General features: G+C 37.2%; 1 long non-coding RNA gene across 1 annotated transcript; it reads left to right on the top strand.

The window, feature by feature from the left end:
• The first annotated feature begins 20,019 nt into the window (after window positions 1-20,019).
• On the top strand, window positions 20,020-46,320 carry LOC122221290. Its single transcript, XR_006203139.1, has 3 exons — window positions 20,020-20,109; window positions 29,105-29,223; window positions 46,242-46,320. It is a non-coding gene; the product is annotated as an uncharacterized LOC122221290 (long non-coding RNA).
• Window positions 46,321-72,089: the final 25,769 nt, after the last annotated feature.

Genomic DNA, 72,089 nt, shown 5'->3' on the forward strand with positions numbered 1-72,089 from the left:
TGTTGAAATCCCACTGGGGCCGAGTTAAGGGGAAGGAGGCATCTATCTGAGCCTGGTTGGTGGTGGGATTCCCGTCTGCGCCCGGAACTAGTTTTCTGGCCCCATTGAGGATTCTTTCTCTTTCTTCAGTCGTGAACAGGACCTGCAAAAGCTGCTGGCAATCGTCCCATGTGGGCTGATGGGTAAAAAGAACAGAGTCTAATAAATCAATAAGCCCTGCCGGTTTCTTGGAAAACTTAGGATTCTGAGCTTTCCAATTGTAGAGGTCACTAGTGGCGAAAGGCCAATAGTGATGGGGCTAATTCCCCTCCACGTCTGGGGGTCCGGTGGCGCACAGGGGCAGAATAGTGGAGTCGGCGGCGGAGGCGGATTGCTCCCTCTGAGCCCTTTGTCTGGTAAAGGGCGGGCTTCCCATTGGAGCGTTTCTGCCTCCCGCTCTTGGAACAGCATCTGCCTCCCCCGGAGGGGGAGGATGGTGTTCTTCCGGCATCCTAGAGGGGTTATACGGGGGAGGAAAAATTAATTCTTCTTCAGTCCCCCCTTGTAGGACAGTGTAGAGGGGCGCTGAAGGCTGGGTAAGACTTTTGTTTTCCTTCTTATTTGTCCCCTGCAAAGCAAGAATGGGTTTTGGCTCCGGAGGGAGCGGGGCTAGGAAGGGCTTAAGCCAAGAGGGTGGGTAGAGGGGTAGTCTGAGTCTGTCCCATAACGTCCGTCCAGTAAGTCCACAAAACAAAACAAAGACACACAGAAACAGACAAACAGAGGGCCCTTAGAAAGTCTTCCAACTCCGTGGAAGCAAAACTGAAAGCTAGCTTAGACCTTTGAGGGGATTCCACATCACTCCAAAACTGATATGGGGATTCCACGTCCCTCCAAAACCGAAAGCTAGACGACGGCCTCATGCCGACCAGCGGGAGCGACCCGCCTCGTCTCAGACCTTTGAAGGGATTCCACGTCCCTCCAAAACAGATGAGGGGATTCCACATCCCTCCAGAAGGGAGGATTGGAACGTCTTCCAAAACTCCCGGCCCGTGGTCCTCCAGTGTGTCCACTTAGACCGCGTCGGGCACTACCAGAATTTCAGAAATGAGCTCACACAGAAAAGACGGAACGAACAGACACTAACTTTGGCCAGTCAGGCTCTCCGGGTCAGGGGTCCCTTGGGGGTCTTGGGGATCTCGGGCCGAGCCCCCAAATGTTATGCCCAGAATTCGTGATCCTCAAAGACCACCAGGGAGCCGAGTCCGATGCAACAGCAAAAGAGTCTTTATTTGAGCTAGCTCGAGCTCAATACCCTACCTGCCCCAATGCAGTGGTGAGATACCTGAGAGAGAGAGAGCGAGTTTCAAAAGGACAAAGGTTTTATTGGGGCCTAGGGGCAGTTGGTGAGGTAATGGCTGTGGCCTCAGTCGATTGGCTGGGGAGGGGTCTGAGTCCTGTTAGGCAGGTGAAGGGGGGGGGGTTGCTCAAGGGGAGGAGGTGTAGTCAAGGTGAAGGACACAGAACAAGATGGAGTTGGCCTGCGTAGGCCGGCCCTTTCATACCCACTGATTTGGGGCTGGAGTAGGGTGGGTATCACCAAAAAAGATTTCCTGTCATTAGGCTATCCTTTTCCCTGTCCCTTAGCTAAGGAGAAGAGGCTTTTTTGTCTGTCCTGTCCACAGCTCCAGCTTCCCCTTCCCCCAGCCAGGATGTGTTGGAGGCAACAAGAATCACAGAGAATGCACCACCATGTTGCTCCTAAAATCCCAAGTTCCTGGGAGGCCTATCTTCTTTCACCTCTCACAGTATTCCTATGTTTTTTCAGTCTGTTATGCCAGGGCTATTTAGTTGTCAGAAGAAGATCCTGGGAGAAATGAGATTACTCTATCCTGGTTAATCAGAAATCCCGTAATTCTAGCAGTTTAGACCTCCAGCTTCAACACCCAGAACTTCCTCTGGGTGTAACCAAACTTATATGAGTTTGCTCCTTGGTGATTTACAGATAGACAATAGACCAGGTGGAGTTGTCATACAAAGGAAATTTCATTTGCAACAAATAAGGAGATCACAGTGATAACTTCCAAGGCCATGAACCACAAGCAAGAGTGAGTGGGTGACTGGGTTCTTTTTATTTAGGGTTTAGGATGGATATCCATCCAGAAAGAAGAGCTTTGTCATGGCATGTAAAGGCAAGTATAAGGGTGCAGAGGCATACTTAGAAAACATGCCTGTGCATGTATCTTGTATAGTAATGAAGCCTGTGCTCCTCGTAGGCTGGAGACTTTAACAGTGTAATGAAGCAAAGGTAACTGTCAGTAGAAAAGAAGGATGCTGTGGGCATGCTCTGAGAGCCGGTACAAACTGGATGGCATATTGGGCTCCTTATCTCAAGTAAGAAATTCAGGGCTTTGCTTACTTTTCAAACAGCACTGGGAATTTTAGCACTGACTTATTGTCTCTGATATGGTTAGGCTATTTCCTGGCCTCATGGAGACTGTTAGTTTTTGCATTCCCTTTGTTCCCTGAAAATCCTTAACTTTTGCATTCCTTTGTAATTCTGACACTTCTAGGAAGTTCTGCAAGGAGTATGCTTAGGCAAGTAGAGGCACTGATCACAGAAGATAGCTGGAGGGCTAAAGTGATTTCTCCTGTGTCCCTGAAAACCATGTGTTGTCTTTTTCTGGGAATCCTAACCCTCTGCTCACATCTCCACACCACACACAGCTTTGGTGGGAAGCAGGGAGCTTACTTTCCATCCCCACCCAGAAGAAGCAGGCAGTGCTCTTATTTTTCTCCCCAGGTAGTGTTTGCAGAGCTGAGCAGACAAGTAATCTTCTATCCTCCTCTTTGAGAAAGTAGGTTGAATCCCAATTTACCCATCAAGGTACTGTCACTGGGGGCCAACAGTGATCTGAGCTCCCCCCCTCACCTAGCAGCAATAGGACTAAAAAGACAACAGCCAGAAGCAGGGCTAGTTGGCAGTCTGAGCCCCTGTTGTCTGCCTGCCCAGTAGGAGCTGATCTTTAATAGTGAATGGTTAAATAAACTGGCACATGTGATAAAATTGCATAGAACTAACACACACACACACACACACACACACATGCACAGAGTACATACACTCTAGTGAAATCTGAGTAAGTCCTGTGGATTGTATCCATGTCAATTCCTAGGTTGTAATACAATTACTATAATTATAACCCTATAACCGATAGGGAAACTGGTGAAGACTTTCCAGTTTCTTTGTATCATTATTATTTGCAACTGGAAATGAATCTAAAATTATGTCAAATAAAAAGTTAAAAAATAAAATAAGCCTGTGATCATGCCCAACAGCAGTAAAGTATCACTAAAGTCTCTCTGCTCTGTCTGGATCAGAATTCCAACATCTCCCAGCAGTGCTTGATCAAACAGAGTTTATTGAATAGCGTTAAGTGACAGAGAATAGCAAATGGAATGTCTGGGTGACTCAGAAAAGAAAGGAGAATGATTTGTTGTTGTTGTTGTTGTTGTTGTTGTTGTGGGGCTAGGGATTTATATTGGAAAAGGGTCTAGGATATGTGTTTCTTCAGGAATCCATGGTAGGGTCCAATCAAAGGCGAATATCATGTGAACAATAGGTGTTATTCCATATATTACTGAAAGTGGGGGTATTGACACCAGTGTCAGCTGAGGTTTGTTTGAAGCTAATGTTCTGGAACATGTTTGGGATCTGGCTCTTCTTAGATGTTATCAGGTATTTGGAGCCTAGGACAAAACTCAGAGAATGACTAACTTCCTTCCTTCCCCCTTGAAATGGAAACATAGCTTCTTTGGCTTACTCAGAGCCAAAATATGGAACATGAGTAAATGAGGCCTAGCAGGAAAACAGAAGTAGAACCTTTCTGAAATGGAGTCCCTTAGGCTTTCCTACTTTAGTGTCCGTTCTGTTCTCAACTCTGTAGCATCTGCTCTTTGGTTACCTTTTTTATATTCTTACCCTGTGTGAAAGTTCATTACCCAGGATTCCTAGGAGGCCTTTCCACATGGATTTCTGTGGTTCCAGTACTGCACCTCTCCTCTTCCAGAACTAAAAGCTGAGTGTTGTCGTGTCCACCTCTGAGCCCCCCTCTCAAGACAATATTCTGCTGCCTGCAGTCCAATGCTTATAAAACAATTGGCTGATTATTTCCCCCCTACTTTTATGGTGTTTTTTTTTGTAAGAAAGTTAGTCCAGTGGTAGTTAGCAATCATAGATAGGAGCAGAATATTCCAGGTTAGTTTTTAAACCATTTTCTAGCACCACTTAATGTTATGATTTGGGGCACATCACTTGAGTTTCCGTTTCCTCATTTATAAAATAATACAAAATACCCTTTAAAAATCAACTTCTATTATCATCTAAATGAGTTGCCTTTCCTACTAAACACTACCCTTCCAACTTTTGTCTGTGGGATCAGCATTTTATAGAAGATGAATAAACTATTTTTAGAATTTAATTGTACAACTCTAAACTGGAGGTTAAGATAGAGTATACATGAGTCAGAACGTCTGTATTTTCAAAATGTGTCATGAACTTCCCTAATGCATGGATTTATTCTCTTAATAGCAATAATGTTTCACAAAGTTACATTGTCATTTAAAAAGCTTAAAACATCACCACATATTATAATGTTGTAATTTAACAAAAAGAACTATGAAGTCCTCCATTATAATGACACATCTGACAGAAACTGCATTTTGATATGAATCATCCCACCAACACAAAAGAAGTTCTATAAACAAAGATTACTCTCTTGTTCTTCTGTGAGAAATTAATACAAATTTGAAGGAAAATTATTAGTTTGCTCTGACAGTCTAAATACATATTTCTCCAGGAAAAAAAAATAGGGCTTAACCAATGCTTTTCTCAAATCAAATTTATTTCAAATACAATTATTCAACTAGAGTTATTTGGGATCATTAAATTCCTGCTTCAAAGTCACAATATCAAAAAGGAAAAAAGAAGTCTCAGAGACAGACAAATTCTAAATTATAGATTATCAGGTTGAGACTTGAATATATTGAATCTCACAGGGTTGAAAATGCTTCCTTCTTAGCTGATAGATGTATAGTTCACCCTGATGTTCTAGTATCCAGTGGGGGCATACTGGGCTAAGTAAGCACCGTATAGATACAAGAGATATAATAATGAGTACCTGCCCTTGGGTTGTTATAATTTTATTAATGATAACAACAAAAAAGGACAGGCTTACTTAAAAATTTGCATATCAAAGAGAAGATGTCTTAAGAAAATAGCATGTTAATGTCAAGTATGTTGTAGAGGCAACAAGTGCTGTTATCTTCAACATTTACATCTACAGCTACTACCTTGACCTTATATTTTCTCGAACTATTTAACCCTGTGACCTTCATTCCTCTTCAATTTAGTTTTTAAGAAGCAGACTCAGAGTGGCAGCATATCAACATTTGGAACTGTTCAACCACAAAAATTTGAATTTACAATGTCTTTATTCTGTTTTTGTCCTTAGCGTAACTTAACTCGGTGGCCTTTTCCTGGTGACATACCATTTTCTATTGTACCTGGATCTCATAGTCAATAAATAAGTCTAATCAAAAGTAAGTTTTTTAGTTACTAATGAAGGTCCAGAAACATATTCTTTTTACTCTATATGACTTGGCTATTTTACCAAAATAAAAAAAAAAAATCGCAAAGTATGGTTAAGGTACCAACTAGTAGCTCAGAACCTGGGGTGCCCAGATAAGAATCACTCAGCACACTAAATAACATATTAAAAGCCAATGACATAACATTGAGACCTAAATGCAAATGCTTCATTATAGGCATCAAACTTCTATGACCGTTTGGATATCAATCACTGTTAATCACACACATTTTAAAAACTATGAAACTGTTATCAAAACCCTAAAATAAATTGCTGCTGTTTGTTGAGTAAATAATCACAGATTTAGGAGGGACTATATGCTTTGGAATCAGATTAGTGGAATTTAAACGCCAACCCTACTTTAGTCAAATTAATAAATCTGTTGGTATCTCTGCTTCTTCATCTCTATATATTGATAATAATCTTATCTATCTCAGAATATTACACAAATAAAATAACACATATATTATTAGGATAGTGCTGTTCTATATAAACTGCTTAATGTATTTTGGCTATAATTATTGTCATTTTTTTCTAATAAAATGTTACATTAATAATAATTTACTAGACACAGGGAGAAATAGATGCAATTCCTCCTAAGTCAGATAAGCTTCTCAGAGAATGGAGACGTGAAGGACGCACAGGATGTTTTTAGATTGGATAAATACAGAGGCGACAAGGACAAGCCAGAAGAGCAGTTAGGAGCTTATAGCATTTATAGGGAACAGGTAATGTGTGACTAAAATAAAGAGAAGAGGAGGGGCGCCTGAGTGACTCAGTTGGTTGAGCGCCCGACTTCAGCTCAGGTCATGATCTCACAGTTCGTGGGTTTGAGCCCCGCGTTGGGCTCTGTGCCGACAGCTCAGAGCCTGGAGCCTGCTTCAGATTCTGTGTCACCCTCTCTCTCTCTGCCCTTCCCCTCCTCATGCTCGCTCTCTCTCTCTCTCTCTCTCTCTCTCTCTCTCTCTCTATATATATATATATATATATATAATAAATATTTTAAAAATTTAAAAAAAAGAGAAGAGGAGATAAATCAGAGATATTTATGACGTATATTGATATGTTGCAGGGTTGATAAGATGTAATAAGTAAATGGGAGCAAAATCAAAGGCCCCTGTTTTCTGGCTTAAGTAACATGGCTCATATTTTTCTTCACTGAAATTTGGCACATGTCTAAGGAGGAAATTGATGAGAAAATTGGAGGAAAAGTAACATAGTCTGGATCATAAATAGTTTATGTATGTACAAGCTGTTTTTCTTTTCTTTTCTTTTCTTTTCTTTTCTTTTCTTTTCTTTTCTTTTCTTTTCTTTTCATTTTCTTTTCTAAGTATTTAATTGGATGCTTACTGGGACCAGGCAGGTAACCTATATGAGGAAGATGGATTCGGTCTGACAGTGACAAATTGGACAACACATGCTAACTCAGCTCTGACTGACCATCGCCATGCTAGAATGTAGGATTGATGTTACTAAAGCTTCATTTTTTTTTTTTCAAGAGAACTTACAATCTAGGTTTTACAAACTCTAAATATTTGTGTGAAGTATATTTGTAATGAAGTGATCCCCCAAAACACATGTGGTTCACATTCATCCCAAAGATTTCTAGATTGTGACTTCTCATACAGATTTACCCAGATACCCACCTATTGATTCAAAGCATAATAATTAAATATTTCCTTACTGTCAAGAACTGTTGTAGGTGCTGGATATACAGGAATGGGCCATCTGAGGATATGTCACAGTTAGCATTGTGGAATTTTAAAATATTGTCCAAGAAAATTACATAATTAAAATAAATTGATGGTTTGATTAGGTGACCACCGAAATGCCAGTGGAAATGTGATCTCAGGAATGCCTCATAGAATAGGAAGAGAATCAGAAGGAATTTGCATGACAGAAAATGATAAATTCATTTTAAGAAAGATGCTGTAGTTAACAGAGACAAAAGTTACAAAAAGACAACAAATTGGGATAAAAATGCATAGTTGGTTTAGTAACAAGTGTGTTACTAGAACCTTAGAGAAAAGAAAACAGTTTCAGTGGGGAAAAAAGGAACAGAAGCCATATTTTAGTCATTGGAGAATGAATGGAAAGTGGAGAAGTGGGCGTGATGACTATAGTTTATTGTTCCTAGAGGCTTGTCTAAGAATGAAAGCACAGAAATAGTGCCATAAGTAGTTGGAAATACAGGGTTAAAGGAAGAACACATCCTTAAGATGTGAAAATATTTGAGCATGTGTTACATAAAGTTAGCAAAAAGAGAGATATTACAATAAAATAAGGCAGGGGGCGGGGTGGGGGGACAAGACATGAACTGGAATTCCTGAAGAGACTCTAGCTTTCTAACAACCCAGAAACTCCTTTCCCCTGATTTTTTTCTATGGCCACCAAATTTTAGTTTCCTGGGTGACTTATGCCACTGCTACTCTTGATTATTGCTTCTGGGATTATTCAATTTCATTCAAGAAAATTGAAAACATCAGAGAGAGAGAGAGAATTTTATTAAATTATACCTCATTTTGAGAATCTGTATATAGTGACAGTGCCATGAAAATGTCACTTGTGAGGTGTTGTTTCAGCAGCCAGCTGGACTTTCTCAGTGTGTCATCTGTCCATCTATTCATCCATCCATCCAAAAAAACCCCACATTTTTTAAGGACCTTCTCGGCCTGCCTCCAAGCTGGAAAGTGACTGAATAGAGATATGATTAGAATCCACCTGTAGCAAGCCACTTTGACAGCAAATCCAAAAAACTTCATTTCACCACTGGACTGGGAGATCTCTTTGTATAAGAATCATATCTTATTTATATTTCTGTATGCAATTCTTGCATAATGTAGGTCTTACGTACATTTCTTTTTGATGTATGATCTGACTCCTGTCTTCCTCTCCAGCTTCACTTCTCACCTCTTTGCCTCTTAATCACTAGTCTTTAGCTCCATGGGTCTCTCTCAGCTTCTGGGTCATGTCAAGCCTTGCCTTAGAACCTCAGCAACTGTTCTTTCTCTTGACTCTAATATCCTTCCTCAGAAATTCTATGAATTGGCCAATTCATATCCATTACTTCTTAGTTTCAATATGAATCCTCACAATGGCCTTTCCTGACCACATTATCTAAAAGAGGATATTAACTTTCTAAGATATTGCCTTGTTTATTCCTTTATAAAGTTTTGTACAAATTGCAAACTCATCCTGTGGAGGAGGCCCCCTCTTCCAAGTCTCAATTCATCTCCAGAATCTGCCTACCTTTGTTTACTCTCCAGAGCCTTAAGATGGATTTTTTTGTTTTGTTTCGTTTTGTGTAACTTTGTCTGAGTTTACAATCATTATCTGCAGGAAGGTTAATGCATTGGAAGATTATTAACATGTTTTGATTTCTAAAAAATTCTGAAAAGCCTGTATCACTAGAAAAGTGCATGTTTCTTTAGGCATTTTCTTAAAAAAAGAAGACATTAAAAGTATACATTCTAATAATAATAGTCTTCAGAATGAAAAGATACTGAGATATAGTTCCTGCTACTTCCTTTGTAATACTGCTTTTCAGCTCTTTTTTTTTTTTTAACCAATTTCTATTTCTTGCTCAACTCAATTAATAAAGCCCTTGAAGATGGATGGCTAAGAAACTTGGAGAAGCTTAAGCATTAGAAGTATCTGACTCGTTGACTAAAACACTGCATAGATTCTGTAATAGCAATACAGGTCCATGTTTTTAGAAAACAGTTGAGTTAAAAACTCACAATTTTCTCAATCAAAACGATCCTGTCTATAACCCATTTTTCTTTTTCTTAATTACATTTTCATACTCCAAACTTACAAAAAATGATTAGTGTACATTATGTTCTAATTACTTTCCAACTTCATTTTAATTAATGATGCTTTTTTTGGAGATACCAGAGCAGTGACACACATAACTCACATAGCTTTGATGTTTATATTTTTGTTACTCTCTTTTTAACTCAAATGCGTATTTTATTCCCTTCAAATTTATAAAAATCAGGGCTCCCATGAGCTCCAACTTAGTATGCTAAGCTTTATCTTAGAGCAGATTTTTGTAGTGGAGAACATTAGGGGTTTATAATGGCTAAGTCAGCAGACCCTTAACTATAGTTATAATAAAGGGCATCTCAAGCGGAGAGATCATGCTCTCAAAAACCTCCACAGTAATATCTCCAAGCTAAAGAGGAACAAGAGCCCCTGATTGGCACTTTGTTACTTGAATGGTCCCCCACTGATGAGGCAGAAAGGACATTAAGGATGATTTTAGCACAATCTAAAATCTCGCTGATGCCAAACTTAAAGCGGTGAAAGCCATAATGCCATTTCTAAAATAATGCTCTGGAATCAGGCGGGCTCTGCTCCCCAAGATACCCAGGACTTCTTCTTCCTTTTTATTACTTGTAAAAGGCCCTCTTCATCATTATGTCGCCTGTCCTGCACTGCTCAAGACAAACTAGGGAATAATCTTCATCTATATGCAGCACAATCTTTCTGCTGCTGGTGCCACGATATAAACGGGTTTTATTAAAAATTAAAAATATTGGTTTTACTTTCCATCAGGATGAAAAGTGAAGTCTCATTTTCGTTTTCAGTCCCGTTTTCTCACTGCCGTCCTTCTTGCATTGTACCTCAGGACACTGCTATTAACAGATAGGCTACATTCCCAGAGACCTTAAATTATGTCCGCCTTTCCTGAACTCTCAGTCATGAGGCAGTAACAGAAGGCAGAGGACCTTTCAAAGGCTAGGTAAGTAAGGAGATGCCAGGCTCCGCTGGGATTAACCCTCTTTCTTGATCTTGTGTCAGAATGACGCTGAGAAAAATATATGTGGTGTCTTATCGTCTTACAGCACATGGCTCTTAAAAGTCGAAAAGGCTATTATACATTGAAGAAAGTTAAAGGCCCAGAGAATGACTCCACAGTCTTCAACTCTCTTTAAAAAATAAAAATAACAAGGAACATTCTGGATGGTGTTCCCATGGACTACGTTTGTCTGCTACATGGCATGCTTGTTTCCCTTTTCTGATGTTAACTTTTGGGCTCCAGTTGGTATTTTTGGAAAGCAGAAAAGCGTGTATTGTGTTAGTTGCCAAAACTGGCTCCACAGAGCAGCACGCTTTGCAATTTTAAGGTTAAATTCCCTTCAAAGAGACTTGTTGGAACTGCTCTTCTCACTCCTGTTAACTAGTGGAACTGTCTGACCTTTATAAGTGCAAGTCAATATTCACACTGTCAGAGGAGTATCAGTGGGAGTAATCTTTTCAGTCCCAGAGAGAAACAGTTTGCCACAGGCAGATCATGACTAGAGAAGGGGAGTTGGTGAGCAGTGACATAAAACACTTTTAAGTGAATTCAAACAATGTCTTTGACACAGCTTGGAATTTTATTCAATTTTAGTTGTAACACTGCCTACTGGTCCCTCTAAACTGCAAAGGTATCATTTTGAAATAATAAAGACAGAGAATGTGAAATGAAGCCTGTTAAATGGGCTCATCTCTTTTTATCCATACCTTTGAGAACACAGGTGGCTTTTGTCCCCAAAAATATACATCTCTGATAACCATTCAGAAATGAACATTATTATTTTTAATGAGCACCAGTAATTCTTTTCTCCCTCCAAGCGAGACCTAATACTGGGGTGACATTTTAATAAACTTGGCGAGAGAGAATTATGTATTTTTTGCCTTTTGTACCCCAAATTACCGTCAGAATTTAACTTCAAAGCAATTTTTTTTCAAGTCAGTCATTTTCTAATGTGACATTCACAAAGTAAAAGGAGAGAAGGGAGCACTGTAATGTTGATTTAAATTTTGGTTGGCTTTCTCTTCATTAATATATCCTTATATTATATTTGTGATCAACTTTGCTATTATAAGACTTATCTTAATAAAAATATAAAAGCATTGGTTTATTTTAAAAGACTGAGAGAACTATTTACTTACCATTGTTACCAATAAATAGAATATATCTTAGGAACAAAAAGCAATCTTGAATACTACTTAAATGTGTTGTTAGTGGCATCAGTGAAGTAAATCTGAAACTATTTCATGGGTTTAATAGAACTGAGAAAATAATTTAAAATATCAATATTATTGGGAATAAAATTCATTGTAAAACAAGGGATATATGATAAGACATGGAAGAAAGAGAAAGAAAACCTTTAGCTTTTTAATTTGAATTAGAGACAGAACAAACTTATAATTATATATATATGCATAACACATATATGTACACATACATGTTAATATAATTATTTTTTTTTTTATTTTTTTTAACGTTTATTTATTTTTGAGACAGAGAGATACGGAGCATGAACGGGGGAGGGTCAGAGAGAGGGAGACACAGAATCTGAAACAGGCTCCAGGCTCTGAGCGGTCAGCACAGAGCCCGACGCGGGGCTCAAACTCACAGACCGCGAGATCATGACCTGAGCCGAAGTCAGCCACTTAACCGACTGAGCCACCCAGGCGCCCCAATATTCATATAATTCTAAACATAAAGGAATGTAATTTAATAATTAGATAACAAAGTACTCAAACACTGGAATGACTTGACAGAGGCAAGATGTTAAAAAGTTGTCTCATTGGCTAAATTTAGGAGATACAGAGCATCAAAATAAACAATAATAGAAAAAATATAATACTGAATTACAAATCAATCCATTAATTTAGACTAATAATTATTTGTAAAAAATTAAAATTAAAGGGGATATAGACATAACTATCTCATTTGCAAAAAACAATAAGGCCAACTACACTATTAAATATAGAGGAAATTACAGTGATAGCACAATTCCATTTCATAGCCACCGTAGCGATAATAGACTTAGGAAGAAGTCATCAGTAGATGCTAAAAACCCTGGGTAAGATATCTTGAAAAACAGGATACTTGTGCAAGCTCAATGCATTATTTCAAAAAATATTTATTAACTACAAAAGGAAAAAGTGCCTTTTCAATGGATAAATCTGATAAAGACCAGTTTAATCAAATGGCTATTCTTAATATCACTTATCATACAAATTGACATCATGTACTTTACAATATGATGAATTAATCACTCAAGTAGTAGTCTTACCTAAATTTCTTAACTAAATCTAATCATGAAAAAATAAATGAAGAAACAATTAGAAAACCCAAATTAAGAGACATTCTGTAAAACAATCTGGAATAGACTATCTAAAAATATCAGGGCACCTGGGTGGCTCAGTCAGTTAAGCATCAGACTTCGCCTCAGGTCTTGATCTCCTAGTCCGTGGGTTTGAGCCCATGTCGGGCTCTGTGCTGACAGCTCAGAGCCTGGAGCCTGCTTTGGATTCTGTCTGTCTGTCTGTCTCTCTCTCTGTCTCTGCCCTTCCCCTGCCTGTGCTCTTTCTCTCTCCATCTCTCTCTCAAAAATAAGTAAACATTAAAAAAATAAAAATATTTATATTCTGTACTTTTTAGAAAGAAATGTATAAAAAGTCTGTAGTTTATAGGAAGTTAAAGTATATATGGCAACTACACAAAATGTGCCATCCTTATTTTTCATTCTGGATCTTAAAGATTTATAGAACACATTATTGAGATAATTGATAGTGGGCAGAATTTAATAGAGACTATATTAGATAATAGTATTGTATCAATGTTAAATGTCCTTTCTATTACAATTTTATTATGGTTATGTAAGAGAATGTCCCTGTTCTTAGATGATTAATGTTTCATACTGAATTAATTAGAGATGAAGTGTCACAATATTTGCAACTAATCCTAAAATGGTATATTAAAGAACATGATAGAGAGAGAGACTGAGAAAGAGGAGGGTTGGGAATGAGAGAAAGGGAGAAAATGAGTAAAATATTAACAACCGAAGAGCGCCAGGGTGGCTTAGTCGGTTAGGCGTCAGACTCCTGATTTCAGCTCAGGTCATGATGTCATAGTCGTGAGTTTGAGCACTGTGTCGGGCTCTGTGCTAACAGCACAGAACCTGTTTGGGATTCTTTATCTCCCTTCTCTCTGCCCCTCCCTGCTCTCTCTCTCAAAAATTAATAAACATTAAGATATAGTAATAAATTAAAAATATATTAACAATTGATACATAGAAGGTGAGGGCATATGTTCTTCAAACATTGAAAAGTTCCTGCAACTTTTTGATAAATGTATAGTCTTTCAACATAAAATTTGTGAAAGAATTAAAAAGTACAGTATTTTTTCTGTTTTATATCTTTCATAAAAGGATAAAAAGGACTGTATCAATTTTGGCATACATTACATTATAATTGTATTACTTAGAATAAAATGTCTATTAATGATTTCCTGATAAAACATAGCTACTTATGTAGACAGTTCAAATAATTATAGAAATTTAGAGTTCCAAGGGTTTTGAGAGAGAAAATATAGAATCACAAATTCCTACTTCCCTATATGTTAGCTTTTTGATCAGATTTTTGCTTTCCTATATTTTAAAACACTCTCCATTTTTTTCCCGGGCAGCATTTAACATGCTCTCCTTTTCCCCAACTTAAGATAAACCCCTTTTCTCAACCCAAAGCCTATCTCTAGATACTACTTATCCTGCTCTCTTCCTTCACATCTTGACCTATTCACTTTTTTTCACCTGGGCACTCTTCCACACATGGAGCTTAACACTCTACTGAAAAGGCTTTTGTCAAGGACACCATGACTTGAATGTTGCTTGATCCAGTGGGTACTTTGAAGCCCTTTTCTTGCTTACTCTCCAGAGATCATTTGACAAGGTTAACTTCTTCCTTCAGGAGGGAAAAATCAAAGAAAAAAAATTTCTCCTAGCTTCCACATTTCTCTTATTATTTTAGGTCTTTTATTGTCAGTCTTCTTTGCAGATTCTGTAGCTGCCCTGGTTCCTTAAATGTTTGTGATTGACAGATGTCTGTCCTAATGGTGTTTAATATTTGTATATTTCATCTGATCTTATGTTTTCAATAACCATCTGTATGCTAGTGCCTAAAAAATCTAATCAGAGTAAATGTCTGTCCTAATTCAAAACGTTTATATCCAGTTTACTATAAATTATCTTCTTTTGAATACCTTGTAGGTAACTGAAATTGAGCGTGTCTGTATTTTGTAATTACATTAATCTATTCCATGCTAATGGAAATTTTTTTATTCAAAAAATATTTGTAAAATGCCTGCCATATGCCAGGTTATTTCCTAGGGGCTTGGAATACATCAGGCAACAAAAGAGATAGATCCTTGACCTAGAAGAGCTTACATTTAATTGTCCAGGCCAGAAATCTGAATGGCATCTTTTGCGTATTCCTGTTCTTCACTGTCCCATCAAATCATATATGGCTTGGATTCACTTTTAATATGTTCATTTTTCTCTGAGAATAATATATTCTTATTCTCTTTTGTCTATAATATTAAGTAATCACTGGACTCTCATGCCAAGAAGTTTAAAACCATGCTAATTGATCAATTACAACTTCATATCAGTAACCATGTTTCTGAAAAAGAGCCAATTAGTAGCAGACAATTACCAATGCCACATTCCACACACCCACCTCCTGAAAGTTTTCCAAGTCCTGAATATTTTATTTTATTTTATTTTGCTTCTCAAACCTTATATAAGATTGGCAGTTTGTTTTCTTCAAAAGTACTATGTCTTACCAAGGAAAAATTTAACTTTTTTCCCCCTGATATTGAATGTTGACATATTTTCCAATTCTACTCTCATTATCATTATTCTAAACTATATGTTAATAATATCAACCTGAGTTATTTAAACAGCTATTTCATTGGTCCAACATGCACTATCTTTTTCTTTTTAATCCATTCTTCAAATCTCAAATAATTCATTCTGTGAGGCCAGTATTACCTTGATGTCAAAACCAGGAAGACACATCACAAGAAAATAAAAATACATATTAATATCCCTTATGAACATAGATGAGGAAATCCTCAACAAAATACTAGCACACTTAATCCAATAACATACAAAAATGATTATACTTCATGACCAAGTGGTATATATAACTTGGAATGATGGACTGATTTAGCATATGAAAATCAATGTAATCCTTATTAATAGATTAAAGGACAAAACAATATAGTCATCTCATCTGGTGCAGAAAAAGCATTTGACAAAATCCAATACCATTTCATGATAAAAACACTTGACAAGTTAGAAATAGGAGGGACTTCCTCAATTTTATAAAGGCATCTATGGAAAACCTACAGACAACATCATGCGTAGTGTCAAAGAACAAATGCTTTTCTTCTAAGATCAGAAACAAGAAAAAGATATCCACTATTGCTACTTCTTCTCTTTAGTATTGTATTGGATGTTCTAGCCAGAAGAATTAGTTAAGAAGAAATAAACAGCATCAAGATTAGAAAGAAGTAAAACTATCTCTGTTTATACCTCATGGATGATATGATTTGTAGATGTAAAATCCAGGGTGATCCACAACAAACCAACCAGCCACCAAACAAAAAACACTTTTAGAATTAATAAATGGGTTCATCAAGTTTCTGTGATATAAAATCAGTACAGAAAAATCAATTGTATTTTTGTATACTACCAATGAACAATTTGGAAGTGATATTCAGAAAACAATTCCATTTACAATTTTATCCAAAATAATCAAAAGCTTAGATATATTTAACTAAAGAAATGCAAGTTTTACACACTCAAAACTATAAAACATTATTGAAAGAAAATATATATGTCAATAAATGAAAAAAAAATTCATGTTCATAGATTGGAAGATTTAATATTGTTAAGAGAGCATTAAACTCCAGATCTATGGATTTGTCACAATCCTTGTAAAAATCCCAGTTTCTTTTTTTTTCCTTTTTCAGAATTCACATGTTGATCCTAATAGTGAAAACCATCTTGATAAAGAAGGACAAAGTTCAACAATTTAGATTTCCTGATTTAAAAACTTAATACAAAGTTACAGCAATCAAACACACTGTAGTACTAACAAAGGATAGATATGTATATAAAGCAATGAAATATAATTGAGAGCCCAGAATTAAATCCATGCAATAAGCCCAGTAATTTTTGACAAGAGTTCCACAACCTTTTATCAGGGAAAAACGTTTTCTTCAATAAATGGTGCTGACACAACTGAATATCAACATGTCAAAGAATGATGTTAGATCCTTACCTCACTCCATATACAAAAATAAATTCAGAATGGATAAACAACCTAAATAGAAGAAAAAAATTATAAAATTCTTAGGATAAAACATAGGGGAATATCTTTGTGACCTTGGATTGTACAATGATTTCTTATATATGATCAAAAGAATAAGTGACAAAAGAAAACATAAACTGGAGTTCATCAAAACTAAAAACTTTTATTCTTCAAAGGACATCATCAAGAATGTAAAAACATAGGAGACTTGTACCCAGAATACATGTAGACCCTATTATCTCAACAAAAAGACAAATAACCCAGTTTAGAAATGGGCAAAGACTTCAAATTTCTTAAAGGAAATATACAAATGATCAATAAGCACATGAAAGATGCTCAATATCATTCATCATCAGGGGAATGCAAATCAAAACCACAGTGAGATGCCACTTCATACCCTTAAGATGATTTTTTAAAAATTTACAGACATACAATAACAGGGCTGGCAGGACTGGGGAGAATATTGTAACTCTCATAGATTGTTGGTGGAAATGTAAAAATGGTGCAGCCACTTTGAAACAGTTTGCTTCTCAAATTGTTAAATCTAGAGTTTCCATATAACCCAGAAAACCCACTCCTAGGTACATACCAACAATAAATGAAAAAATCTTATGCACAATATTCAAAACAGCATTGTTAGAATAGCCAAGAAGTAAAAACAACTCAAGTGTTCGTCAACAGATGAACGGATTAGCAAATGTGGTATATTTCCAGCCATACAAAGGAATGAAGTTCTGATACCTGCTACAAGAGAGGTGACCCTTAAAAACATGATGCTAAGTGAAATTATCCAGTCATAACAAACCACATATTTTATAATTCAATGCATATAAAATGTTCAGACTAGTCAAATGCATAGAGGCAGAAATAGATCAATGGTTGTTAGGGGCTGAATTGGAGGAATGTAGAATGAGTGCTAATGACCATGAGGTTTCTTTTTTAGAATGATGAAAATGTTCTGGAATTAGTGATGATGGTTGAACAACTCTGCAAATTTCCTAACAAACAGTGAATTGTATGTTTTAAAGAGTGAACTTTATGGTGTGTAATGCATTTCTCAATAATGGTGACATAAAAATAAAACTAACCCAAAGCAATTTGTCTAAAATGAAAGTGTAACCTTATTAAATCTGATTTTTTTTAATGCTTTCCAGTGGCTTCCTCTTGTCTTTATGATAAATTTCAAAGGCCTTGACAGGAGCTTTAATGATGATCTCTATGTAACTCTCATTGCATTTCTTGGCACTCCCCACCCCAACGATAGATACACCAAACTCTATGCTTCTGTCTTGTTAAACCTCCTTCAAGTCTATACCTCTAAAATTTTCACTTCTCTACACTCAGTTCTTCAAGCAGTCTCTTCATCTTTCACTCTACTATGAAACCTTCCTTTGCCCACCATCCATTATTAATAGGTTAAGTATGCTTGTTCAGTTATTCATAAGGCGCTAATAGGTAGTATACTTGACTGTAATTGTTGGTTTCCTTTTTCGTCTCTCCCACTAGACTGGAAATCTACAAGGACAGAGATTGTCTCTCCTATTCTTCTTTTCATTCCCAATGCTATAAGTAACAAAATGCATATTTACTGGATGAATGTATCAATGAATGGGCTCATATTAGTGTTATCTGAATATTTTTGGTGTGATGGTTTTAGTAATAGTTCTAATTAATGAAGCTGGACTTCCTAAAAATATAAATTTCTTCTTACAAAAATTTAATTTGCTTTTGTTTACCATATTTATGATATTGCAAAACTGATGCCTTAATGGAACACATAGTAGGACCATCCTATGGCTAGATTTCTAACCACCCCAATCATCTTTCTTCACAGGCACAGTTATCCTTCATTAAACAAAATGCTTAAGCATGAATAATTAGTTCCTGTTTAATAAAATTGGTAATAATATAAATTTGCACAGCAGCATATTGCTTTAAGGATGAACAAAAATTTGGGGGTCTTTTTTTAGTGACTGTATTCTTCCCTTTAAACGTCTAAAACTTATTTTGGTCAAACAAGTTGGATTCCATTAGCCTGTGTCTGCTCAAAGTGAGCTACGCAGAGAGCAGGATCCCATAGGCCTCTTGAAGGTTTCCAAGTCAGCTTTGCCCAGTTTGTTATAATAAAAACATTTGTGTGGGTCTCCTGAGTGGCTCAGTCGGTTCAGCGTCTGACAACAACTCAGGTCATGATCTCACGGTTTATGAGTTCAAGCCCTGCACTGGGCTCTGTGCTGACAGCTCAGAGCCCAGAGCCTGCTTCTGGTTCTGTGTCTCCCTCTCTCACTCTCTGCCCCCTCCCCTGCTTGTGAGCTCTCTCGCTCTCTCTCTCTCTCTCTCAAAAATAAATAAACATTTAAAAAATAAATAAAAACGTGTGTTGACTTATATTTTCAGATGGGCTATGTTATTAAAACAGACAGCCATAAAGATGGTAGGATGCTTATTTAAAAACAACAACCAGTTTTCCATGTAAATAATGGAAATTATTTAATAATGCCTGATTAGTAATTAGTGATTTGTTAGATGTTGCTTAGTTGATGATGAATTAATATATTAACAGGTATGTTAGGCTTGTCCAGAGAAACAGGTCCAATAGAACTGAGAGAAAGAGAGAGTTTCAATTTGTTATAAGTAGTTGGCTTATGCAATTGTGGAGTATAAGTCCTAACTAAGATCTACAGTCGATAAGCTGAAGACCCAGGAGAGCTAATGGTGTAGTTCCAGTCTAATGGCCCACAGACTTCAGACTCAGTACAGCTAATGTTTCAGTTTGAGTCCAAAGGCAGGAAATAACCTATGGCCCAGCTAGAAAGTAGTCAGGCAGGAGGATTCCCCCTTATTTGAGAGAGGGGCAGTCTTTTGTTTTATTCAGGCCTTCAACTAATTGGATGAGGCCCACTCACATTACGAAAGGCTACCTGCTTTACTCAGGGTATTGATTTAAATGTTAATGCATCCAAAAACACTCTTACAGAAACCCCTGTAATAATGATTGGCCAAATACCTGGGCAACCTATGGCCCTGTCAAGCTAACATATAAAATTAACCATCACAACAGGCATTTACTACATGTAACTACATGTTACTACATGTAACTACTAGGCATTTCCCTTTTTGTTTGTAATTATTTTTTATTTTTACTTTTTGAGGAGAGCTGTTAGTAATAGGTGAAATCCTTTGTGCTCCAGTTTTCAGATTGGTGTCTGTTGCACGCAGAATTCTGAAATGAGCTGCATTGAGTCATGCCTTCATATAACCACCTCCCACTGAGTATGAATTGAACCTGTGACTTGCTTCTAGCCAATAGAATTCTGCAAAGGTAATTGGAAAGTCATCCCCTTGATAATGTTATAGTACATAATATTCTGCCTTAGCAGACTGGAGTAAGAGCTTCTTCTAGCTTTGAAGAAGTAAGCTGCATTGTTATGAGAAAGCTAAGTGGTAAGGGACCTCAAGGGCCTCTGGTTGCTGAGAGTGACACCTGGCTAATAGCCAGCAAGAAAGCAGCAACCACAATCCTACAACCACAAGAAATCACAATCTTCTGACAACCGTGTGAGCAGCCTGGCAAACAAGAATGCAACCTGTGAGATGTTGAGTGGAGGACACAGTTAAATCACTCCTAACCTTCGACCGATGAAAATTGTGAGATAATAAGTATATGTCGTTCTAAGCCTCTAAATTTGTAATGATTTGCTAGGCAGCAGTAGATTAACCAATGCTCTATTCCTGCCACCAAATTCTTCTCTAAGCTTAACATGAAAAACTGTTGAGGTTGTCATATTTTGAAATGTGGACTGGCAGACTGCATTTAATTACAAGTTAATAAGACAAATATAGAATGTCCAAAAGTTGGAATGAGAGTTGAACCCTGTGCAGGAGCTGGGCTAAAAGAAATCCCAGACTGATAAGCAGTACAGATCTGACTCAGACATTTAACATGGAACAAAAGCATGTCGGCAACAAGTGCACAGTGTATTCAAATATGGCAGATAAGAAAACAGACATATTTTGATATCTAAGCTGACTATATGTTGCGAAGTTTGTAAACTCATAGCATGGGATTGGCTTCCAGGCACAACATTCAAATATCTAACAGATGATAACCGCACAAAGTCAGGGTTCTATCCTAATGAATGCCAGCAGCCTTAGCAAGCAGGAACAGGATTTAGGCCCATTAATGACAGTTTCTTATGAGAAATGGGATAGAATATAACGAAGTCTAAGACTCTAGTGTCTGTGCTGTAGTTACTTTAAATTAGGTTTGGATCAGAGAGGTCTGTATTTCTCCCTAATCTGTGACAAAAAGAGCTATCACTGACATCTAAACAACCAAGCCAAAGATCTTTGCATGTAAGTGCAGGTAGAGTTACAAATATATAGGCACATAAATAAAATGACCCTTTTGCTCCTTAGAGCAACCCATAGGTCTTACAAGGAGAATTTCTCTGAGAGGCTCTAGCTCCCTGACTAGCACTGAGTATACCCATATTGTGTGTTGAGTGGGGAAAAGAGGGTTGCACTGAAAAACAGATTTGAGCCCAGGTCCATGTCTCTGATCAACAATATTCAGCGAACATCCATAGTAACAATCCAAACTACTCTCACAAGATGACTTAATGAAAAGTATCAGCAGTTAGTCACTTCTCACCCCATTCTAAATGGAATCAGTCCACACAATATTTGGACTCTTTATAATTTTTTTCTCTAATTTTTCTAACAAACCCATGTATCTCTCTTTTCTCTTATTCAGTGAGCAACCCCAGAGTTTCTTTGACACTGTTAAACAAATTCTTTAATATTTACTTATTTTTGAGAGGGAGGCAGAGACAGAGAGAGGGAGAAAGAGTGTGAGCGGGGGAGGGGCAGCGAGAGAAGGAGACACAGAATCCCAAACGGGCTCACGGCTCTGAGCTGTCAGCACAGAGCCTGACACAGGGCTTGAACTCACGAACCTCGAGATCATGACCTGAGCTGAAGTCAGCCACTCAACTGACTGAGCCACCCAGGCGCCCCTCTTTGGCACTCTTAGGTGCACATTTATGTGATTCAAGTCATTTTACAAAATAGTTATATAAGTTACTGAATGTTTGCTGGGGACTCTTCAATATAAACTCATTTTCAAGTCATGTGTGAATACTGAGAGAGTACATCAACAATATAAGCATGCAGGCACATCCGGATGGAAAAAACAACCTAAGATTATTTTGTCACATGAGAACTCCCTGTCGCAGGTCACTCTGGTCCTAGGGAAAGAACTGAACATTTCAAATGGCCACAGCTTAGAATGAAAGGAATATAGAGTCTAATAATGAGGTGCCAAACAAGATTACTAAAGCTCAGCTCTCTGTGATGCCAGCATTTGCTAAGATTCTTATTTAGAGTCAGATCAGATGTTACAAACTTAAGCATCATATTCCAAACTCCCCATAATCTGGACAAACTATGTTTCTAATATTAAATATGACTTTTCAGTTTACTGTACCATGCTCTATCCTTTTGGCCCTTATATGTGTTCTTTCTGTTCTTTTTGTCCAGAATGCCTTTTAAGTGATGTTGTTTGCTGGAAATACCCCATTTTCCCTGAAGTTTTACATGGTACATTCTTGCCTAAAGACATGGTCAAAATATTTTTGTCCCCAAATAAATGCATCCTAACTACTCTTCTCGCTTTAAACTATTTCACTATCTTTGTTTATACCACAAATCATCTTATAGTATTATTGCCAGCAAGATAGTTGACTAGATATCCCAGAAAAAATTCTCCTCCCAATGTAGACATCCGAAAAATGCTAAGGAAAATATAACCACAAACTTTGTGCTCTTAAGAAAGTAAGTGAAGGCTACAGGTAGTAGAAGCGATGAAGTAGACAACACGTTTGTTATTATGCTGAAACCACAGGTGCCTTAGGCTGTTTGCAGATCTTATTAACTTAGGATCTAGGGAAAATAACATCTTTCCTGAGATTTCACATGTGGAGATCTTTCTTCTTTCACTGGGGATTGAAATTTGTTATTTATATTACTTATATGGTCCAGGAAATTCTAAGTTGAAACATTAATTTAAAAGTTGTTATTGCCTCGTGGTGCCTAGCAGAAAAGAATATAAATATTCTCTGAAGGGATTCAGCCTCAATTCAGGGCACATAGATTCCCACACGTAAAACCATGCCAAAACTGAGCTCACAATACAAAATTTCCAAAAGTAGAAATAAACAAGCCCCAGAATTAAGAATTGGTAGAAATAACAAGAAGCAAAATGAAGAGCTCCAAAAACTATATACACTGAAAATTGGGAAATAGAGTAGAAGCTAAGTGTGCTTAAAAGATCTAAATAAAATAGCTGAGTAAATAAAAAGACATTTTGAAAACATTACTAAAATTATTCAAAAAGAAAAAAAAGCTGCATCCACACTTCATGTGTAGCAGAAAAATATTCCAACAGGAACAAAGGTTTCAATGTAAAATAAGACATGATGAAAGTATTAGAAGGAATCGTGGAAGATTTTATAGAGAAAAAAAGGCTGAAAAATTCCTCTATAGAAAATAGAAAATTTCTACATGGTAGCATACAACAACAACAAAATGAAAAGTAAAATAACAAAATGGGGGAAAATTAAAACTCATATTACAGAAAGATTAACCTGTCCCCCTCCCCCCCATATTAATAAAGAATGTCTATGGGATGCCTGGGTGGCTTAGTCAATTAAGCGATCAATTTCTGCTCAGGTCATGATCTTCTGGTTCCTGAGTTTAGCCCGTTTTGGAAACTCTGTTCTTCTCTCTCTGTCCCTCCCCTACTCACTCTCTCTCTCTTTCTCAAAACAAAACAAAACAAAACAAAAAAAAACATTTAAAAATGCCTGCAAATTGAAAAGAAAAAAGACTAAAATTAAATATGAGTATAGGAAATGAACATGTAATTGTCAGAAATGGAAGTACAAGGGAGCCTTGGTGGCTCAGTCGATTAAGCATCTGACTTCAGTTCAGGTCATGATCTCATGGTTGGTAGGTTCAAGCCCCTCATTGGGCTCTGGGCTGACAGCTCAGAGCCTGGAGCCTGCTTCAGATTCTGTGTCTCCCTCTCTCTCTGCCCCTCCCTCACTCACACACTCTCTCTCTCTCTCTCTCTCAAAAATAAATAAACATTAAAAATATTTAAAAAAAGAAATAGAAGTACAAATTCCTATCAAATAGGAAAAGGCATTCCTTTGGATCAATATATAGGCAATGCAAATTAAAACTAGGAAATATATCTTATATCAAAATATTAAAATTGTAGACATCTGTATGATACACCATACTATTTAGACTGTAGGATGATACACCCTATCACACATTGCAAATAGAACTGCAAATGGCTACACAAAAGGCCGCAATCCTTAAAGAATGCAATTTGACAAACAAAAGCAAAAATGAACTATTGGGACTTCATCAAGATAAAAAACTTCTTCCCAGTGAAAGAAACAATCAACAAAACTAAAAGGCAACCAATGGAATGGGAGAAGATATTTGGAAATGGCATGTTTGATAAAGGGTTAATACCCAAAATTTATAAAGAAGTTATCAAATTCAGCACTCAAAAAACAAATAATCCAGTTAAGAAATTGTCAGAAGACGTGAATAGACATTTTTCCAGAGAAGGCATCCAGATGGCTAACAATCACATGCAAAGATGCTCAACATCACTTCCCATCAGGGAAATACAAATCAAAACCATGATGAGATACCAGTTCACACCTGTAATAATGGCAAAAATTAGTAACACTGGAAACAACCGATATTGGTAAGGATGTGGAGAAAGGGGAACTCTCTTACACTGCTGGTGGGAATGCAACCTGGTATAGCCACTCTGGAAAACAGCATGGAGGTTCCTCAAAAAGTTAAAAATAGAACTGCTCTATGACCCAGCAATTACACTACTAGGTATTTACCCAAAGGATACAAACATACTGATTTGAAGGGGCACATGCACCCCAATGTTTATGGCAGCATTATCAACAATAGGCAAAGTGTGGAAAGAGCTCAAATGTCCATTGACTGATGAATAGATAAAGAAGGGGTGTGTGTGTGTGTGTGTGTGTGTGTGTATACACACACAATGGAATATTACTAAACTATCAAAAAGGATTAAATATTGCCATTTGCAATGATGTGGATGGAGAAAAAATATATTATGCTAAGCAAAGTAAGTCAGGGAAAGACAAATATATGATTTCACGCATATGTGGATGAACATAGCAGGAGGAGAAAGAGAGAGAGTGAGGCAAACCATAAGAGAACTATAGAGAACAAACTGACGTTTGCTGGAGGGGAGGTTGTTGGGGCTTGGCTAAATGCATGATGGACATTAAGAAAGGCACTTGGTGTGATGAGCGTTGGATGTTGTAAGTGATGAATCACTAAATTCTACTCCTGAAACCAATATTACATTGTATGCTAACTAGAATTTAAATAAAAACTTAAAAAACAAAACAAAACAGTTCAATTTGGCAGATTTATATAACTTTGAAGTAGAAAATCTACATGAGCATTTATTTATCCATTAAGTTATTTTTGGAAAGATTTCTAGTGATAGTATGATATAAATAATCTAAATATCCAGTTATTAGATGGCTGAATAAATTAAGATAAATCCATAAAATGGATTACTATGCATCTGTTAAAAATCACAATGAGGAAGCTCCCTATGTACTGAAAGGATTACCACCTTAGTACATTACTAACTAAAAAAAAAAAAAAAAAAAAAAAAAATATATATATATATATATATATATATATATATTGAGGAACAGTGACTGTGTATGCTACCACTTGTGATTAAAAAAAAACAGGGTGAGAACACACATTTAAATTGCTTCAATAGGTCTAAAAATCTCTGGGAGATAGCACTAGCAAAAAGATATTAACAGCAGGCAATAGGAATTGGGGGAACAGGATTCTGTGGAGAGTTTTCATAATATATCTTTCTATCATTCAAGGTTATGTCAGGAAAGCAAATTCAAAGAGATGCTTAAATTGAAGATATTTTTAATGAAGAGGTTTTACCTAAGTATTAGGCAAGGCTGAAGAAATTAACATGAGAAGTTGAGGCACAAAGAGATTAGTAACAGTGAGAAGCCATTATTACCTGCTATCCATGGAAAAGAGGAGGAAATGGATAGGATAGGATAGGATAGGATAGGATGGGGACTTTCTTAGAGGACCATCTGATCAGATCTGTAATTGTAGTGGGACACAGCAACTGACAGAATCCCTGTGCCAAAGCAGAGGAAAGGGGGGGGGGGGATATTAATCTCTTTCTTACCTTCATCCTGGTGATCTCCTATTCCTTTTATTGGACAAACTCAGCCAGAAGCCAGATAGCAAGGAATGCAGCAATGCCATCCATAAGCGTGAGACTCCTGAAGCCCAGAGCAGGAGAAAGAAGAGGAATCATGTATTGTTACTACATGCAAGTTGAGATCAGAATTCGATACCATGTGGCATACAGATTGAGAAAATTAAAAGCCTGACGAAAATCTTGTTAGTAAGACTTGGCTCAAAAGCGGTTCTTACACATGACTAGTGGGTATGTAAATTGATAGAAACTTTGGAAAGCAATTCAGCTAAAGTTGGAGATGTACATTCCTATAAACTTGTAATTCCATTCTGAAATAAATTACCCCAGGGAAAGTCACTCATCTGCACCTGAAAACATGCACAAGAATATTCACTACAGTTTTTCTGTAATAGTGTAAATAATGGCAAATCACTTGAATATTCATTAACAAGATGGGAAATCTATGCCTTATTCATGCAACAAAAGAGTGGGCTGCAGTGAAAATGAATGAACTGGAGCTGCATCTATCAAACGCAAATACCACACAAAAAGATAAATTGCTGCTGATGTTATTTATATAAAATTTAGCTGCATGCAAATTATATTATAGATCATTTAAAGATAATAATAAGGATAATACTATATTCAGGATGCAGGATAATTCTGAGTCATGACAGATGGGTATGCAAAAGATTCGGCTGTTTGAAAAATTTTTTTTTTCCCCTTAAACTATGACGTGGCCATGCTGGTGCTCACTATATTTTGATCAGTTCTTAGGTGTATCTGTAATATAATAAAATATAACAATATGGTAAACAGGATCAAAGTGAAAAATATATATATATATACATAATGAAAGGATACACGTGTTCTGTATTGAATTGTATTCCCCCCAAATTCATATGTTGAAGCCCTAATACTCGATATGACACTGTACTTGAAAGTAGGGCCTTTAATAAGTGAGAACTTAAGAGTGGGGCTCTAATCCAAGAAGGCTGGGATCCTTATAAGAATAGGAAGAGATACCAGCAGTGAGAGTACATGTAGAAAAGGCCATGTAAGGTCACAGACAGAAAGTGGCCATCTGAAAGCCAAGGAGAGAAGCAGCAGGAGAAACCAAACCTGCCAACATTTCGAACCTGGATTTCCAGCCTCCAGAAATATGATAAAAGAACGAATTCTGTTGTTTTAGCTACCCAGTCTATAGTAATTCGTTATAGTAGCCCTAGCAAATGAATACAACATGTAGTTTATTTCTTGGTACCCAGAGTCGTTAGCTCTGAAAGTGTGATATGTCTCTGCCTTTCCATTGAATTTGCTTTCAGATGATCATTGGTGGAACTTCCTAATAGTAAAATTCAATGGTCCTTTCATTTCTTTCTGTCCTTCAGTGTACCTCTGAAAAAAATTACTACTATTTATCCTTCTTTGATATGGTTGGTTTTTAATATTTTTTTGTCTTTATTTTGTTGTTTTGAGTTTTAGTGGTTCTCCTCTAAAAATCTACATAATTTGTCCTTTCCCTCCACATTTGTTCGTCCTCTCTAAGATAATTTCTCTCAAGTCTATGTCTTGTCTCTTTTATGTCTCTCACTTTCCTCCATGGAGTGTCATGCAAATAATTCCCTAAATCATATCTGAGAGCCTTTTCTCTTACTTCCCAAGGACAGAAACTAATTTCAGTTGCTTACTAATCACAGGTCATTTTATTATGCACTGACATATATTATCCCCTAGTATGTACATCTACTCTATGAATACTGTATTAATCACTTCTGTTACAGTAGCAATGACAAATCATGAACAACGTAGATTTTTTTAAAAAGGAAAAGTAATCTCAGCTATTAATGAGAAGACAAACACAGAGAGCTAACCACACATGGAAATGTGTTTAAACCCGTATCTTTCTGAATGTAGATTTTTGCTATTGATTATCAGTACCTGTTAATAATTTCCAGCTGCATATTCCATTAGCACCTCTAAAACACATATTTCTAAAACTGATTTTACCATTTTATCCTCATATCTGTTTTTCCTCTCATATTTCCACTGCCATCTTCTGAGTCATTCAAGCATGACAACTGTGTATTGTTTCTAATTCTCTTTCCTCTTCCTTGCTGTCCACATGCAGTAAGCTGCTTTCATCAGCCCCTTGTATTCATTGCCATCTTCCTCTTTCTGTTATTATTTCTTTGTAAGGCTGTTGAAATTATATGTTAACTGGATCCTTCATTTTCAGTCCTCCTCTTCTAGTAGCTTAATTAGCACAGTAATCTCTGTAAAGCCTAAGTACAGTCTTACCAAGGCCCTGATGTAGAATTTCCCTTTCAGATCTAATACATTCCCAGTGCCCCAGGGAAAATTTCTTTTAAGGCCCTACTACAGTTTCTTTTTCTTTCTTTTTTAATTTTGTTTAGTTAATTAATCAATTAATTAATTAATTTTACTTTATTTTAATTCCAGTAGTTAACATACAGTGTGCTCTTAGTTTCAAGTGTACAATACAGTGATTCAACAAATTATGTTGGGAAAACTAGACAACCTCCCACAGTTTCTTGACTGTCTAACCAATCCATTGTGAGCCTATACATTCACTTTCATACCAGTTCCTGCTTTGTTTCCCTATGACTTTTCCATTTGTTAGTGCCATTAGTATCATGCCTAAAATGTCCTTGATTTTTTGGGGCACCTGGGTGGCTCAGTCAGTTGGGCGACCGACTTCGGCCCGGGTCATGATCTCACAGTTTGTGAGTTTGAGCCCCGCGTCGGGCTCTGTGCTGACAGCTCGGAGCCTAGAGCCCTCTTCAGATTCTGTGTCTCCCTCTCTCTCTACTCCTCTCCTGCTCATGCTCTGTGTCTCTCTGTCTCTCAGTAATAAATAAATGTTAAAAATTTTTTAAATGTCCTTGATTTATGATTTATTGTAAAATATAGTTTAATTTCTGTCTTTAGTTCCTGTGTGTTAACATACTTTTGGCTTATTTCCAACCAGACACTTATAGCATGTCAGCAGTCATTGAAGGCTTCTTGCAACTTGTTTATCCACTTGACTCTTCGAGGAAGACTTAGAAGTTGATTTTTGACTTCATTACATGTGGTCTGCAATACCAGGTACTTCATAAAACAGATATAATGAACTTTTAATATTTTTCCCATCTTTCCCTCTTATGTACACGACCCCCCAACTTTCTATAACATGGCACATGCATAAAACTGGGTTTGTGTTTTGAATGTTTGTGAATGAATGCTACAGAGATAACAAGCTGAGGGCTCCTGCTTATTCAGGCCAATTAGATGCACATTATGGCACACAAATAATTCATTCAAGGTACGTGCATCAGTTTCATACCTCACCAATTAGGAAGACTTTCCATTTATAATATTTGATTATTGAATACTATAGGAAATAATTTAAGAAAGAAGCCACATAATCTTTATATTTTGACCTTTTAAATATTTGTGACCCTGTGCCAGAATTATCACAGTTTGTCAAAATTAGTTTCTCCTCAGCTCTTGAGAACGTACAGGAATGATGTCACTATCTACCTACTCAATCTATTGTCAAGGTGATTGTTCCCATATACCATTTTTTCTTCATTTGAAGATGCCAATGATTATGACACTCCATCTTTTTAATTATATCATGCTGACAAAACATAAGGAAACATTATATTAAGTGCATATATTGATTGTCTGATACTTCTCAACATCAAAAATGTTTAAATGAGTATGTGTGTTTTATAATCAATGATGTAGTGTTTGTCCATTTATTTAAAGGAGAATGGATGTATCATGTACTTCTTTGTTTGCAGATGACTTCTTCTCATGGGTAGAAGCTTTTAATTCTCTTCTTACATGACAAACATAAAGGGGTGGTAACTGTGTCTGTTGAACTATCTCCATGTATTGGCTTTTTGAGCATTTTGTATGATTCATACATTCTTCTTGGAGCTATGTGAAAACTAAAGTAGGTCTCCAAGTGATTTTTAGGAGCCATGTATGAAACACCAAAGGATCCAGGACAGGTTAGGACTCCTTCCAAATCATACATGTGATTGTCCCTCCTTCACATTTGTGATTTTGAGTTGAAGAATGGTAGGTGCATGTGTATCTATTGGTACCAGCAATTAGTGCTTTAGTTGCGAAAGATAGGTTCATTATATGTACATTATCATACACAGTTTCAACACTCTCAATACTGTTAGTGGCAGAGTACTGATTTTTAAGTTTCCCCCTTCCCCACGGGCTTGCTAAGGTTGCATCACTGAGAATTCCAGATGGAGGACTACTTTCTAGCTCATACATGGAAGCCCGCCAAAGAGGGAGAGGCTGTAATTTAAATTAATCTTCAACTGGGGGTAGGGAATACTTCAACAGTCCCCTGGAGGATTTGAAATCTTTGCCAACAGCAACAGTGAAACAAATCATTGTTGTGTACAGATAGCATGATGGCAGCATACTTAACTGAGGGGAAGTTAAAAACAACAATTGCTCAGATTACATCAGAACACGGCATTTCAAGAAGGTACTCCATTTTTTTTTTCTGTCCCTTAATTTTTTCAAATATAGTAGTTCTCTACCTTACTCTCTACCTCTTCCCCATCCCAACCTAAATGATACACTGAGCTTAGAAAGAGATCTTTCCTAATACCTTTTCCCTAGCTTTACAAATAAGTTAAAATCTAGACTCTACAATTCCATAGCAAATATGTCATTGACATATTGTAATTGTCAAACGCACTTGATCCTGGCCTCAGTAATGGGTCTGGCTCTTAACCCAAGGTTAACAGAGGCAGTACCGAGTTCATGAAGATGTTTTTGAGAAGAGTCATAATACCCATCCCTCCTTGTTTTGTTCATTCATTTCCTTAGTGTGGGAGGTTAAGAAATGTGTTTAGATTATATGAAAATGTTTCATACATTTTATCTGATCCTTTCCCTATTTATATCAATTTAAGTATATATTTAACTCTTATGTTGAATTTCTTGTTGCTCATTTGCCAACCTGGACTCTGAATTCCTCAGAAAGCCAATCCACATGAAAGTTTTGTGAATTCCAATAGTCCTGTAAGACATCTGTGCGATTGCTACACTTGGGAACACAACATCACATTCAGTTCTGTGGAAGTGAAAACCTACGTTCCAATTATACAAAGTCTCCTTTTGTTTAAATGATGTCATAAAACTATATCAATATATATTTCTGATAGAACCATTTTGACTTCAAAATGGAAGAACTGTTAGTGACCTCAAGATAAGAAATTCAGTTCTCTTGCCCAAGGTTGTTAGCAGATCAATATGGTTCAGCTTTCTGGACTTCTAATCAAGTGCTTTGCTTATGTTAGACTTGATTTGTAACACATTTAATGTTTTTCAGGTGCCCCAATTATAATTTATCAGTTTTGAAAAACATTCATCCCAAATTAGTGAAAGCTTAATCAATATATTCAAAGTATACCAGTGACCAGAATCAATTCTGAATCTTAGCAAATTAACAACAGTTTTCAAAACTGGACTTTGGCCTTTTATCTATTTCAAATTCATTTTTGTGTATGGTGTAAGAAAGTGGTCTAGTTTTGTTCTTCTGCATGTTGCTGTCCAGTTTTCCCAGCACCATTTGTTGAAGAAACTGTTTTTTTTTTCCACTGGATATTCTTTCTTGCTCTGTCAATTAGTTGATTAGCTGACCATATAGTTGGGGGTACATTTCTAGGTTTTTTATTCTGTTCCACTGATCTATATGTCTGTTTTTGTGCCAGTACCTCTATTCCTCTCCCCCGCTCACACACACACACACACATACACACACACACACACACACGCATGCACACACTCTCTCTCAAATAAAAATAAAAGAAAATGAAGTAAAAAAAAAAGATAAAACAGAACTCGACACAATTGGCGTTTGTAAAATATTTTATTTCCATTTATTCAAGTATTAATTGAACACTTCCTTGGGAAGAACATTATGTTAGTTTGCCACACGCGGAGATTAAAAATACATAGTTCTTGTATCTATGGAGGTCAAACTGGAGTGGAGGAGACAGAAGAAAACAAATCAATTTTAAGGGATATATACGGTACCAATGGCTCTGATACTTTAGATATATCCACTCTGGTCTTTTGTTAACTCCTCCCAACAGGGTAAGTTGTCTCTAGGGCCCAGATGTCATAGTGCCCACTCTGGATATTCTGGAATAATATTAGCTTTCCAAATGACTGAGGGCCCGTGTGAACTTCGTATAGATGATTGTTTTCTAGAAGATTGTCCTACTACTATGTATTCCCCCTCTGCCTGAAAGGTGCGTAAGGGATGGGTTTTTGTAGAAAGTGACTCAATTTTGGAAGAAATATCTGCATAAGCACCCTGGGAGGGAAGGAGGTAGGATAGAGATAGGGTAGAAAGCTAAAGAACATGGAATCTGAGCAGGGTAACTCCCTTTGTATTCTTGCCCTGGATAACAAATGTTTGGGGCAAATCTACATACCTACCTATGTACAACTAACATACAGATATTTTCTGGGTGTTATGGGAGTACAGAAGAGAGTTACCAAGTAAAAGCTGATGAAGATATATTTGGAAAAAAAGATGACATTATATCTCAGTTTTAAAAGACTATTAATAGTTATATGAGCAAAGTGATGAAGTTCTTAGAAGGTACTGCATGTGAAAATGCAGGGAAATCCATATTTATCTGTGTGGTATGATATTCATAAGGACCTGTGTAAGGAATTTATGGATGACACAGTGTTTGGCACATATTAATGGATATAAGGATTTTCACCTTTCTTTGGTATCAGCATTGTGCTAAAATATTCCCCTTCCTTCCATCTGTGGCCTCACAAGTTTTCTCACACTACTCAGTTGATGATTTCCTAGGAATTAAAAATATTCAGTAATTCAGAATACTTAACAACCATTATAAGCCAGACACTACATTCCTCTGAGTCTTTCCTCTGGAGATGGGCTGGTTCTTTCATTTAATATAAGTGTAAATAGAAGAGTACCTCCAAGGAGTGAGTAGTCTGCATGTTCTCCATCTAATAGAGTTTCAACTAATGAAGATTTAAATAAATATTAGGGGTATACAGTTAAAGGTGGTGGATTGGTCACACACATGATCTTCCATTCCCCCTTGAAATATCAATAAACTTATAACAAAGGAATGTATTTTTAAAAAGACTTAAGCCAAACAAGGCAAAGATGATAGAATATAATAATGCAATGTTAAGAAAAGTGGGAACCAGATGTATACATGGTGTGATGGCTAATTTAATGTGTCAGCTTGGCTGGGCCATGGGATGCCCAGTTATCTGATCAATCATTATTTCTGAGTGTGTCTGTGAGGGCTCCTTTAGAATAAATTAGCATTTGAATTGGTGAACTGAGTAAAGCAGACTGCCCTTTCCAATGTGGGTGAGCATCATCCAGTCTGCTGAGGACCTGAACAAAAAGGTGAAGGAAAGGAGAATTCCCTATGATTGCTTGAGCTGGGACACTGGTCTTCTGCTTGGACTGAGACTTATGCCATCTACACTCCTAGTTGTCAAGCCTTTGAACTCAGACTGTAACTATACCACTGGCTTTCCTGGGTTTCCAGCTTGCAGATGGCAGATCATGGCACTTTTCAGCCTCTGTAAAAGTATGAGCCAATTCCTTATAATCAGTCTCTTTCTCTCTCTCTCTCTCTCTTTCTCTATCTCTCTCATTCTGTTTCTCTGGAGAACTCTGACTAATGCACATGAAAAAGGCCTTTAGAAACCTAAGAAAGATAATTTCTACCTGACAGTGAGGAAAGATGATTTAAAAAATCTGTTATACTATGGAACACTTAAAAGGGACATCAAGTGCCTTTTGAAGTGGGCAAAAATGTGAAATCAAAATTGAAGAGACCGTTGCAAGTTTCATATTTAAACCTGGACCTCCTTTATCTGTTGTGAGGCAGTACTCGGCTGTCAACAGCATTTACATATTCATGAATGGTATATAGGGAACATTGATGTAGCCTAAATGACAATCACAATATCACTGTATTGGGAGAATGAGGGTTTTAGTAAGTGTGTATGAGTGTGGGCGAGGGGTGGTGAGCGGGAGGTGGCAGTGTACAAAGGGGACGTCTAGATCCTCATCTTCCGTGGAGGGATGTCAACAGAGAATGCCTAGAGCCAATAATTTAAAAATAGTAATGAAAGAATTTAGTTAGATATATGGAGCTATGTATCAAAAGAATAAATTACAAGAGATGAAAGTGTTTGCCTCTGGGGAATGGTAAATTGAAGTGGGGATTAAGACACTGCTAATTTTTGCCAAAAGTCCTACAGTATTATTTGAGCCTTTAAACTACATGCAACTATTAGCTAGAAATACAAATGAAATCAAAAGAAACAGCATCAAGTTCCCATACATTTGACATTCTCCCAGAGGAGTACCTGTAGTGCTGATAGCCCGTGTTGCATTTTAAATTCTAGACTTGTATCCTTAATAATCAACTGAGCTAAAGGTACATTTTTGCCCATATTTGAACCTTCCTGGTTTCTCCACCTGCCTGTAAAATAAACACAATTTTGTGCAGTCTTGTATTCCTTGCATGAATGTTCTGAGAATACTTGACATACCACAGGATAGAAATATAATCTATTTAGATCAACTGTAAGTAATTTAAATGTTACATATCATTCGATCAATGTTGAGAGGAGAACTAAATGAGACCCTTGGAAGTTAATGAATTGCCGGAGGAATTTCTACTGGCAAATAATCATAATGGTAGGAAAATCTTTTAGTACTGTCATATGCTTAGCAGAGACGTCCAATTACAATTTTTTTAAATTCTCTTACACCAAATAAAAATAGGGGCTTAGTTAAATTTTAATTCAGACTGCTTTCACAGAAAGTTGAAGAGGTTATCTCTCCAGAAATATCCTGGACTATTTCATAAACATATCATACTGCATGATGGTTCCATTAATCTAATTTGAAAATGTCAGCATGAAAAATCTTTGATTCATAGAGTATTTTAAAAATATATCTCTGGTGTTTGTTTTGTTTTGTTTTGTTTTGACATGTCATTTCCTAATATTCTGTCAGCACTTAGTCTAGATGACTGCAGTCGGCAGAGCCAACTAGTCAAATCATCCTTGATCTTCTTACATACATGCTGCAGAACATTTTCTTTATCATCAGCTCCAGAAAATGCTATTTATCAAGGCCCTCAGGCAAAACCTCCCTAGGGTAGAGTGAGGCCCAGAATCAACTTTAAGAGTACAGGGGAAATCTAGTTGAAATCAATCCTAAGGAGACATTCAAGGGAATAAATCAATCACAATATGGCTTATGTATAAAAATGGGAAACATAAGGGTTCCAGGAGTTCCTTTGTATACCTCAGGTCTTTAACTCATTGCAGAGAGAAATTAAAGTATCTCTGAGCCCTTTACTTCTTTCTATATGTATCGGTTACTGGCAAGAATGGTTAACTTAACCATATAATTTCTTCTTTTTAAAAAATTCTTTTAATGTTTATTTATTTTTGACAGAGAGAGAGACAGAGCATGAAAGCGGAGGGGCAGAGAGAGGGAGACACAGAATCCGAAGCAGGCTCCAGGCTCTGAGTTGTCAGCACAGAGCCCAAAGCTGGGCTCGAACTCACAGACCGTGAGATCATGACCTGAGCTGAAGTTGGACGCTCAACCGACTGAGCCACCCAGGCGCCCCATTAACCATATAATTTCTTCTTGCCAAAACGTTACATTATGATAAATCTTCAGTACCTCTATGAGATGATTCAATCTAGGTTTTGGGGGGTAAGAAGTATTAAGTAATCAGTACTTATCATAAAAAATAAAGATTAGCTTAGATAAAGGTCTCCTTTCTGTAAAGGATCAAGCAGTAAATATTTTCAGCTTTGCAGACCATATAATCTTTGACAACTTCCATTCTTCCATACAGTATGAAAGCAGCCAGAAATTATACACAAATGAATGGTCATGGCTATATTCCAGTAAACCTTTATCTACAAAACAGGCACCAAATAGAATTTGGCTCATGAACCATCAGATGCTAACCCCCTGGATTAGGTGATACTAGAGTCAAGAAATCAAGGATGACTACTAAATCTTGCCATAAATATCATATCCACTACTTCTCAAGAAGTCCCCTAGAAGAATATACACAGTAGTAGTGGTCGTGTGGGGAATCAAATACCCTATAGGTTTTTTATTTTTAGGAAGATAGAAGTTGAGCAATTGCCAATGCAGAGCCATGGATCTATCTGAATCACGTAAATAAGCCTATAGGCCTAAATGAGAGTTTCTTTTTTTTATCTACGCTGAAAGAATCTGACTCTTTGGATATTATTGATTTACTCCCAGTCTCATGCCACGAGAAATAGAAACAGTGGCAATCATTCAGGGATAAAGAATGCTGTCATGCCTCCTGAAGACAGGTGGGCACCCACTAAACCACCATACTGAATGGAGTAGGGATGGGTAGAATGGAGCAGCTCCAACTACAGAACTGGCCACAGTGTACATTACTGAGACAGCTACATGCCCAGAGAAAGTATAAAAGAGATCATCCTGGGGCGCCTGGGTGGCTCAGTCGGTTGGGCGGCCGACTTCGGCTCAGGTCATGATCTCGCGGTCCGTGAGTTCGAGCCCCGCGTCAAGCTCTGTGCTGACAGCTCAGAGCCTGGAGCCTGTTTCAGATTCTGTGTCTCCCTCTCTCTGACCCTCCCCCATTCATGCTTTGTCTCTCTGTCTCAAAAATAAATAATAAAAACGTTAAAAAAAATTAAAAGAAAAAAGAGATCATCGATAAATTAGTATGAATTTGTTTTTTAGACAATGGTGTTCATAATTAGTAGTGAATGTAGACCATTTATTTGCTGATTATTCAGATTATTAGTTCTTTTTCTCTATGGAGAATGCAAGAAGTAGAATAAAGTGAACTAAAATTCCTGAGAGAGAGAGAATATATGAGATAAAAACAAGTGATCTTTAAAGCAGTTTCTAACAATTGATAGTGCCTCAATAAATGTTACTTTTAATTCCCCCTGAAATCTAGTGTTGACCTCTGTACAAATTGCTAGGCTGTTAGTTAGGCATGAGCAAGGAGGGATAAAGCAGGTGCTGGCCACACCCTCACTCAGTGCCATCCCCAAGTGTTAACAGCCACACCTTCAGAGGCACCTCTAAGGGCTAATGAAACTAGAAAGGCCTAGCCTCAGAGCTGGCTCAAAAGCCACAAGGGGACTTGTAAGAGCTGAGCATGTGCACAAAGGGTGAAACTTGTCCTTAACTACCTTTAAGGTCACAACAAAAGCTCTTTAGACATTCATAAATATACAATATATAAAAAAATACAGTTATAATAGAATACATCATGGGAGAGTGCATGCGCAGAGACCAAAAGGTTATATAACCACCAGTGGTCAATCAAAAGTGTCAATCAAAGCCAAATTTACCTGTACCCAAAGCAGCCTTAAAAGGACGCAGCTAGAGGTTCTTGGGGCCATTGCCACTCTTGTTCTGGCAGAGCAGAGGCCTGCGTTCACTCTTGAAAGTGTACTATACTTATCTACTTAATAAACTCTATCTCCCCATTCTGGTCTGAGGTCTCCAATTCTTTGGTGCATCTGGGCCAAGAACAAAGCAACCCCGTAACACAAATTAGCTGCATATATGGCAAATTTATAAACATTTTTAGGACCTACTTTTATTATCAGAAACGTGATAATATCAAATCAACCTTACCCAAAGCTTGTTTCTTATTTCACCTCTATTTTAAATGCTGCAGAAAAGCCTGGCATGATTTCCTCTTGATTGAGGGAAATCAGCCTAGTATACATTTTCATTGCTCCATCTACCACAATATCATATACTTTTCCTTTATTATCACACAGTTATTACAGTGTTGTTTTGTATTCATTTATGTAGTTTCTTGATTAACCTCTTTCTCTTCACTAAACCATAGGTCTGTTAGGGGAGATACCTTATTCATTTCCTAGCACAGATTTTGGAACTCTTTTCTAGTAGTAATTCTAAGGAATACGCACTCAGATTAAAAAAAAAAAAAAAAGAGAAAGAAAGAAAGAAAAGAAGCAGAAGAAACTTATTCTATGATTCTGAAAGATCCTCAATATTATTCATTCATGTATTTGTTCATTTTTATATTCTTTCATCATGAATCCACTCCCAACGTATGACCATGCATTGTGCTAGGTCATTGTGTGAATGTCCGACTTTGACTCAGGTCATGATCTCACAGTTTGTGGGTTTGAGCCCCACATCTGGCTTGCTGCTGTCATCTCAGAGACCGCTTAGGATCCTCTGTCCCCGTCTCTCTGTTACCCTCCCCTGCTCACGTGATCACTCCATCTCAAAAATAAATAAACATTAAAAAAAACTATAAAAAATAAAATTAATGTATCTGACTTCGTTTGGGAGTGATCTCAGTAGGCTTTAAAGAGGAAGTGGTATTTAAGCTTATACTTGACAGAGGAATGCATAGGGGAAAAGATATTAAATAGGCAGATTACTCACACACACATGCACATGCACATAGCCCACAAGGCATTGTCTGATAAGTGCACATTCAATAATAACTATAGTTAAAAAAAATCAATGTCCAGAAGTGGTCCAAGTTTAGACTTGAGCCATGATTTGTTCAGATCAGGACAAAGACTTAGGCTTTGGATATTATCTCAGTAATGACTTTAAAGGGAACCTAGGTTAGATCAGTCTGTCTGTCTGTCTTTCTCTCTATGTACACATGCACACATGCACCACATTTATCACAACTCAGCCATGAAGTCTAATGTACTATAACTAAAATATTTTTTCAGATAATTTGGAATTTTACTGATATAAAATACTTATCCTCAGATATAATTTCTAATTCCCTATTTTACAAACTTTATGTATGAGAACTGATCACCCACATTGTCTTCTTTCTGAATTTTAATAAGGGATTATTTAAGACACAAGTATCCTCCTTTTTCCCTTTTAGTTTGTTTTTTGCAAGGATAATTAAAGTAAATGGGGCATAATAAAGAAAGAATATTAGCTTCCAAACAAGAGTTTCTAAAATAAAATATATATATATATATATATATATATATATATATATATATATATGTACATTGGACTTGTAGAAAAGAAGGCCAGTTTAAATGGAAAACTATTTCAAATGTATATATTTTAGTTATTCTAACTACATTCAGTAACAAAAATTGGATGTCAGGACTACATATTGGAAATTGCTTTTAGGAACAGATAAGAATGAGTTATAAGTAGACAGATTGGTAAGAAAATTTGAAATATGAAAGCGTGCTTAAAAACAGTTATCTAAATAACAGACTATTTAGATCTAATAGTCTATCTACAATTTTCTTTTTTTACTATCAATGCTTTCCATGGAGAAATTTTTCTTCATAATTAATAAAAAGGTCAGAGTCAACTAAGACATTTATTTGAACATGTGAAGTTACAAAGGTTTAAAGTTATAAAGGTTTCCTCTTTGTATTTTTATCTTTGTATTATAAATTTTTGGTATTCCTTTAGAAGTATCACCATCTCTAGTATGTCCAAAAATAAAAATGAGCAGTTTTAATGCATACACAACTTCCACCAAGTAGAATAACAAAAACTCAACAATGTTTAGCAATTTTCTTGTTTTGTTTAACTCTGCTCCAAACATGATTATTATTTAATTGCAAAAAGGGTCAGATGATTTTTTTTCCCTGTGGAACAAGTGGTGAGTCATTGAATGGGAAATGCAATTTTACTCTTATTTTAAGGGAGCCCTTTGTGAGCTTTAAAAACAAACCTTGGGGAGAGGAAGAGACCCTTGGGTGCTGAGCTGTCAATCCAGAGATCATAGTAACACATGTTTTTGGAATACTGCTGGCTCAGAGATGTTATAATGTGTAAGAAGTAAACACCCCCCACTCATTCTGGTAGTTTTATTGCTTCTGGCGTGTTATGATTAGAGATGTGTGTGGCTTTAAAACTGAAAAGATTGAATTGCTTAACACGCTATGTATTGGAAATCCTGGGCCAAATGGAAGCTTAATCAGCATTTTTCTTCCTTCTAAATGTAAATGGTATGATGTAGTGTCCTGTAAATGATGCTGTTTATCATATACTGTCAGACGATGCTGCTGAAAGATGCATTTCCATTTGTTTCCTTACTTGAGTTTGATTTGTAAAATCAGATTTAAACAGTAGATGAAATTGAATCTAAATTTCAAGGACAGACAACCTAATAATATTAGCATAACTGGGACTAAGTCTAGAAATAGTTATTCTAATTCCAGCCTTTAGGATTTGAAAGAACAATGTGTCTTTATTTTTACTTTAAAATAATTAGCCCAAATGTAATGAATTTTATGGTAATTATAGTCATTAGCAATGGAAACTTAATCTCAGCCAAAGGATTCATGTGCACACTACAATTTGTATACTGAGCTACAAAAGATCTCTTTTTTCTTACACGTCTATAGTACCACAATATAAAAAATATGATGGAGAAATTGCTTTGTAAGTATTTTCATACTTATATTTTATAGCGATTTATAAGTAATTTTATAATTATTGTGGTTATTTTAATGTGATTTTTCAGTGGCTGGGGGAGAACATCACTATTTACATATGCAAATCTTTCTGGCAGATATTCATGTGCTCAAAAAATTTAGAAAACCTTAATTTACCTTGTCCATGTTCTCAGCTGATTACACCCAGTCTAAAATCAGTGTGAACCACATATGCATGTCAAAAGCCTTCATTATTATTTTTGTTAGAAAAATGTATTTCAAGACTGCCAATTTTAGAAATTAGGAAAATACCATTCTTAATCCCATGCACCAGGAGCAATATACTTTAGTGTCTGCAATTCACAAATTCTTAAACAGAATTTATTTTTCCGTTACACTTGTATGAAAACTTTTGAATGTTTCCTAACAAACTGCAATTATCTTAAAGAGTTGCTCAAACCAGACTGGGGTCCGCAGGCAAGAAGATGAGGGATTATGAGTTTGTAAATGCCCACTTGACTCCAAGTGAAGGTAAAGTAGAAAACCTACGAAAGGGTGGTTGCTCTCGTTAAAAATTGCTGCCTTAAGACACCCAAAGTGTTTCCCAGGTTTGTACTACTTATTCTTTGTTGAGTTAGTTTACCGAAGCACTTAAAACTGCCAATTCTAAGTTGGAGAAGTGAAGCTGGTGGGAGGAACCTGGTTCACCTGGCTCATTGGGAAGCTTGATGAAGTCAGTCAACATCTGGACTGGGAGTGGGTTCAACCACTGTCCAGGAATTCTGGGCTTAGCATCACTTTATACAATGCCCTATCCAGCCCTGCTCCATGAAATCCTTAGCCATAGTCTGAAGTGGAATACATCATTGCTGAATGGGTTGGGTGGGGGGTCCTTGGTAAAAATGACAGCTAGATCATGGATGTGGCTGGATTTATACATTAAATGTTTGAAACATGCATGTTGATTTGTACTTTGGCCCTAGACCTCAGAATTATTAGAGGTGAGCCTGAAACCGGGAGCTTTTGAACATCATTTAAGATGGCACTGGATGACTTTAAAAAAAAAAAATCACAGACTCCACATGTTAGTATTAACTTGAAGCTCCTCTTTGACTCAATTCTTTCACGTGTATACATGTATACACATGTAGAGAGACTCCAAGCCCTGACATACTATGATCAATTTTACTTTATTCTGAATACTAATTCATGAAATAATCATAATGCACATTTATCACTTAAAGAATATCATGTTGCTAAAATCTACATTATAGATATTTTTTAGGGCTTTGGGGAACAACAGTATTTTAAGTTCATTGCCACTTGCTTAGAAAAAAAATTGCAGTGTAATCAATGGTTTATATCAATATAATTTGTTAATAAAACTTCAATGTAAAACTTCAACATAATATGATATGTACTTAATATATAGAAATGTTAGTCCCCAGTACTTCTTTTTCTCCTAAAATCTATTTTCTCTATATTTTTGAAGATTTAGAAATCAAGGGCTATGTTAACAGACATTTCCCTGATTTCTGTGTATAAGCCAATATCAACATGGTTTGTATCATGTACTCTAAAATATGAAGTCTTAATAATGGGTTAAATAGTGAAAAACATTTTTGAAGTACAGTTTATTCCATAACTATGTATTAAGTGCCTACAATAATGCCAGACAACGTAAAAGGTAGTAAAAAAAATAGAGATTTATACTAGTATTTTTGTAAGAGAGATACACATATAATTAGATAATTCTGCCACAAAATGATGAATGATACAATGTTCCAAGGAAAAATGCTTTGGGAATTTATAGTAAAGGCATGACAAATTCTGCTTGCAGGAATCCAGAAAGATATTCTGTTTGCTGTCAATGCAGCTAGATGTCAGGGATAAATAGCAGTTTTCAAGGCTAGGGAAAGAGGAAGAATATTGCAGAAGTTCTACAGAACTGTAGTTCTACAACTATAGTAAGAAGAGCTTATCAGAGAAACTGAGCAATTTCATTTGTGTGAACATGGAGCCAGTTAAGTATGGCAAATGTGGGAGGCAGTGGCCAAACATGAAGGGGATGAAAATGCCAAGGTAGGTTGATATCTAAAGATGAAGAGTCTCTATGGCATGTCACATTGTATGTTATTTTTCCCCATGAGCCCTTAGGATTTAGGAAAACTCTTCATAGAATGGATATTATGCATAAATAGTAATGTAATGTGTACATATATGTGAAAAGTAATCTTTTTAAAAATTTCTTAATGTTTATATTTGAGAGAGAGAGAGAGAGAGAGAGAGAGAGAGAGCATGAGCAGAGGGCGGGCGGAGAGAGACAGAGACAATATCTGAAGCAGGCTCCAGGCTCTGAGGTGTCAGCACAGAGCACAACGCGGGGCTAGAACTCATAAGCTGTAACATCATGACCTGAGCCAAAGTCAGACTCTCAACCGACTGAGCCACCCAGGTGCCCCGTGAAAAGTAATCTTGACAAAGTGCAGAGCATTGACTACAATGGGGGCAGACCAATTTCAAAGAGATAGTGAGAAGGTTTATGGTTATGTATAGAGAAGGGGCTCTGAAAGCCTGAATTTAAGCAGTGACAATGGATTTGCAGGGGGTGGGGAGTATAATATTTAATTCATTCACTCAAAATAATTCATTTAAAGTGAGTCTACTATGGGCTATTCATTGTACTAGGCAGTAAGATAGAGTTTTGAATATAACACACAAGTTATGTATTCTGAGATATACTGAAGGTAGAAATTTCAGGTCCTACTAATGAAGAGAGTATGTGTGTATATGGGTAGGGGGTAAGAAAGGAAAACAGGAAATAATTGATGAGAAAAAATCAGACTTTTTTTGTGGAACATAGAATTTTTTATTTATTACTTTTTAATGTTTATTTATTTTTGAGAGAGAGAGAGAGTAAGAAAGTGCAAGCAGAGGAGGGGCAGAGAGAGATGGAGACACAGAATCTGAAGCAAGCTCCAGGCTCTGAGCTGTCAGCACGGAGCCCAACGCGGGCTCAAATCCATGAACCGTGAGATTATTACCTGAGCTGAAGTTGGACACTTAACTGACTGAGCCATCCAAGTGCCCTGGAACATAGAATTTTTGGCAATGCACATAGAAAAATGGAGTTTTAGAAGAAGATGAGAATTGCCTGGGTGGCTCAGTTAAGTTTTGACAATTTCTGCTCAGGTCATGATCTCAGGGTTCATGAGATTGAGCCCACCATTGGGCTTTGCTCTCACAGCATGGAGCCTGCTTGGGATTCTCTGTCTCCTCTCTCTATGCCCCTGCCTCACTCCCGAAATAAATAAATAAACTTAACAAAAAAGAAGATGAAACAGTTGACTTAGGCACATGTTTAATGTGTTTGTGTGATACATGTAGAGATGTCATTCTAGAATGAAATGATGAATGCCAGTCTGTGGCCTGAGAAAATGAGAAGAGATCATTTAGATTTGGGAGTTAGTGGTTTAGAAATTATGTCCTGAATTATAGGAATAGGAGGGAATCACTTTGGGGGAGAAATCATCAAAATCGTAAGAAAATGTAAAAAAAAAGTTATAACAGAAGTCTAGGAAAGAGTTTAAGGGATACAAAGTATTCACTCTCGATTTAATTTGTGGAGATGCTGGGGTGCCTGGGTAGCTCAGTCAGTGAAGCCTCTGACTTTGACTCAGGTCATGATCTCACAGTTCATGAGTTCAAACCCCATGTCACTCTCTGTGCCGACAGCTCAGATCCTGGGGCCTGCTTTGGATTCTGTGTCTCCCTCTCTCTCTGGCCCTACCCCACTCATTATCTGTCTCTTTCTCTCTCTCTCTCTCTCAAAAACAAATAAACATTAAAAAAATTTTGTGGAGAAGCCAATGAACATTTAGAAAGTTGGAAGAGAAGGGAACAGAGAGACAAAATAAAGGATCAAAGGGGCATTTTGTTTTTCTTTTTGTCTTTATTTTTAATAGGAGAATCCAGCTTGTGTTTTATATAGAGAAGCCAGAGGAGATTGTAGTTGTTGAAAAGAGAGGGTATAATTAACTGGGCAAGATCTCAGATGGAAGGCTGGAAAGAATAAAGTCCAATGAAAAGGTTATCGGGAGTAGAAAGAAGGAAAATCATCTTTTCCTTGACAAAAGGAAGCATTGGGTATAGATTATCCTAATGTCATTTTAATCTAAAATTCAAAGAAACATTACTGAGAGAAAAACAAATTACTTTCTTTTAAAATGCTCATAGGGAGCTGACATCCCATTCCAGACAAATAATTAAATTACATTTATAACGATGGACTATAGGCCATGACTATGCTGAACCTTATATATGGTCTCCCAAATGTAATGATAACTGAGAAATGGTTAGACATATCTGTAAGAACATAAAGCTTGTAATGTTGTGAAAACAAACTAAATTCATGCAAATTTCAGAAGTTTGATATCTAAATAGCCTATGTGAACATTAGCTACTTTATTAATGGCTTCTATATAGATCTATTACCCTTATTTTGCTTTTCTTCCTTTATTGTTTGTTTTACTTTACTGCATGTTTTGTGTTGCCTAAGCTTATTTTTGAAACCAGTCAAATATATAAGTGAATAAAATAATGTGTCAGTATCACAGTTTTGCATTAAATTTATGAATGCACAGTGATTCACTTATTCACTTTAATGAAAATAAAGATTCAGATTTTTCCAACATTATAAACAATGCTGCTAAGAACATTTTGTCCATACATCATGTTTATTACATAAACATACTTTTGGTATATGTGATATCAACATCACTGCTTTCAAAAGTAGGTATACCACCTGCAGGGAATAAGTATCCCTAATATTCCCAGGGCCGGGGTTATGGTCAGGAGTCAGGAACATCCTTTTGACACTGAAAATTGGGCATTCTCCCCACCCAGAACAAGAAGTTTTATTTCTCCAATGCTAGAGAACATATTGAGAAATGATATCCTAAAAGGTCAAATTCTGCAAACCTCTATCAGTGAATTTCACCTTCGGGCTAGAGTAATCAAACCAATGCTGAGGAGAAATGCCAACTGGGAACCAGTACCACTCCTGGAAGAGTGATACCTGTTAAACAAAGTAAGCTGCCTGGGGAGCATAAGGAAACAGGAGAAACTAAGAACTGCATGGAGTGGATATTGTACATCCTGTGCGTAGTGCTTTTAACATCCTGGGATAGCCAGTAGAAAAACCAGATGGCTCATGGGAGGTGACTGTGGGCTACTGATAGCTGAACTACGGTAGTGCCTCCCATTGATGCAACTGTGCCCAACACTCCCACCATCGTAGATCCCTTGGCCATGGTCTTAGGAGTGTATTGTGCTGAACTGGACTTAGCAAAAGGTTTGTTGATGTTGTTGTTGTTGTTGTTTTCCAGTATACCCTTGGCCACTGAGTCATAAGATCAATTTTCTTTCAAGTGGAAGGGACAACAATGTACCTTTCAAGTGCTTCCCAAGGCTACCTACACAGCTCTGTGATTTATCATGGGATGGTAGCCCAAGAACTGTTCTCCTTCCCCACATCAATAAAATGGGCTCCTTACACTGACAATCTCATGTGGACATGTGAAACCTTGTCTCTGCTACAGGACACTGTGCAGACTTTGCTGGAATATCTGTGAGGGACGGGATGAGAGGAAAATGCAGACAATTCAAGGCCCAGACACTGCCAAGTTTTGTGGAGTCATATGGTCAGGTAAGACCTGCATTGTCCCTGAGACTGTTATCACCAAGGTGCAGCCTATCCAACTCCTAAGAATGTGAAAGAGGAGCCAGCTCTTGTAGAGATTTTGAGGATTTGGAAGACTTTTATTCGCCACTTGGCACAGTGCCTCTGTCCCTTATACCACCTGGTAAAGAAAGGACATGTAGAGGACCAGAGCAACAAGCTGCCTTCGGGAAGGCAAAAATGTTAGTGAAGCAGATGAAAGCTCTGGGCAGCTCCCAATCAGGGCTATCATTTGAGTTAGATGTATTTGTGACTCTGGAAGGTATGGGTTGGCCACTGTGGCTGAGACAACAAAAGGAGAGAGTACCCTTAGGATTTTGGTTCCATCTCTAGAAGGGGGCAGAAACTCAATATACCCCCATAGAATGACAGCTCCTCCCAGTATACATTGTTCCTCTTCAGGTAGAGGTAGAGCCTTTCATAAAGGAACAGCATATCATGGTAAGAACTTATCTTGCTAATAAAGGGGTGGATTGAGACTGTGTTCCATTGATCTACCTTTGCCAGGGCTCAAAACTCCCATTTTGACTAAATAGCAAGCCTATTTGTACCTGAGAAGTTCCTTGTCCACCAACCAACTGTCTCTAGAAATATGGACATTACTAAGCCCTATAGAGTATGTTGATCCTTCAAATGCCCTCACCCCTATTCCTGTGGTGGCCTTTGTGGCCTGTAGAGAGGGAATGGGGAAAATTCCTGCTGTTGCCTGGTATACAGATGGGTCTAGTCAGGGCAACCAACCTACTTGGATTGTAGTCGCTATTGAGCCCAATAATGACACCTTTGGATGGAAACAGGAATGAACTGTAGTAGCCAGTGGGCTGAACTCAAGAGTGGCTTGGATGGTGATCCCTCATAACCTTTTACACTGAGAGTTGGGCTGTTCTAAAGCTGAGAATAATGGGGAGCTGAGGTGTGGATGATCATGAATAAGCCCTTGTGGAGTCAGAATATGTGGAAAAATATTTGGGTTCACCTGCAAGAGCCTGGAGCCGTCCTCACTGTCTTCCACATCCTGGCTTATAAAGTGCTCACACTCCCTGGAAATCAGGAAGCTGATGCCCTAGGTCAGGTACCAGTCCTAACAACTTGACATTTCAGTAGATATAGCAGATTGGGTGCACAGAAAGAACAACCACTGTAGTGCCTGAGAGGGAAGGCATGTTGCCGAGGAAGCTAGATTGGCCTTAAAATATAGTGACTTGGTTAATGCAGTAATAATATGATCCATGTGTTCTAAACAATGCCCAAGGTAACTGCCAAAGGAGTCTGAGGCCATCCACAGGAGTTCCCAACTGATGAGGGATTGGCATATTGATTATATTGGTCCCCTCCTTCCTAGTGAGGGTTCTAAATATGCCTTGATTTGTGTGGACACATGTCTGACCTAACCCAAGTTTCTCCTATTGCCACACAAACCAGGCTGCCATCATTAGGGAATCAGAGAAGCATACTACTAATTACAGATAACTTCGTTGAATAGACAGTGATGGGGATCACATTTCAAAGGTAATGAACATGAGTGGGCAAAGCAAACAAAACAAAACAAAAACCATGACACTGAATGGAGGTTCCATCTCCCCTATAGCACACAAGCAGGAGGATTTGTAGAAAGGAAGAATGAAATATTAAAGCATCAGATTAAATTACTAACAAGTAAAACCACCTTGGCTTGGCCAACTATTTATTTATTTACACTAATGTTATATCATCTTTACTAGATCACAAGGACACAAATGGATCCTCTGAATGATTTGACCCCAGCCCATGGGACTTAATAATCAGTGATTTGGGTCATGGAGCTCGTGGTGGAAAACAAAATTGTTACTGATTTGGGGGATCACTATCTTAATCTGTATTTTCTCTTGCATGTGCTTATATTGTTGCTCCATTATCTGCCTACCCTGCAGCTGGATAGCTGCCAAGTGAACTTCTCATGCTACCAAGCCTCCCAAGCACCCAGGGTACATGGGCCAAGGTGGAGAGACATGTTAGATTGCAAGAGCTGGTCAGGAAGGGTGGAGTGTTGGAGGGAGTCATCCAGAGGATGTGACGGCTGGTTGACACTGAGTTGGACCCAGTTATCAGAGGCTCCTTATTCCCTCTCCTATTCTTAAAATGTATGTTCTACACTCTTCCCACACTCGGAGATACTTCAGGCCTCCGCCTTGAGAGAGTACTGTGGTATTGAGACCATCTGGACTACATACATGTGCCTGAACCCTGTTATGGCCTCTAATCTCCTAGGATTCTGGCAGGGGGATGCACAGATCTATTCCTCTTACCACCACCCAAAACAAGTCTGGTTTGTAAATTCCCTTAGTCAACATGAAGTTAACAGACTTTTTTTTTTTTTCATGTTTATTTATTTTTGAGGGAGACGGGTGGAGAGGGGCAGAGAGAGAGGGGGACAGAGTATCTAAAGCAGACTCTATGCTGACAGCAGAGAGCCCGATGTGGGGCTCGAAATCACAGATGGTGAGTTTGTGACCTGAGCCCACTCTGGATGCTTAACCGACTGACCCACCCAGGTGCCCCCAAATGAACAAACCTTTTTAAAATTTTTAAAAAGAAAGGAAAAGAGTTTTATTTGAGGCCAAGTTAGGACACCTGCTAGGATACACAATATTCACAGAGAAGAGAGTGCTCTGGAAAGGAACATTTGGTACAGGGTCATGTATGTTTTTTACATAAAGAGTTACAAATCATCATGATGAAGGACATTCCAGAAAGTTATAGACTTTATCTTATGTTTTAATATGTGAAAGCCTTATGACTTTAATCTTGTGGGGACCAGGGAAGTTTCTTTCCTTTTCTTATCTTGTGTTCAGAATGCTCCTTTTTCATTATTTTTTTTATTTATTTTTAAAAAGCAGACATTCAATATGTGCTCGGGGCAGAAATACAGCCTGTGCTTTTGGATTTTGCGGAGTCATTTTGACCTTGATAAATGTTAAAGTATAGCTTCCCTGGGAGCCCGGGAGTAGGGCTCACAAACGTTAGAAGTTGCAAATTTCCTCGTTTGTTGAAACTGCCACCTACCAATCTGGAATTGTCTGCCTCTTCAGTGTCTCTTTGCCGTCTCGTATACATGGGCCAATTTTGAAATCGCTCTGGGGAAATACCAGAGTTGCAAACCAACAGACTCCCTGGGATCAAAGCTATATACTGCCCGCACCTTTTACTTCTTCACCCTGATGATGTTATAAACGTAGTATGGAAAGAAACAACCTGAATAGAGGATTGTAGAAGGCATAGCGGCAGTGGCCCCCTAGTTCTGGCCTTAATATTATCGCGCTTGTACATTTTTAGTCTTGCCTTAATAATCTTTGCCAGGGTAAAGCAGTCTCCATGAAAACTGCTGCATTCAATGACTGCTTTGTCTGTTAATTTGTTACAACTGGGGCCATGCCGGGTGTGAATTGAAAACCCTTCACTCAATCCAGTGTCAGAAGCAACAATTAAAAGAGCTTCTCCAGCAACGGCCAATCAGGTAAGGCCTTTGAAAGTAAAGGGGGAAAAAGCACAGTTGCAAAGGGCTGGAGGGCTGGTAGACTGGCGGTGTTTCTGCCGTAGGGGTCCAGAGCCAGGTGGGACAACATTCCCAGGCTGCCTTCCCACTGTCCCGCCAGAAGTTGCCCAGCTGGAAGTCAGGCCACTACCGACTTCTCCCAGATCCCAACTTGCCTCAGAGAATCTGAATAAACTGAGGTGATGAAACTCCCAGATTCCCACTTAGCGGTCTCCAGTGCAAACGCCTGTTCACCGAGATGTGAAGGTAAGCCATGCACGTCTACCCAGAGTTTCACTTAAGATTTTCGTTCACACTTTGATTTACGGAAAGCCTCTGTGTGGTGAGGGTTAATTCCAGCATGCCTAGAATTAGTCTGAGCTGTTGTGCTGAAGTAAGATATGTACCAAGACAGTATTGACTGTAGACAAGGCATGACTTGTAAAGGTTAATAGTGTTGCTTTTCAACCACAGGACACAGGTGAGTTGCTGGTGGTTTTTACGGGCTTAATGAAAATTGTTTGATAATGGTGAGATGATGGTCTACACCTGGGTTAGGTGACCCTACCCCCACCCCCCCACCCCGACTCTGCCATTGGGTCTGGTTACTTCATAGTAATATGCTTACATTAGGTAGCCTGGTTCCCAGGTATTCTGTACCTATCTTGGTGGTTTGTGGTTTGAGTAAGAGTACATTAGCTACAGTCCTGCAGATGGGGGACAATTAAGAGCTAGCTCGTGGCTTCTGATTTGTTCCGTGAGGCAGCTTGCGTTGAGATGCAGTTCCTTACTTCAATGCTGCTGCCATTTTTATTCTTTTCTTGAAATAACTGGTAGATTCTTAAGCTTTGTAATTGCGAGTCCTGTGAATTCTTTAGTAGTTGAAACTGTCACATTTAGTGAAGCCTCCACCAAGAAAAGCAAAGAATAAAACAAATACGCAAAACAAAACAACCCAGGAGAAACTGAGGGGATGAAAATAAGAGAAAACAAAAAGGCAAAAACCCCATAACTCATATCCTTAAGAAGAAAAGAGGTGTTTATTGCATCCAAAACAATAGACTTGGAGGCTCTTGAAAAAAAATCTAGAAAGTTTGGAAGATAAAGGAGAGAAAATTGGAAAAACAGGAAAGAAGGCAAAGAGATGAAAAATAGGGGAAACAAGATCCAGATGTTTAATTTTTTTTAATGGAAGTCCTAGGATATCAGAGAAAAATGAAATGAGGAAAAATTAACACAGAAATAATTCATAAGAGTCCCTAGAAAGGCAAAGGCAGTCACCGAGTACCAGCCCAGTGAATTTGAAGTCCCACCTAAAGTATACTTTATCAAACTATGTTGTAACACTAGAAATAGAAATAAGAAAAGCTTTCAGAGAGAAAAAAGAATAATATCCTAAAATACAGGATTGTGTGTTTATAAGAGTTCCAGCAATACAGAAAAAAAAATCAAGTATTTCTGGAGAAATTTTTAAAAAGTTACTTACAGGGGCACCTGGGTGGTTCAGTCGGTTAAGCATTTGACTTCAGATCACATCATGATCTCCTGGTTTGTGAGTTTGAGCCCTGCATGGGGCTCTGTGCTGACAGCTCAGAGCCTGGAGCCTGCTTCGGATTCTGTGTCTCCCTCTCTCTCTGCCCCTCCCCCACTCACACTCTGTCTCTCTCCCACTCAAAAATAAATAAACATTAAAAAAATTTAAAGTTACTTACAAAGAATGATTTCAAACTGAAAAAATTGGAAAATTACAAAAATTTCAAAATATATCTGTGTTTGTAAGTTATGGTCATAAGCATATGCTTTAACAATGTATCAAGATTTTTTATTTTATGGAAGAAGATATACAGTTGCATGTGTGTATGTGTGTGTGGGTGTCTGCCTGGGCATGCATTTATGGAATACTTAAGAAATGTGTATGTCATCCTTGTGCCGGGAACATGTTAAACCTTTGTATCATTCGAATTGTAGTATTTGTCCTACTGAAGTGAGTTACTATAGGATTGTGATTAATATGAATACTACTAATAAAAAAATGGCCATAAAATTTATTTAGGTGTTAAAAATACGGATCACATATTCTTTACTTGAATAGTAGAGACAACAAAGTTTCTAAATCACTAACTATCCAGCCCAGGAACTGAGGACACTAGAAAAAAAATTTTGGTGTATTGACAATTGTTTTAAGTGTTAGATGTTTTAGAAAATAATAACGCTTTCATTTTTAAAGAAGTGGAAACTTATCAATTTGAAGTACATGATAGTGACTGCATATTGTTCTTGATAAGCAAGTTACTTATTATATCATTTGATTCATTCCTATGTTATGCCGTCTGGGTATCAGTGTGCCAGAAAATGTAACCTCTACATTTCCAAAAGGTATTTTCTTTTTTTCTTTTAATGTTTATTTATTTTTGAGAGAAAGAGAGGGAGAGAAACAAAGCATGAGCAGAGGAGGGGCAGAGAGAGAGGGAGACAGAATCTGAAGCAGGGTCCAGGCTCTAAGCTGTCAGCCCAGAGCCCTATGTGGGGCTCTAACTCACGAGCTGTGAGATCATGACCTGAGCCGAAGTAGTATGCATAACTAACTGACTGAGCTACCCTGGCACCCCAGAAGATATTTTCTAAAGGCATTACTGATATTTTGTTTTTTATTACTTTGCAAAGAAAATCCTCTTTGTTTTCCCCCTCTTTTATATTGAATGGTATGTACCTTGATAGCAGGTACTAAAGAAGATAAATATGTTTTCGTGACATTAAAATGAAGAGACTTTCATTAAACGTTGTGTTGCTGTGGCTGTAGTGCTTCTGTGTGTGTTCATGTATGTGTTAACTTCATCAGGTTTAATCCTTAAGTGTACTATTGGAGATTAGTGAGCACAGGCTTTCTATTTATAACCTCCTAGAAGTGATTTCTGAAGGAGGGCTAATCTTTGTTGTGTTATTTACAGCATGCAGTGCAGCTTGGTAAATAAATTGTGCACAAATACAGTTGATTGTATGAAGGAGAATCTATGCAGAGCAAAGATGAATTGGACTTGTGTGCTCAGCGCTAATCCCTCATGGTTTTGTATTTGTGCCAAAGTACTTGGGGTAATAGTGATTGAGAAGAGCCACATGGTGTTTTAAATAGAGTCATGGGAATTTGTCCCATGATACAACTGAGTAACTATACAGAACATCCATCAGTACTGACCACACCACCAAATATTACATTGTGGCATCAACCCAAGACATTATATTTATCCAATCACTGGCTTTACATTTACCTCAATCTATTTCAAGACAAGAAATGAAATGCTTGCTGCAAAATTACATTTCCAGCAATTTCTGATAAAGGAAGGAGATGAACTTTGAATGGAGCAATTGTTTTCTAAATGGATTTTTAAGACCTGGTATATTGGGTCTTGAGTTCATTGATTTGGATTGGACCAAGAGACAGGTTGAAAGGGGACATCTCTCCTGTAGAGAGAGTTGGAGATTGCTTGTTCCCTGAATCAAAGGCCTCAGGCCAAACTGAAAAACCTGCTCACAGAGCAAATTTCTTTTCACTCCTTAAAATAAAATTTCAAAATCCTATAAGCATGAGGACATCTTAAATCTTTTAGGACATTTAAAGACAAAAATATATTAGTTCAGTAGATGGTTCAAAGAATTGAAAATGGGATATAGGACCTTTCACCCCTGGGTTACCATTTGATGAATGCCACCCAGATTTAAACTGATCATAATTCTTTTTATTGGTAGCTTAAGGAATAGTCATAAGCTTTTCATCACGGTGGGAACCCTTGGATTCCCAGATAGAAGGATTTCAGAAACTTAATGAAAAGCTAAGCTAGTTGTTAGAATACATTTACTTATAATAAACCACCAGAATAAAAGGGTACATTTTCCCCAGCTCAACATCTAGTTATTTCAAAATTTGTAAACATAAAGGACTGTGTCTTATCCCCAGCTAAAATAACTACCAATACTTTCTGTTCATTAAATCAAATATAGTTTTTAATGTCACAAAGCTATTTGCTTTAGTATTATCCTATGGAAATAAATTACATTAATAGAAAAGTTTAATCTTGTTTCTTATGACTGTTAATTTTTCATCCTTTAAACATATAAAAGGTAAATAAAAATATACAGATAGTATTTTCTCTCTTTTCATACTTTTGGAAGTTTGATTTCTCCACCCCTAAGGCGAATGAATTGGCTTTTCTCCTCCTTCTTTGGTAAATATTTCCCATTAGAATTTAATTTAAAAATACATAAAACATCTGTACAAATGAGTGACATGGAAATTCCAAGGTATTTTGAGGAGAACCTGAGAGGTTCTTGTGTAGCCAATGACCAGTTTTATCCCTACCTTGCTTTTAAACTGTTGCTGAGTTCAGAGGATGGTTAGGTACCAAGAATCTCTCATCAAGGGATTTTGCCTTTAAAGAGCATCTATATGATGGGACTATTCAGTGATCCTGTGGATGCATTCTGTTTAAAGAATCAGGTCATGTACACTGTGGCACAGAGAGTTCCTTATTTCTACAGGAAGAATGTTAGAAGAGAAGTGCTTAACAACAACAACAACAACAACAACAACAACAACAACAAAAACCTTGCAATGTTCTCCTTGTGGGTAAATCCAGGGTTATTAATTTGATTTTGAATTCCCCCCCCCCCAACCTGTTTTTCTCTTCAAAATATAGATAAAAGGTGCACCTGGGTAGCTCAATTGGTTGAGTGTCTGACTCTTGGTTTTGGCTCAGGACATGATCCCAGGATTGGGCTGGGCTCTGGTTAGCATGGAGCCTGCTTGAGATTTTCTTTCTCTTTTTTCCTCTGCCTGTCTCCCCTGCTTGTGCACATGCTCTTTCAGTCTCTTAAAAATAAGAAGAAGAAAGATAAAATAGCTCTAAAATTGAAAATGAATTGTCATTGGCCATTTCAGGCTTATAAATAATCCAAAGTCTTATAGATGGATGGCATAAAATTCCAAATGACTTCAAAATGAACCTGAGAGGTCATATTTTAATTTATAATAGAAACTGGTGGGATGATACAGTCAAATTGTGTCCAACCCTCTCACTTCTTCAGTGTTCATTATTCACAACTGCTCTCCCTCTTTCCCTTCCCCAACTTCCTCCCTTCCTTCTCTCTTCCTCTTTGTCTCTTTCATGAAGGAAAAGAAAATCAGCATATTATGCTTTTGACTTTTCCATTATTGCTTCATTTTTTGGAGGAGACTAGATGGCATATATCCTAATGGCTGTTCAAATAGAATTTAAACATACTTACAAACAGGTTAATGTCAATAAATTATACTCCTGAAGTACTTAAGGCCATGACAAATTAGAGTACTGAACAAATTTTAGTTGATGGTGTTGAAAATCATGTTTAATGGTGGAGTTATAAGTTCAAAGCTGGTAAAATTTTCAAGCTCACATCCTAATTGAATGTGGTGATTTCGATGTGCAATTTATCATTTTACATTCTTCCATCAAATCTGCATCCCCTCAAACATTCTATTATCTATGAAAAAAAAACAGTATTAATGGGAAAACATGAAATTGGATTATTCAGGGACTATATTTTACAATACAGAATTATCAAAAGTGATAACTAATGATGTACTGTATCTATGCAGTATACTGTATTCAAGTTCTCCAATTTTGCCTAAGGTTGTATAGGATGTGGAAAAAAATATTTATGCATGTTAACTACAAATAAATACACAGAAATACTTCTTTTTAGTATGTTCCATATACGGAATTATTTTTGTGGTTGCTTTTGTTTTGGAATTTTGTTTTCATTCTGTATTAGTTTAGCTCTTGTGTCACTTTGCCTTTAAGTTATCTATGATGTTAACTCAAATCTACATTGTACAGTGTGCAGAAATTTAATGACAATATAATCTACCTCAAGATTTGAGTAAATACTTTTGTGGCTTACATTATCATAATTATCTCTGATTAATAGCTTCTCCTTCAACAGATTCATAAATTTCATGAATCAAGTCCACATCCTACCCATACTTTCTATTCTACACACACTTAGATGTAAAGCTACCCATTCATGAAACCACACAATATGTGTGGGCACTGGATAATTTACTGAACAATTTAGTAAAGGGTAACAATCAACATCCCCAAAATAGAGTCCTTTTAAGACTACCTGATAGCTTTCATTGTTCTGTAAAATTAGTTTGTATTGTTTTTTTTTTTCTACTTCATCAAGTCTTCACTAGTAAATTATTCACCTGTCATGGCTGCTCAAATAATGTATGTTCTTATGACACTTTTTGATTATTTTTCCTTCCTTTCCTCTTGTCCCTTTTCATTTTGGAGAAATCGCTACAGAAACAAACAAAATGGCTCTATATTTCTGATGCAAAGGAATTTAATCCTCCCTTCATTCTTCCCCTTTCCATTTAGACCCTGCCAGGGACTCTTTTTCTCCATCAAAGAGGTTGTTTGTTTGAATTTCTCTTTCCAAGATGTTTCTTAACAAGGGAAGTTAACCTTAAAGACAAATTATTGTTCTGTTTTTTAATACTCTAAGTACTTATAAAGTATTAGAGGTTTTACTTATTTCTCTGATAACATGCTTAGTTTATAAAAGCCTACTTAAAATGACTAATACATTAGAAAGAGTACAGTTCATTTAACAATAATAGGTGGAATTTTTTGCCCATATACAATCCAGTTTTCCAAGGTCATATCTTCCCCTAAGAATATGAGAGCCTGGGGGAGCCTAGGTGGTCCAGTCTCTTGAGCAGAGACTCAGGTTGTGGCATCACCCCACTTGGCTTCACGTTGAACATGGAGCCTACTTAAAAATCTCTCTACCTCTCCCCACCCCCCTACCCCTCCCCCCTGCTTGCACTCTCTCACTCTCTAAAATAAAATAAAATCTCAAAAAGTAATATGAGGGCCTGGTAACCACTCAGCAATTTGTCATTAGTTGGTCCCTAACCAAATATCGTATAGTTAATTGTCATCCTGAAATCAATTTCCTTTCCACTGCAAGTATATGGGAACATTTCCAATGGAATCCTAGTTAAATTCACACATTAAGATGGCAGTGACTTCAATGGTACCTTTTTTTTTAATTCAACTTATTCATTTCCTACTATATGCCAATCATAACATGAGATCCTGAAATTATAGCAGTGTATACAAAAGACACAGAGCCATCCCTCACAGAGCTCACTAGTAGAAAAGGTAGATCTTTCTCCAAGCCATTTCCTTCTGTTCAGCTTCCAGTGTCCTAAAAATCAATAATTCCAGGGCAGTGTGCTTCAATTTGAAATCTTAATATGTCTTGTGAATATTTCCTAACATGAATTGAATATAAATAAATAATAATACTGTGAAATATACCACTGGCATCAGTACATTAACTGTATGATGAACTCCCCAGAAGAGCACCTAAAAAACATATCCATGGATTGCATCTAAGTTTATTACACTTAAAGTAAGGTAGAATGCCATCTTGACATTGTTTAAGTAGAGTCTCAGGGAATTCAGGAGAAGATATTTTAAGGCCTGGGCTAGATGATTACATGGTGAATCCTCTAAGTCTAGAAACTAGTTGGTATTGGGCAGAGTTCATGACATAATAGCTTTGGATTGGAGAACAAGTAACTTTGAGCAAGCTGTTAAAAGTTAGTCTTATAAGTAAGTTCAGTTGCTTCATAGTTTTCCAAGAATATGTATTTTGCAAAACAAGTAGCTGAGTTATTTTTGGTTATTTTGAATATTATTTAGTATAGGAAAAGGAACATATACCCAATATCAACATTGTATAATAAAGGAAATCAGAAATTGTTTTTTGTTTTTTTTTTTAAGTAGGCTTCATACCCAACATGGAGCCTAACATGAGGTTTGAACTCATGACTGTGAGTTCAAGACCTGAGCTGAGATCAAGAGTTGGACACTTAACTGACCAAGCCACCCAGGTTCCCCTGAAACATTTAATTTTGTTAGGACTTTGCCTTTGTTGACTCCTTTGTGTTACATACTGTAGTGATGTAGGACCTAAAGTCAACATCATTTCCTTCAGTTTGAAAACATATGTATACATACACGTTATTTCATTATATATAACCATACATGTATAATATTACATGATATAACAAATTTATATATTATATATTACATATTATGTATTACATATATTGAGTTTTTCTTTTTTGTTTTTACTTCTCAGGGGTGGAGGGAGCCTTTCCACAGTATTGCAGCAAATATCCTGTCACCTCACTACTATGAAGTTCATTTCTTTTTTTTAATATGAAATTTATTGTCAAATTGGTTTCCATACAACACCCAGTGCTCATCCCAACAGGTGCCCTCCTCAATACCCATCACCTGCCCTCGCCTCCCTCCTACCCCCCATCAACCCTCAGTTTGTTCTCAGTTTTTAAAAGTCTCTTATGTTTTGGTTTCCTCCCTCTAACTTTTTTTTTTCCTTCCCCTCCCCCATGGTCCTCTGTTAAGTTTCTCAGGATCCACATAAGAGTGAAAACATATGGTACCTTTCTTTCTCTGTATGACTTATTTCACTTAGCATCACACTCTCCAGTTCCATCCACGTTGCTACAAAGGGCCATATTTCTTTCTTTCTCATTGCCATGTAGTATTCCATTGTGTATATACTCAAGTTCAATTCTTTATGTTTAATCCTACATGCTTCATCTATGGAGAGTCCTTTCCATTAAAAAAAAAAAATAAAACCCTCATTCATGAAAAATACCTTCAAAAATTTTTACAGTGACCTCCGACTTACAACAGGTACCACCTAAACCATTGGCAAGCTCTTTGGTGGTCAAATCTATCCTGACCTGACATCTTCTTATCTCATGATTTGCTACATCCTTACTATACTCCTAGGTGCTTTAGCCACAATGAATTCTCCACTACAGAATATATTTTTACCCATATTTTCTCCTACTTCATGAAGTGCTCTTCTTAGTCTGCTATTTAATGTTATTCTCCAAGACTCATTACAAGCATTTCATTCTTAGGGAAATTTTCTTTAATGGCTTAAGGCAAAATTAATTATTCCTAATCAAATTGTGCATTATAAACATAGTTTCCTAAGAAAAGCACTTTAACTAAACTTATTAATAACCATGAGATACATTTATGTTAGTAATACAAATAATAGCAAAAAATGTTTTTAAAAATTCATTTATTCATCACAGATAAAGGAAAGAAAGGAAATTAAAAGAATCCAAGGAAGAAGGCTGCATTGGGATAAGTGGGGGAAAAAAACTCAGAAAACCTGTTTTCAGAGTGTCAAAAACTGCAGCATAGGGGCACCTGGGTGGCTCAGTCGGTGAAGCGTCCTTAGCTCAGGTCATGATCTCACGGTTCGTGAGTTCAAGTCCTGCCTCGGGCTCTGTGCTGACAGCTCACAGCCTGGAGCCTGTTTCGGATTCTGTGTCCCCCTTTCTCTTTGCTCCTTCCCCCACTCATGCTCTGTAACTCTCTCAAAATAAACAAAATTTTTTTATATAAAAAATATAGGATAGAGCAGTACAATGACAAAAAAATTAAGCATAAAGAAAAATTTCAGGTAATGACAAGTTTCTCAAAGTAGCGTAAATGTAACGGTGGAGATAAAAATCAGATGAAAGAGGGCTGAGGTGTGTTTGAGAGGAACAGTTATAAACCACACTCAAAAGTTTTGGTGTCATAGAGACAGATTAGGTAGAAGGACCCACACAGTCAGGTTTGGAGTTCTTTTGTTTTGCAGGATGGAAAAACAACAAAGATGATACATTTGTAACTCAGGAGAGAAAGAAGATAATAGTTTTATCAACTCCAAGAAGATGTAAGATGAGGTAGTCACTAGGTAAAACATGAGTAATGTATTACTTTTGAACTGAAAAAGTGATACCAGATCTAGCGATGGGAAGAGAAGGGGAGGAAAATGGCGGCAGATGTAAATTAGTGCCCGAATAAAGATCAATAAATATGCGAAGTGGGACGCAAGGCAGTTTGCTGAGAAAGAAGGGTGTGCTGGCTGCCTGAGACACTTGAGAGGAGGAGGTCTGGAATAGCAATAGAGAATAGAAGTTGTTGATCAAGGATAACTAAAAAGACTGATCAATTGCCTTCAGAGTTTGCTAAGTCTGGAAATTGAGAATGTATAATGGCAACAAAGTCAACATTTATGTATTTTGTATCACAAGCTGTTACAACATGAAACCATATTTTTAGAAGGGAGACCTTTTGAGTTTGTTTTGTTTTGTCTTGTTTGTATGTGAGGCGAAAATGAAGGTGGAAGAGAGGACCTTGGTGAGAGATACTCAGCCGTGGGGCTCATTTTGGGAAGGAGTCCGCTTTATCCATGGCAACAAACGACCCTAAAGTCTTAGTAGACGATAGCAACACACACGCATGATTGCTGACAGATGGACAGGTCAGCATTGGTTTGGCTGTGTTGTACCTTGTTTGTCTTCTTAGAAGAGTCTTCTCTACACAGCACTTGTCATGCCCACTGACGTCTCCTAGAGCAAAGCAAGCCATATCACACGGTCAAGCAGAACATCGGATCCTATACACATTATAGAGAGAGGCTTGGCAAATCTAAGATGTATGAAACTCTATTGAGAAGAGAGTGGATAACTGGGAAGAATGATAGAATATATTACATCTAGCAAACATGTGAGGCTTAGTGGTAGTATAAGGGTTAAAATGAAATGAAGTGGAAAGGAACTGAAGAGTAAAATAAAAAGGTGATGATTTTAATGGGAAGAATGGAGGCAGCTCAGATATTTATATTAGATGGAGCTAATTAAAACTTCTTAGGTAGACCACTAACCAGCAGTGGGAAGGTCTAGAATGTCATCATGAGAGAATGTTGCTTAAGAAATAGGGTGGTGGTATTACTTGAGTTGTGGAGGGCAAGTAATTGTGTCACTGAAATTTGGGGTTGTCACCACATTATTGTTGATAACGCCTAATTTAATAACAAAAGCAACGGGGAAAAAGAAGTCCGTGAAATTCCTTGCCCTTCAGGAAAATGGAGGAGTAGCCTGGGAGTAAATGAATATAAAAATACAGAGTGGGTATTGAACACTTCCATTTGCACTCCAAAACTCTCCACTCTACCCCAACAACAAATAAGAAGCTAAAGAGACTGAAAAATCAATAACTCTTTGGTCCTATTACTTTGGTCTGTAAGAGAGGGGAGGACAAGGCAAGCACCTCAAGGTTGGAGACAGGTGAGCAAATAAAGAAGTTGGGCTCCCAGGGCAGAGGCTGCTGGGCAGAGGCTGCTGCAGGAGCCAGTGGCTGGATAAGAAAACCAGAATGTAATTGATGAATTGCTGAAAATTAGGTGTGGACAAATCTGAGTTTAAAAAATCTGTGGGGATCCAGTGACAGGGGGCCCCCAAAATATGGTGAGGTTTACCTCTAGGAGCTCAGTGAGATTCCTGTGGTAAGCATCAGAGAAAAAATCCCCTCTTTCTTCCTGCTGGGGAAAGGTAAAAGAAACCGATTTGGAATATGTCAGAGCATTCTGCTCTTTTCAGTAAGGTCTGCCTTCTGCCTGGGTGGCTCAGTTGGTTGAACGTCCAGCTTCAGTTCAGGTCATGATCTCATGGTTCGGTTCATGAGTTTGAGCCCCACGTTGGGCTCACTGCTGTCCGTGCAGAGCTTCTTCAGATCCTTTGCCCCCCCCCCACTTCCCCTCCCCTATTTGCACTTTCTCTCAAAAAAGAATAAACGTTTATTTAAAAAAGAGGAAAAAGAAATAAGGCCTGCCCTCAGGGGAAATTAACCGGGGGTCTAACAGGCTGGGATAGTATCAGAAACTAACTGGCCTGCAGAGGGAAATAAACAACTCCAGCCCACTCTAGCCATCTTGTCACACCAAAGGAGGGAGAAAAGTATTCAACAATTGTGAAGTGGCATAGGCTCCCTAAAAGACTGAAACCTAATCATATAGAATGCTTCTCCTCTCCAGACACTTCACCACCACGTTACTAAAAGCATATTTACAGCAGTTCCTTTCACTCAGTATATCATATCTGACTATCGAGAAAAAGTAATAAAACATACCAAAAGGCAAAAAAAAAAAAAAAAAGTGAAGAGACAGAACTAGACATAGCAGCTATGTGGGAATAATCCAACTGGGAATTATAAAACAAAAACAAAAACAAAACTATGATTAATATGGTAAAGGTTCTAACGGATAGAGTAGATAGGCTATAAGAGCAGATGGGTAATATAAGCAGAGAGATGGTGAATTCTAAAAAAAGAAGAAAACAAAAAAAAATGCTAGTGATAGGGTCAAAAGAGAAAGACTATTTGGGAAATTATGTAATAAAACACTCAAAGCCTAAGTGTTGAGTAGAGAAGAAGAGAAGTACCTGGAGGCAGACATCCCTGGGGACTGTTTCAGATATCTGCCTATCACGGGTCTCCTTAGATTTATTTATTTTTTGCTTTCTATTTTTAATCAAAATTTCCAGCTCTACTGAGATAAAATTGACATATTGAAAGTGTGCTACATGATGATTTGATATATGTGGATATTGTGAAGTGATCATAATACAGTTAGTTAACACACCCACCACTTCACACAGTTATAATTTTTGTTTTCATGATCAGAACTTACAAGATTTACTTTCTAAACAACTCTCAAATACGCAGTATGGTGTTGTGAACCACAGTCATCATGCCATATATTATATACCTAGAACTTACTCATCTTTAAACTGGAAGTTTGCCCCCTTTGGCCACCTGTACCCATTTATCCTACCCTCCCACACATACGTACACACCCTCACTGTTGACAACCACCAATCTGCTCTCTATTTCCATAAATTCTTTTGTTTTCCGCACATAAGTGAGATCATACAGTATTATTCTTTCTCTTACTTACTTCACTTTAGCATAATGCCGAGGCCATCCGTGTTATTGCAAGTGGCAGAATTTCCTTCTTTTTTATGGTTGCATAATGTTTCATTGTATACGTTTTCTCTATCCATTAGTTCTTTGGTGGATATGTAGGTTGTTTCCATGTCTTGGCAATTGTGAATAATGCTGCAGTGAAAATGGGAGTGCAAATGTATCTTCAAGATAATGGTTTAATTTCTTTGGGATATGTACCCAGAAATGGAATCGCTGAATCATATGGTAGTTCTTTTCTAATTTTTTGTGAACCTCCATACTGTTTCCATAGTGGCTATGCTAGTTTACATTCATACCAACAGTGAACTAGGGTTACCTTTTATTTATATTGTAACCAGAATTTATCTCTTGATTTTTTGGTATTAGCCAGTCTGACATTTGTGATGTGATATCTCATTATGGTTTTGATTTGCATTTCCTGATGATTGGTAATGTACAGCACCCTTTATGTTCCTGTTGACTATTTGTCTGTCTTCTTTAAAAAATGTACATTCAGGTCCTTTGCCCACTGTATAATGAGATTATTTTTTGGTGTTGAGTTGTGTGAGTTCTACATAGTGTGAATATTAACCCCTTTTCACATATGTGGTTTGCAAATATTTTCTGCCATTCCATAGATTGCCTTTCCATTTGGTTGATTGTTTCTTTTGCTGAATTGAAGCTTTTTAGTTGGTTTCTCATCATATGTTTAAATCTTTAATCCATTTCTGGATAAAGAATTTGTGGTTTATATACACAATGGAGTACTATGTGGCAATGAGAAAGAATGAAATATGGCCCTTTGTAGCAACATGGATGGGACCGGAGAGTGTGATGCTAAGTGAAATAAGCCATACAGAGAAAGACAGATACCATATGTTTTCACTCTTACGTGGATCCTGAGAAGCTTAACGGAAACCCATGGGGGAGGGGAAGGAAAAAAAAAAAAAAAAGGTTAGAGAGGGAGAGAGCCAAAGCATAAGAGACTCTTAAAAACTGAGAACAAACTGAGGGTTGATGGGGGGTGGGAGGGAGGGGAGGGTGGGTGATGGGTATTGAGGAGGGCACCTTTTGGGATGAGCATTGGGTGTTGTATGGAAACCAATTTGACAATAAATTTCATATATTGAAAAAAAAAGCCTTAACCCTAAAAAAAATTCTTTAATCCATTTCATTTAAATTTTTGTGAGTGGTACCGTTTCTTTCTTGTCTGTGTGATTATTCATTTTCTCATTACCGTTTACTGAAGAGACTGTTCTTTCCCCATCGTGTATTCTTGGCGCCCTTGCAAAAGATCAGTTGACTTTGTGTATGTGTGTGTGGGGGGAGGTTTGGGGGAGGTGGTATTTTTGAGCTCTCTATTTCTTTGATGGACCCAGATGTATGTTTTATGACAGTTCCATACTGTCTTGATTATTGTAGCTCTTTAATATATTTTGAAATTAAGAATACTGGTGCCTGTAGGTTTAGTATGATGCATATAGGTTTATCACCATGTCTTTTGTTCAGTGTATGTTATTTACCAGTGGCTATTAAAATCCATTTTATCACTGCATTGAAAGTAGTCTGCCTCTGGGTTATACCTCCTGTGTTCCAGAAAAGAAAATACTTTAATAATGATCACTTAGTGATGAGTTGCTTCTTGAACAACTTCATCTCAACTAGGCCATCATTGTGAACTGTTCTTGAAAGTTCACTTTAAAATGTGATATGATGGAACAATACGTCCCTCAACAGCACGCAAACAAGCAGGCAGCCACCATACAAGAGTATAATCTCCATTCATTTACTGTAATAGCCTATTAAATGCCAACATTCCAACTTTAATTGGCTTCCCTGAACTGCCCTCTTTTTCCAGATACTTCTGCAAATTGTATTAATATAACTTCCAAAACAATTCTACTATAACTACTTTGACCAAAAACAATAACAACAATAAAAACAAGCATTTACTAGGGTCTTACCAAGAACCAGAGATTTTAAATACATTATCTCACTTAAATCATGCCAGTAATCTACAATACAAATTGTGTAAGGTGAGGATTTTAATTAACTTAGTAAAAAATAGCTAACAGTCAAGATTGGAACAGATGACTTTGAAACAACTTTTGTATACTGGAAAGTTACTTTCTTTTCTAGTCCAAAATCCTTTAGATATGGCATTAAAGGTAAATGCTGAGAATAATTACAATAAAGTACCTCTGTAAAGCACCATTCATATGAATAGCTCAAAGCACTTTTTATTACATTACCTCATTAATCTTTGTGGTATCCTACTGAGTGAGGGTGGCAGGAATTTTATTTCTCTTTTATGGATTTTTTTTTAAAAGTGAAACAAGAGCTTTAACTTCCGGGTGCTTTCTCCATAGCATATCAATGACTGCGTAAACTAAAAGGTAGTAGGCTTAGATCTCCTACTCCAAAATACCTCATGAATTTATTAAATCATACTTTTAACCAATAGTTATTGAGTGCAAATTTAAGTCACATAATTATCAAAAATGAAGGCTCTGAACGAACCTTACGATCCAAGAAAAGCTTTATATATTTGTCTGTGTTGTTAATGGATGCAGCAGACAGTGGGAACCCCAGAAGGGTTTGAATTGGAGGTGACCTAATAAAAGCTACAATCTAGCATTATAAATGTTCATTTTTATTAAGTAAGTAGGGAAGGAGTCTCTGATAAGCTTTGTGTAAAGCTCTCCTTGGAATGTTCAGCTTAACAGCCCTCTACCCATGACTTACACAGAGGCATCGCTTAAGGTGATTTGGTCTTGAGTCATTCAATTCAGGACATATTTAACAAACCCCTATTGTGGTCAAGGTGCTAAATATAGGAGTGAGAATGTCTCTGCCTGCTCCTTAAAACTATTCTATCTCATGGGAAGGATGAAATAAGTAACTAAATATTTGTAGTATGTAACTGAATAAAAATATCATTAGAGAGGTGAAACAAAGTATATTGAGGTATAAAGGCGCAAGCAAGAAAATACAATCTATTGGCTGCAAATCAAGAGAGATTTCAGAGAGATTATAACTCACAGTAGTGCAGATACACCTGTGGATGAAGCTCTTTGACTTTGTATTTTACTCACAGTGATATGAATAAACAATTTAAGCAAGCTCAATGACATTGTTGTGAGAGGACATTCGTCAAAGGGGATACATTTTTTTTTAACAGACGAAGATGAACATTTACTATGCATCAATGAATGGCTGTGTAATTTTCCTTGAGAATAAATTCATAGAGAGGATCTAGCACCATCAGAAAAAAATGATTTTGAAAGGTGTTTAGTACCAGGCTTACTTTTCCTGTATTATGATGATGTACATATGGCTCACCACAAAGTAATTCATAATTAATATTATAATGGGTGCTGGGACTCTTCCCATTGTTTGGCTATTGTTGATAATATTGCCATAACCATCAGGGTGCATGTGCCCCTTCAAATCAGTATTTTTGTATCCTGTGGGTAAATAAATACTTAGTACTGCAATTGCTCTGTCTGAGAGTAGTTCTGTTTTTAACTTTTTGAGGAACCTCCACACTGTTTTCCAGAGTGGCTGCACCAGTTTTCATTCCCACCAACAGTGTAAGAGGGTTCCCCTTTTTCCACATCCTCACCAACATCTGTTGTTTCCTGTGTTGTTAATTTTAGCCATTCTGACAGTTGTGAAGTGGTATCTAATTGTGGTTTTGATTTGTATTTCCCTAAGGATGAGTGATGTTGAGCATCTTTTCATGTGTGTTGGTCATCTGGATGTCTTCTGGATTTTGGAAAAAAATGTTCGTATTTTCTGCTCATTTCTTAACTGGATTATTTATATTTTAGGTGTTGAGTTTGGTAAGTTCTTTACAACAGATTTTGGATACTCTTTATTGGATATGTCATTGCAAATATTTTCTCCTATTCCATAGGTTGTCGTTTAGGTTTTTTTTTGTGTGTTTTTTTGTTTGTTTGTTTTTGATTGTTTGCTTTACTGTGTGGAATATTTTTATCTTGATGAAGTCCCAATAATTCATGTTTGCATTTGTTTCCCTTGACTCTGGCGACATGTGAAGAAGTTGCTCTGGCCAAGGTCAAAGAGGTTGCTGCCTGTGTTTTCCTCTAGGAGTTTGACTGTTTCCTGTCTCATATTTAGGTCTCTCATCCATTTTGAATTTTAGTGTATGGTGTCAGAAAATGGTCCAGGTTCATTCTTCTGCATGTCACTGTCCAGTTTTCCCAACACCATTTGCTGAAGAGACTGTCTTTATTCCACTGGATATTCTTTCCTGCTTTGTCAAAAATTAGTTGCCCATATAGTTGTGGGTCCATTTCTGGGTTTTCTGTTGTATTCCATTGATCTACATGTCTGTTTTTGTGCCAGTAATGATATGGTAAGTGGGACTTTTAGGTCATTTCTAATGGTGGGTGGGACTTTTAGGCTGGTAGACTTAAGCTAAGAATGAGCCCTCAGAAATTTAGCTATTACGTAGGGTATCCCTAAGCCCATAATAACAAAATGTGTGGAGACTCTGCAACTGTATGGTACAGACATCCTATTATCTTGTGCCTTTTAAGACTATCGATTCAAACTCTTTAGAGATGACTTTTTTTTTATCGGTATTTTTTTTTTTCTGTAATAGGATTAGAAGACCTTGGTGGAACCTACATGCACTCAATACCTCCATTTCCTACTTCCACTTCTCGCACATACCTCTGCCTGTTACTGTATTTCTGAACTTCAACATCTGTTGGTGTTCAACACCATTCAGCTGTGTCTTCTGCTACTGTTACATTTTTTAAACTTTTTTTAATTGATACATTCATCTTCAACTATATTTTGCCTTACAGATAAGTTTTAGCATTTCTTACCCATTCATATCCTGTGTTATATACTCTTTACTGATTGAGGAATATACTCTTCTGTTTTCCTCTTAGTATATTCTTAAGTGGGACAGATTATAATAAACATATGTGCTTGATTTGCCTTCTTTTATAATATTTAAATTCTTTAGTGTTTACTTATTTTTGAGAGAGAGGGATAAAGAGAGATCATGAACTGGGGAGAGGCAGAGAGAGAGGGAGACAGAGAATCCCAAGCAGGTTCTGCATTGTTGGCACAAAGCCCATTGCAGGGCTCAAACTCACAAACCATGAGATCATGACCTGAGCTGAAACCAAGAGCTGGATACTTAACTAACTAAACTACCCAGGTGCCCCTCATTTGCTGTCTTAGATCATAAATTAATACCTTTTGTTTTGATTCAGGGAAGTGATAAGATCTGTGCTGTTTTGAAAAAATAACATAATAGTGTATAAATATGGATTCGAGTGGATATAGGAAATATAATTGTTGAGGTTGTGTCTAGTCAACATGTAAAAAGAGATATATTAATTATGTGAGCAGTGGAAATGGGAAGGTGGAAATTTTTAGAGTTAAATCTGTGGAATCTATCAACTTTACTAATGGGCTTTGAAACAAGTTTTGCTGCCCTGGAAGTGCCAGATGTTAAAGAGAAAGCAGCATATCTAATGCCATAAAATGGAAAAAAAACCACACATGATTAAAGACTTAATTTAAAAAATATTTTATTCTGAAAAAGTGTAACATCAATGGAAAAATGCATGAACCTGTTAGGATGACTTAAGTTGTTATACGGTGATCACCTGCTCCAATTACAATGAAAATATAACCCCCAAAGTTATGGTATAAAACATCCATTTTTAGGGGAGCCTGGGTGGCTCAGTCGGTTAAGCGGCCGACTTCAGCCCAGGTCATGATCTCGCGGTCCGTGAGTTCGAGCCCCGCGTCGGGCTCTGTGCTGACAGCTGAGAGCCTGGAGCCTGTTTCAGATTCTGTGTCTCCCTCTCTCTGACCCTCCCTTGTTCATGCTCTGTCTCTCCCTGTCTCAAAAATAAATAAAACGTTAAAAAAAAAAAAATAAAAATAAAACATCCATTTTTATACTTAGGACCTCTATGGGCAAGGAATGTGGACAGAGGCCCCCAGAGATGGCTTCTCTCTGCTCCACTGTGTCTGGTCTCAACTAGAAGGGTTGAAGTCTTATTCACTCATGAATTTGGTGATTAACATTGGTAGCTGGCTGGAGGCATCTGTTTCTTTTCATTGAAGTCTGTGTCATCTCCCTATAAGGTCACTTTTCATTGGCTAAATTGGACATCCTTAAATCATGGTAATTAAAGTCCAAGGACAAGTGACCTGACTTAGGGAACAAGTTGTTCTATTCGTGACCTAGCTCATTTCATCTGCTACTCGTCTGACAGTAGCAGTAGGTGTTCCTGTGGAAGCCTGGAATGGTGTTTTCTGTAGAGGACAGTTTTGGAAGGTTTGGAAGGTTGCTATCTGTGGAAAATAGATCCCAGATCAAGAATCAGAGTATTTCCAACAGGGTATAATTTACTTGTGTATCTTTCTTGATCTCAAATATCCTCCAACAAGGGTCCTAGCATACAGATTCCATCAAGGATGGAGGCTTAGCAAGCGCCATTGTTACAGCCCCTGCTTGACAAACAAATTGGTTTTAAGAATATACAAAACATGGAGTATGTTCTAAGTATAAAAACTTAGAGCCTTGCGGCTGGTGAAAGATCTCTTCCTTTCTGCAGTGGAGGGGCATGTGTACAACAGGAGCACTCACAATCTGCACTGTGACCAAAGAGGGCATTAGGGAGACAATTCCCCTGAGGAAGGGTTGATTTGTGAGCTTTAATCATTAATCAGTTTAAAACTGGTTAATTTTGTGCCTTGGAATTGTTGGACTAATTTGTTAAAAAATAAAACCTGAAGTAAGCGTTGGACTCTTGACTTCACCTCAGGTCATGATGTAACGATTTGTGGGATTTAGCTCTGTGCCTTGCTGACTGCACAGGCCTGCTTGGGAGTCATTCTCTGACCCTCCCCTCCTTATGAACATGCTTTCTCTCTCCCTCAAGAAAATAAGTGAACTTAAAACAAACAAACAAACAAACAAACAAACAAAAAACCTGAAGTACTCATCTTGTCAGAAACAAATCCATACATACGTATTTCCCTGTGTAGGTATGTTAGCCTGGAATGGTGTTTTCTGCGGAGGACAGTTTTGGAAGGTTTGGAAACGATGGTATAGTGTGTAGAATTAAACTTTATCTCCCTACTTTCAGTCTTTGTTTTCATCCCTCTTTTAGGTGAGCCCCACTTTGGGTTCCTCTAGTTGACTTGTTTAGTGAAAGTTGGCAAACATTTTCTGTAAAGAGGCAAATGATACATATTTTTGGCCTTGTGGGACATACAATCTCCGTTAAGGCTCCTCAACTCCACACAAAAGCAGCCATAGACAATATGTAAAGAAATAGATGTGACTGTGTTGCATTAGTAATTTACAAAATCAGTGGTGGGATGGGTATGGCTAGCAGACGCCAGTTTTTTGACGTGTTATTACAGTGCAAAATTCAAATTTTCTGCTTGGTGAGAGAGAAACAGTATATGGAATGTGGGTGGAAGGTTCACTTCCTTTCCACACACTAGTCAAAATCTGTATTTGAACCTTATGACTCACTATCACTTTTTGTGGTTTCTGGTTCTTACACTCCTGAACATCTCTGGGATTCTGCAAGAAAATTTGTTTACTTCCTATCAGTTTATGCCCATGTAGGAACTTAAGTATTCTCTAAAGTTCAGAGAAGTTATTTGTTCTGAAAAAGCAGTGATTTCTCATATGCCTATTTTCAGTCTTTCCGAAAGGCAAAGGATAAAAACAGACAACTTTTACTGACTCTCATCTCTTGCCTTTACCCTTTTGGGTTTGCACTTGACACCTGTACTGTGTTTTATTAGAGTATTAGAAAGAAGTAGAGGTAAAGGCATGTCTTGAGCTGCTCGACTTCTGCCAGAAGCTGACCTCTTCCTCTTCTGAATCGCAGATTTCTACTGGATAGCATACCCAACTTTTGCAAGTTTACTTTTAGCACCATCATAACTACTTAATGATAACAATTTAATAATCTTTTTATGAAGCATTTTTTGAGAATGGGATCAATACAGGAAACATGAGTAACAACTAGAGAATAAAGCCTGTGTGGCTTTTTTATCTACCTAGTTGAAAAAAAAATGATTATAGCTATCCTGGTTTTGCAAAGGCATATGTTAGTAATCAAACAAATTTGACCCATTTTGGTACTTCTGCTATAATGAACAACTGGAATATTCCAATTAATATTTGGGTGGTTTTTTTTTTTGGTTGGTATGCTTTTCACCATATGTTTTTACTTAATTTTAAAAATCAAATATTTGATATTTCTCATCTTGGTTATCATCTGGGTATAATCTAAGTTTTATAATAAAGGTTGTATAGTAATAATTCTGCTATAATAATGAAATGTTTAATTTTTTAATATCTTTACAGCTTTTTGCCAATGGGCATCTTACTTCCAAAGAGTATTAAAGACAAACTAAAACTGGATCCTCTAATATATATTTTTTTTACTTCCCTCTAATAAAAAGGGTAGGATGATATTTCAGAATATGATCCAGTATCAAAGTGTAACTGTCGAGAGAATTTATGTACATCTTGAGGGTTTTTTTTCCATTTTAGAGCAATAAGATAAATTAGTATAAATTAAGTTGAATACGATCTGTGCCCCATCTTAAATGGCGGAAACTAGTGTGGCATAATGTTTCTAGTTTTGTTCTATCCCTTTTATTCAGCTGTATGGTAGAAGAAAGTGCATACTTGCATTAAGGAATGTTTATGCTCTAAAAGGAACTTTTCCATCTCAGCAAGCTTTGGGAACGGATAAGTCCTTCAGCTAATCACCCATAAACCACCGTGCAGTGACAAGTTTTCTCTCAGTGAGATATTTTCTGGCATTCTCTACAGAAACCAGTACACTGTAGGTAGATCTGAGAAATGGTGAGCCTAATCATGAGACCAGTTTTTCTCGTGTTAAAAATCTGATTAGATACCCTAAGACTAATATTGAATTTTTATCTGGGCAGCATACACATACCTTGACAGATAATTCACTGGCCTGCAGTATAAACTAGACATTATTCTTCTGATGAAGGCACTAGGACCCAGTAAATCCCATGAGTTATTACGTACGATTCTAAGAAATGTGTTCCTCGTTTTCTGTAAAACTAAGCTTCAGGTATAGGACCAAGATAATGGTATGCCATACGGTATTACTGGTATTACTCCCAACCAAGAAAGTAATTGTAGAGGAAAATTAAGCAATTGGTATACTCTCTAAGTGTCAGAGGTTTTACTACCATATACCACACCAAGCAGAAATTGTTGGCTTCATGGGATAGTGTATTGGCT

Source organism: Panthera leo, chromosome B3 (genome assembly GCF_018350215.1).
Source record: "Panthera leo isolate Ple1 chromosome B3, P.leo_Ple1_pat1.1, whole genome shotgun sequence".
NCBI classification, from domain to species: Eukaryota; Metazoa; Chordata; class Mammalia; order Carnivora; family Felidae; genus Panthera; species Panthera leo.